This window comes from Stegodyphus dumicola, chromosome X2, assembly GCF_044657685.1.
Source record: "Stegodyphus dumicola isolate Sdum_Otavi_A_Nest chromosome X2, ASM4465768v1".
Lineage (NCBI taxonomy): Eukaryota > Metazoa > Arthropoda > Arachnida > Araneae > Eresidae > Stegodyphus > Stegodyphus dumicola.
The window spans coordinates 132,340,107-132,412,195 of NC_140781.1; the positions used below are offsets into that span (position 1 = coordinate 132,340,107).

General features: G+C 34.4%; 1 protein-coding gene across 4 annotated transcripts; it reads left to right on the plus strand.

Annotated features, from left to right (window-relative positions):
• The first annotated feature begins 16,580 nt into the window (after positions 1-16,580).
• On the plus strand, positions 16,581-43,364 carry LOC118196515 (coiled-coil domain-containing protein 169-like). 4 transcript variants are annotated; one of them, XM_035367973.2, is made up of 8 exons: positions 16,581-16,957; positions 23,930-24,015; positions 24,938-25,051; positions 30,020-30,066; positions 31,363-31,461; positions 31,592-31,743; positions 34,311-34,447; positions 42,261-43,363. In XM_035367973.2, exons 1-8 carry the CDS (start codon positions 16,851-16,853, stop codon positions 42,380-42,382), a joined length of 864 nt encoding a protein of 287 aa, XP_035223864.1. In that variant the 5' UTR covers positions 16,581-16,850; the 3' UTR covers positions 42,383-43,363. The 4 variants fall into 4 exon arrangements, with proteins under 4 accessions (XP_035223864.1, XP_085666249.1, XP_085666251.1 ...); XM_085810125.1 differs by lacking the exon at positions 16,581-16,957 and adding an exon at positions 16,965-17,238 and having other exon boundaries at positions 42,261-43,364; XM_085810124.1 differs by lacking the exon at positions 16,581-16,957 and adding an exon at positions 17,249-18,380.
• The last annotated feature ends 28,725 nt before the right edge of the window (positions 43,365-72,089 follow it).

A 72,089-nucleotide genomic window follows, 5' to 3' on the forward strand; every position in this document is an offset into this window, starting at 1 on the left:
TATTCTTGCATTCAAAATTCTTTAGTTTTCAGTTATCTAAATTTTCTCAGTAATCTGCCGATTACGCCCTAATTTGTAAATAAAGATAAAACAATTGATATCTAAGACACTACTTAACGGTCTTACTTTTATTTTCAAAGAAAATATATCTGTACTTTTTGCAAATATGCAGTTAATGATAAATATTGTAAAAGTCAACACGGAGTCTCTACATTGATGAACTCTGACATAATTGTGCATTATATATAAAAACAAATTCTGTTAACATGAAAATATATATGTGGACAAGTTTTTTTACATACACAATTCTTTTGACCTAAATATTTATTTTTGATTGATTTCAAAGGTTGCAATCATAAAAATTTCAGATTCATTACATAATATATAAAAACAAATATTTGAGAAAATGAATAATAATTGCCTTTAATTTAGGGAAATAAGTTTTTAATACAATGTCAGGTTTCTTTTCATAATACAGTGGACATATTCAACAAATAATTAACAGGGCGTAATGTTCGGAAAAAACTTGCTTAGCAAAACAATCCATTATACAGTTTTTATAATATTTCAAAGATTACTCCCCTTGACAATAAAAACGTAATATAATAAAACGTATCACTCCATTAATTCAATAATAAATAAGTAATAAGTATCTCTCCATTAAATAGATAGTAAAATATAACACAGCTTTCATAAATTTCATGCATTTTAAAAACTACTGCACACTCCAAATATTATATACATATATGCCAGAAATATATATTTCTATTTGTCTATGTACGAAGAAATAATGCATTAGTAAAATCACATATCTAATGCATTTTTTGAGCAGACTGATTAGTTTTAATGCACGCATATTGTGGTGGTGTCTGTCTTCATGAGTCATAAATTCAAAGATCGTTTCGTTTCAGGAGTCAAGGTTGGGAGAGCATTAGAATTTCAAATCAAAATTTCAAGAGTTCACAGAACATAGAAATAACATTTATTAACGATAAACTTATATTACTTATATTACTTCCGCCTATAGCGGCCATGAAACATAATCAAGCATCAAATAAATATGACATGCGTCATTCTTCATGTTCAAGCGTCAAGTGAAATATTTTTCATCGGCGCGCATCAAGAGCGCCACCTACCTATCAAAAAGACGGAACATACTCCGCCCCCGATGAACATTGGTTCATTAAAACATTATTATAAAGATCTTCAATTTTAGATTTAAACAAGTTTTTCAAAAGTTCAACAGTATATCATATAAAATAAAAATGCATAATGACAAATTTAAATTGAATAACAACATTAAATTTAGCACAAAATTTTACAAATAAAACATACTTACAATCTCTAGAAGGAAAACAAAATAATGAAACTGCTAAATTACCATAATCCACAATTGTGGTCCATTCTCAGAATCTGAAACATAATTGAATTAATAATAATAATAAAGACACAAATTATGAATATACAATTAATGTTTTTTTAGAGTCTTATTCACTCAATGGTAAGCGGGAAAGTTTATGTATAGGACGCTATAGGACGCTTCATTTCGCCCAATAAAGTTTTTAGTTTCACAACACGAACTTTTCCATCAGCACCAGGATATAGTTCAATTACTCGTCCAAGTCGCCACTTTAATGGAGGCAAATTTTCGTCCTTTATCAAGACTAAGTCATTGAGGGCTAAATTTGGTTTATCCCTCAACCATTTGGTACGCCCTTGTAATTGTGAAAGATAATCTCTAGACCAACGTTTCCAAAAGCTCTGGAAAATTTGCTGTGTCAATTTCCATCTTTCAGCAGGGGTTAGCTTATTATTTGTAATATCAGGTTCAGGAATTGCTGTTAATGCAGTCCCAATCAGGAAATGTCCAGGTGTTAAAGGATTAAAATCTTCAGGGTCAGATGAGATGGAAACTATTGGCCTGGAATTCAAACACGCCTCGATTTGTGTAATTAAGGTGTGAAATTCTTCGTATGTCAGAACCTGGGTCCCAATAGTTCGCTTTAAGTGAATCTTCATTTGTTTCACTCTAGCCTCCCAAAGGCCTCCAAAGTAAGGGGCAGCAGGAGGATTGAAGATCCATTGAATATTTTCACCGCTCAGGTAGTTTTGAAATGCTTCTTTAGAGGAAAGTGTAGCTTTGTATCTTCTTAATTCTCGATCAGCCCCAACAAAGTTGGTTCCTCTATCGGAAAAGATTTTCTTGGGTTTTCCTCTGCGTGACACAAATCTTTTCAGAGATGCTAGGAATGCTTCAGTTGTTAGATCACTGACCACTTCTAGGTGAATGGCCTTTGTGGTGAAGCATATGTAAAGGCAAACGTAACATTTATATCTCGTTCCTCCTCTTCCTTTCCTAGCTTTAATTAAAAAGGGGCCTGCAAAATCTAGTCCTGTATTCGAGAATGTTCTATCCGGCAATACGCGAGAAGCAGGTAGGTCGCCCATTATCTGACTGGATGTGCTTGTTCGATTTTTAAAACATTTTATACATTTCCAAATTATTTTTCTTACAATTTCTCGGTCATTAACGATCCAATATTTCTGTCGCAGAGCAGATAATGTTAATGTGGCTCCTCCGTGAAGGTTCATTTCGTGAAAGTGTTTGACTATCAATTCAGTAACTTGGTGACTTTTGGGAAGAATGATTGGATACTTTGTGTTTTCTGAAAGATTCGAGTTACAGAGTCTACCACCGACTCTAAGGATTTCTTCTCTATCAAGAAAAGGATTTAATTTCAGGATTTTACTGCTGAGATTCAATTTCTTCCCTGCTTTCAAAAGTCTAATTTCTTCTCTAAATTCGGAATTTTGTATGATTTTAAAAATCAAATTGCTTGCCTTATCCAATTCTTGAACTGTTAAAAAACCCTTGAGTTTTACAGATGTAGGTTTAATACTGTGGCAGAATCTTAAACACCATGCAGTTACGCGTTTCAATTTTTTCCAGGATGAAAACCTGGATGTCAATTCAAATTCAGCCTCTTGGCTAATAACAGAACATACAGTAGTTTGACGCTGTTCTACCTGTACCTCTTCCACCATAGGCTCGATCAAAGGATCAAAAGATGATGAAGGTACATTTTTCTCTTTTAACCACACTGGTCCATTGAACCAAAGTTTATTTTCCACTAGATTAGAAGCTCTTAATCCACGTGAAACTATGTCAGCCGGATTGTCATTTCCCTTACAGTATTTCCATTGCGAAGGTGATACAACATCTTGTATTTCACGTACACGATTAGCAACAAAGGGTTTCCATTTATCAGCGGTACCCCTGATCCAGTGAAGAACAATTTTAGAGTCACTAAAACAAAATACATTATCTTCTTGGATATTAAATAATTTCCTTAAATATTTAACTATTCTTGCGGCAATAATGGCTCCCATAAGTTCTAAACGAGGCAAGGTTAATTTTTTAAGTGGGGATATACGGCTCTTTGAAAGAACAAAAGACGTACAGCAAGAATCAGGATCACGAAAATATGCAACAGCTCCATATCCCTTGAGGCTGGCGTCACAAAAGACAAAAAGCTCTATTTTATCGAAATTTACGCATTCATCATTTAATATGTATTTTCTAGGAATACACAAGTTGAGAATAACTTCAATTTCAAAGTACCAAGTTTTAAATTTTTCACTCAAATAACTGGGCAAAATTGTGTCCCAATCAATACCCAATTCCCATAATTCTTGTAATAAGAATTTTATTCTGATAACAAAGGGTGCAATGAATCCAGCTGGGTCATAAATTTTTGCCACAATTTGCAATACCTTTCGCTTTGTAACGTGTTTCCAGTCAACTGGTTGTAAAAGTTCTTGTACATCTAATTTCAATGTGTCCTCATCCAAATCCCAAATTATTCCCAGCACCTTTAACGTTTTCTTATCCAAATTAGCTTCCTTATTAATTAAACCAATATCTTGCCAATGATTTTTTAAAGATACGGAATTTGATTCAAATTTTCTTAAGTTCATACCAGCGTCTTGAAGAATTTTAACTGCATCAGTTGATAATGAGAAAACTTCTTCAACGGAGTCTGCTCCATGGATAAGGTAATCAACATATAGGGACTTATTTAACATGTCAACAGCTTTGCTATATTTCTTTTCATAACCCTTAATATGATTAAGACACAATAATTAAGACACAATAACACGCCGAATAAATACTAATTCAGAAGTCAAACAACGAAAATCAGCGTTATACCTACAAAATTTTCACAGGACTAGTTTCGATGGTTTTACCGAACCATCATCTTCAGCTGCAAAACCGCAAAGTATGATGTTTAATATGATGTTTGATATGACTTAATATGATGTTTGATAGTGGCGGACAAAATAAACGGACTTGCTGTCATTCCAAACGGCACTCGGCACATTCGGAAAACCTTAAAGCCTAAACTATTGTCCTATTGTCGTAAGAATGATCAAACCATAAGAACCTTAAAAAATTTCTATCTTCACTATCAATTTGAATTTGGGGAAAAGCCTTCTCTATGTCTGCACAAAATGCAACTTTATGTACGCGAAATTTTAAAATTATATCCAACAAGTTAGGATTTAAATTAGGGCCTGATATCAAACATTCATTTAACGATTTAGCTCCTTCAGACTTAGAAGAGGCATCATAAACTATTTTTATTCTTGTTGTTACTTTTTCTTCACGTATAACGGGCCTATGAGGCATATAATAACAGTTAGGTTCATTTTCAACAAACTTACATTTTTCAACAATCCCCCTTTCAACTTGTTCTCTAATTATATTATCATATTCATTATATAGGAAATCATTTCCCTTTAATTTATGCTTTAGTCCTAGAAATCGTTGTTTAGCAACGAAAAAATTATCAGCGAGTTGTGATTTATTGTCCTTCCAAAAGAGTTTTGTTTCGTACCTGCCGTTATTAAATTTTAAACTGTCGTTAAAATGCTTAATAGTATCCAAATCAGTTTCCGAAAATGTTTTGTTTTCATTTTCAATTCCTATCGAATCGAATTTCCAAAATGACTGTAAATCAAATGCGTTTCCTTCAACGGCAGATAAAAACAACGCATTAATTCGAGTATTATTATTTTTTACTTTTCCCATCACTGTGTATCCAAATATGGTCGGTACTATAAACAAACCATCATTTATCATTGAATTACTTCTTGTTTGTATATACCAGAAATGCTCCGCGCCAAGCAGAATATTTATGTTCTCATTAACGGGACTTGTATCCGAAAGTTCCAAACCTTTTTTCGTCATAAATTCTTTAATGTTTTGACATGTTGATGGCGCCTGGAATTCTATTGATGATATTAATTCTATCCCTATAGCTTCTACAACAAGGCAGCGATCATCGTTTTTATTTTTTATTTTTAGACTATATACATCAAATTCTTGCGAGTTACCGCGCTGATTTTCAAACGAATAAATTGTTAGAAATTCTTTTCTAATGACTTGCAATTCCAAATCGCGCGCTAATTTGTGGGTGATGAAGTTTCGTTCACTACCTGAATCAATTAATAATCTTACGATTCTCGATTTATTTTTGCTTTGAGCAATAACAGAACATGTCTGTAAAAGCACACTATTTTCAGGTTTTAGAGTGTTACAGTGGGAAGTAGATACTAAAGTTTTATTTTGCGTATCTGCAGAGTTAACATCTTCCATTTCTTTCGATTTCAAACGGCAGAAAAGTTTATTATGATTTTTCTCGTTACAATTTTCGCATGGTTGTATTTTTGACCGACAAAACGCCGACAAATGTTTTAGAAAGCATCTGTAACAGCGACCTTCATGTTTCAATTTCTTTCGTTTTTGTTCGTTGGAAAATTTCAAACATCCGGCAGATGTATGTTCGTTTGATTTGCAGAATATGCAAAACATTTTTACCGATGTGTTAAAAGAAGCTTGTGATTTGACTTTATAATTTTTTAACCCTTGTTTAGGATTAACCCCTGTGTATTTATTACCTTTTGAGCTATTAATCAAAATACTTGCTTCTCGGCATTCAGTTTCGATTTTAATGAACTCTATTAATTCACTTACTTCTATATTTTGGTTAGATGTTCTTTTTCTATGGAATTCAAGAGCTAAATCTTCAGGTAACAATTTAAGAATTATTGGGTTCAATAACTGTCCGTATGAACGGCTAGTAACATCTAAACTACTTAAATTTCTAACACAGATTTGTAACTGATCATAGAGCTTTCTTAACTCAAAAACATTTGAAGAACTTTTAACTGGTTCTAACTGTAACAACATCTGCATGAATTTTGATATAATAACATCTTTACGACCAAACCTCTCTTCTAAACTTTTAATGCATAGATCATAATTTTCTTCAGATAAAGCATAACCAGAAACACAATTATATGCTGAACCAGATAATAAACTTTTCAAATATGTAAACTTATCTATTTTAGATAAACTTGGATTAGAATGAATAGCATTATCATACGAATTAAAGAATTCGAGCCATTTACTGGGATCACCAGCAAATTTTTCAATACTTAATTTAGGTAACTTTACTGAAGCACTACTTGTAACAACATTATTACCATTCAGAGTACTACTAATACCATTACTAGTTGTAATTATCCTTCTTTCAACAACTTCATTACTGTTAATTTTCTTTACTTTACTAACAATCTTAGCTTTAAACGTTATAATTTTTTCATCATACTCTTCACATACAAGTAGTTCGTTATCATATTCTTTTTCATCAATTATGAGAGCATCGATCTTTGAGTCAAGAGTTTTAAGTTTCTCATGGTATTCAATTAACAATTCATATGATGAATTTAAATCTTCTAGATGTTCTTTACTTAACGCTTCCGATAATAATTTCTCAAGTTTATTTAGAAGTGTAGTAACTTTACTACGTACAATAGCACGTTTCTTTTTCTCTTTTGCTAAATCATCCATTATGTTTCGTTTTCAAAGATCGATACCAAGAACAAATGAATCATGATGAAAAGTCTTACCTTTCAAAAGGTCTTACCTTTCAAAGGTAAATGAGTCTTACCTTTCAAAAGGTAATTCCCCTTTTCAAATTTCAAAGGTAATTCCCCTTTTCAAAGGTAAATGAGTCTTACCTTTCAAAAGGTAATTCCCCTTTTCGCGGGTTTCAGACCCCAACAAATTTGTGGTGGTGTCTGTCTTCATGAGTCATAAATTCAAAGATCGTTTCGTTTCAGGAGTCAAGGTTGGGAGAGCATTAGAATTTCAAATCAAAATTTCAAGAGTTCACAGAACATAGAAATAACATTTATTAACGATAAACTTATATTACTTATATTACTTCCGCCTATAGCGGCCATGAAACATAATCAAGCATCAAATAAATATGACATGCGTCATTCTTCATGTTCAAGCGTCAAGTGAAATATTTTTCATCGGCGCGCATCAAGAGCGCCACCTACCTATCAAAAAGACGGAACACATATGTATAACGATAATCATAAGTTCTTGCTACTATACTATAACACTAAAGAGAAGAGAAAAGTATTTTGTAAAATACTTTTTCTCAATATTTTGTAAAAACTTCCTCAAATCCATTCACATAGCAATTAGAAATTACGTAAAAGTATAATAACAAAAAATAACCAGTACGGCGATAAATAGCCAATTACAATAACCCTTCATTCGTTAATAGCACTTGTGTGTCGACATTACTTGCCCTGAGGCCGGTACATATGCGGGTAAACCTCCTTCGTCGGGTCTCAGATATCAGACAGATTCATACAATACAAGACCACAACCGCACACACCAAAAAAAAATTATGTACTTTTTATATCCATATATGTGTGTGTGTGTGTAAATTACAGAGTATATGTATTAAAAACATAAATTAAACATATTATTTATTAATTTAACTATCAAAATTTATTACAAGATTAATTATTTTACTGTCATAATTTATTACTAGTTAATTAATGCTAATATAGCACAATGAGGCACACTCAGGGACGTAGCTAGAGTTTCGAGCGCCCGGGGACAATTGAAGAATTTGCGCCTCTTTCTGTGTGTTAAGAATGGGAAATATTTCATTAAAATTTTCGTAGCATCAATTTGGCGCCCCTTGGATGCTGCGCCCGGGGGCAGATGTCCCGACTTGCCCCACCCTAGCTACGCCACTGGGCACACTGTTATTTATATAAGCTATAGTTCTAAGAATTTATTTAAGGCAGTGAAGAATAATCCATCCCTTACATATGGACATTTAACAGATAGCAAGGAACAGTATGAGGAAAAAAAATCGGTGAGGTATAATATTATTTAAAGGCGAAAATATATTTAAGCGGTCTAAAAAAAGGGAAACCAAAAGAACTGCGAGGGAAGCAGCCCGATGCCCCGAATCCCTAATTTCCCCTTTCACGAGATCCTCAAAACAAGATAAGGGGGGACTTTGCAGGTGGTGACAGACGACTCAGGCGAACGCAGTTCGCTAAAGCGGGCTCCCGCGCGGTTGGGCTATCCCAGAATATCCAGTGTTGGCGATTTTCGAATTTGTGATTTTTTCATAGCATCAGAATTTCCTAAAAATACAGAGAGAGAACAAACACATGGTAAAGGAAAGAACATAAGGTGGGATAATGGGCCAGAAAATAACATGCCCAAGTATTGCAAATAGGTGAGGATTATTGTGAAAAGAGTCGTCGAGGACAAGTTTTCCGCTACATAGTAAGCGCTACGCTGATTGGTCGAAGGTAGGAAGTCTAAGTGCAAAGTCATGGCAAGCTTAGGGAGAAAAGGGGAGGAGTCAGGTAGCTCGGGAAGCTGGTGTTATAAGCCAATCAGATGCCTGCCGTAATCGAGCAGTGTATTTCTATGCAAACATATTATGAAATGCTGGTACTTAGAATTTGAAACTTAAAACAAATATGCAACAGTTTAGGAGAATCATTATATACACTTAGAAGGTCGGATGCTTTGCCGTGTGAGCCAGAATTTACAATATATACAAAATGTAAAAACAAAAATGCAAAAACATATACAGAGACTGCAGTAGCCCGTACATGGTTAATTTGGGCTATGCATATTACAAAATTGAAGTCGTAGGTACACAAGTGCTACCGTGAATTACAACATCATTTCTTGGTGGTCTCAGTATGCAGTGGTAGCATTTTAATTACTACAACACATGTAATTATAAATATATATATAAATACTTTTTTTCCCATATACACATATGTGTTTTCTGATTAATTGATTTGCTTATCATTTCTATATGTATATAATTTTTTTATATTTTTTTTCTTTGCTTAAAGATATAAATTTAAACAATAACACAAAAGAGACAATTATCTGAGCACTGCGAGTGGTCTTCTACGATACCGAGGGTGGTGATAATGATATTGTAGTCGAGGAATTGTACGATTACCTGTGCGAGGGATTCGTCGGAAAAATCTTTTTGCCAAATGTTTTATAAAATTACTTATGGTGGGAATATTTAACTCCCTGTGTAAAGCCTCGTTTCGTATAAACCACCGGCAGCGCGTAATTTGTCGTAGATAAGTATTCTGGCTCACTTGCAATTTTTTCATCCGAGAATCACATACAAAGCCCCATGCAGGACCTGCATATGTTAGAATTCGTCGTAACATGGATTTATAAAGGAGTAATTTATTTACTAAAGATAAACCACTGTCCCGAGCAATTAAGGGGTTGAGTACATTTTTACGAGCTCGGTACTTTGTAATAACATGTTTGATGTGGGGCTTCCATGTGAGATGATTATCAAGAATAATACCTAAATATCGGGCTTGCTTGGTCCAGGGAATTGTGGTGCCGTTCATTACAATTTGCCAGGAGGCATCCATTTTGGTTTTGTGTGTGAAAAGAATAGCTTCTGATTTGTCGACATTGACCCTAATTTTCCAGTGTTGAAGCCAGGTTTCCAGTGCATGAACGTGGGATTGGAGTGTTTGTATGACTGAGTGACAGACGTGAACTGATAACGTTGGCGTCTGTTTGGAATTGTAACTGTTGTATCTCTCAATAGAATTCTAAAAGGTAAAAAATAAATCTCTTACCTTTTCTTTCACCCGGGAGCCGAGCTTGTTCCATTCTAATTCTTATTCGATGAAATATCTAAATAATTCCAAGCTTTTTCATAAAGACTGACACTTCTGTATAAATAAAGATATTATATTTAGATACATTTATATACAATTATTACGTTACATAGAAATTACGCGCTCTCCATCTAACAGTCATTCGAGTTCGGGTTCAGAGTTCTAACTACGTTCTTACGTAAGATTATTCTCGAGTTTAGATGTAATGGTGCTGATAGTTCGGAGTTTAGATGTGGAGGCGCTGATAGTTCGGAGTTTAGATGTAACATCACCTTCCACCATTGAGATCCGACGATGCGGAGGGTCTCAATACACACAGGTCCAGTCGATGAGGAGGCCGAACAACTCGCCCAGCTCTGGTCATCACTCGAGGACTTGAGGCAGGTTCTGGAATACTAGCAGCCTGATCAGCCTGACCAGTTGCATTGTCGTTTCTATCTCGAGGTGCTCTGTCGGGGAACGGAGGGCCAACGGATTCGGAAGTAGAGATCTCCAACGGGAAAAGCCGGGGCACTGGACGAAGCAGAATTCCATTTCTTGTCTTGACACTCGCTAGTCTAACTATTCCGTCTTTACTGGAGAAAAGCTCGACTATTTTGGCTAAAGGCCAATGTATGCGTCGTCTCTGGCTGTCTTCCAATACAACGACATCGCCTACTTGCAACTTTTGAAATTTTCCCTTCTTTATTGCCTGTTGTCTCAACTGACCAAGATATTCATTACGAAATCTGTTTCGTAGATTATGTCTTATTCTCTGTCGGTATTTGTCTCGACGGTTTAGTTCTTTGGAATCTATGTAGTCCATATCAGGAACACCTGATGACGGCAATTCTTGCAGGAACATCATAGGGGTCAGTGGTGATGGATCTTGATTATCCTCTGATACGTATGTGATAGGTCGCGAATTAATCACTTGTTCACAGTCACATAATATAGTATATAATTCTTCATAATTTAAGGACGTTCTACCTAACACTCTTCTTAAATTTTCTTTCACCATTCGCACAAACCTCTCCCACCAGGCGGCGGTCGGAGGGTTGAACTTCCACCGTATCCTTTGGATAGAAGCAGCTGAACATATGGCGTTCCAATTAACTTTCTTAAGAACACTGTTAGTCCCTACAAAATTAGTTCCGTTGTCGGAATATATCACATAAGGTCTACCTCTTCTGGCAATGAATCTACGTAAAGATTGGATGAAAGCTTCTGTAGATAGAGAAGTAACTAGTTCAAGGTGAATGGCTCTATAAATGGCACATGTATACAAGACTATCCACGCTTTAGACCCCTCACGGAGATAGAGAGGACCCGCTAGATCTACACCGACGACTTCAAAAGTCGCCCCTTCTCTGACTCGATCTTCGGGTGGAAATCCTGGCTCGACTTCCACTCTTTGTGAAACAAATATTTTACATCTTACACATTTTCTGATAATATTTCGAATACTTTTTCTGGATTTTAATATCCAAAAGTTTTCTCTAAGATTTGTCATTAAAGTGCTGACACCAGCATGCTGGAGTTCTAGATGTTTCTCGTAAATTAGGCTCTCAACAAGAATATGGTTTGAAGGTAAAATGATAGGATATCGGAAATTTTAATTATCTTGACGCTGCTCTTAAAATTCGTTTTGACTCTTAAAATTCCATTTCGGTCTACGATTGGTCTCAGCTCACGAATAGCGGAATCGTTTATGCCTGTAAATGATTCTTTCTGTACCAATCTACAAAGTGCCTTTTCAGGATTTTCCAATTCATCAACTGAGACATCAGGAGTGAGGTTTTAATCTTTGTTCTTTAAATTGTGATAAAACCTGAAAATTCAAGCGATCATTCTCACGGTTTTTCTATATGAAGAGAAGTATTTGTAGTACCGGTCCAAATTGTCTCCATGATCTAGAAGAGTCAGAATCGTTTTCCTTTTTTCTTTGTTTATAAGTTCTTCATCAGGCTTTTCTTCTACATGGGGCCACTCGTCTTCTGGTAAGTAAAGCCACGATGGGCCCTCCCACCATGCCGATTTCTGTAATTGCTCAGTAGTACATCCTCTCGATGGGAGATCCACTGGGTTTAAACTTCCAGGTACATGCCTCCAGTCAGATATTCTGACAAGCGATCTTATTTCTTGTACTCGATTATGAACAAACGTACCCCATGCTTGATCTCTTCTTATCCACCCCAAAGCTGTAGAAGAATCACTCCAGAACACTGTTCTACAATTCTTAAGTTTCAAATCTGATAGAATTGTTTTTGCAAGCTTGGCACCTATCAGACAGGCAATAAGTTCAAGCCGTGGAATCGTAAGTTCCTTAATAAGGGCTATTCGACTTCTCGCGCTTACTAACTGAAGCTTTACACCTTCGATGGTTTCAGCTCTTAAAAATGCACATGTGGCATAGGCTCTTTTACTAGCGTCCGAAAAAACGTGGAGCACTACGGTATCTTCGTTTTCGTAATCAATATTTAACCAACGAGGAATTTCAATCTGAGATAGCAGAGGCAATTGGTTCAACCAAGTCCCAAACTGCTGACTTAGGGGAAGAGGAAGATCTTCATCCCACTTAATCTTCTGGTTCCAGGTTTCTTGCAAAATTAGTTTAGGAATTACAGGTATCGGTGCAGTAAAGCCAATGGGATAAAAAATTTTCTGGGTAATTGACAAAACCTTTTTTTTTTTTTTTTGGTAATAGGTTCCCTCAAGTTAAATGTTTCTTCGATCTTACAACTCAAACAATCTTTTTCTAAATCCCATACTAAGCCTAATACTGGGACAACTTTCGTCTTATTCTCTATCTCATCGATCATGTCAATGCGAAAATTTGATCGCCAACATCTCAAATTGAAATGCCCTGAAGCCAAAATCAATCTTGCTTCTTGAACGAAATTTTCGGCTTCATCTACTTGATTTAAGCTAATTAACGAATTATCGAGGTAAAATGAATCCTTCAAAATATTAGAAGTTTCTACAAACTTTTCTGGGACTGTAGTCAAAAGGTGACTAAGTGTAGCGGCTAGCAGAAACGGACTTGATGTGAGTCCAAAAACAACTCGGTTATGTCTGCAGATTTTAAACTTATGTTGATTATCGAACCATAGAAACCTTAAAAAATCTCTATCCTTTTCTGCTATTTTGATTTGACAAAAGGCCTTTTCGATATCAGATGACACTCCTATGCGGTATTTTCGAAAACGATTCAGTATACGGGGAATAATTTCTATTAAATTTGGTCCTTTACTCAAACAATCATTGAGAGAGGGTGAATTCTTAGAACGTGCAGATGCATTGAAAACAGGCCGTATCTTTGTAGTTTCACTAGACTCTTACAGGTCTGTGTGACAAGTAGTGCACTCCTTCCTCCTTTTCCTCAATAATGTCCTTCGCTTCCCACTCATCAAATATTTCTTCGTAATCTTTTCTTTTGCGTGTGTTAATTAGTTTACTTTCGGTTTCGACGAGGTGTCTTTCTGCCACAGTACGGTTACTGGATAAGAGGGATTTATCTAAAATAAAGGGTAAGGTTACTTCATATCTCCCTGAGCTATCTCGTTTTACACTTTTTAAGAAATGTTTTCGGGTTTCTTCTTCCAAGGCACTTTTCGTTTTGTTTTCCTCACTTTAAATCCCCAAGGTGTCCAAACGCCAAAGATTGGACAAATTTGTATCGGAAACATGTAAGGATAAAGAAAGAACGGACAGGGAACTCGACGTATTCGCATTCTCTTTAATCTTGCCCATTAATGTCCAGCTTAACTTAGACTCAAAGGCTACGTAATCCCCCGCAAAATGTTTGATTCTTTCAGTGAACAATTGTGCTGCGGTGTCCGCTCCTAACAGCATATGAATCTCTTCCGGATTTTCTTGAAACAGACAGAGATTTCCATTCGCATGATTGTCGTTGATAAGGATTCCCCTTTTTTCCATTACTTCAATCAACTTTTCGTCTTTGATCTTAGGCAGTGACGAACAAATTTTCCTCTGGTCTAGTGCTTCGATTTTACACCTGTACTTCCCATCTAAACTAGTTAAATCTATTTGATTACGATTATGATCTTCCGAAACTTCTGCACCCCCAAATAACCCATGTTTAATTCTTTCAGTTCCTATCTTTTCTAATTTCAACGTTTTAGCAGCATATTGACTTATGTACGTGTTCTGACTTCCGGTGTCTATTAGCAATCTTAAATAACCCTTTAAGGTTTACCCAGCTACCCCTACGACCAAAGTTTGTAAAAAAACTTCAGAACGGTTGCTTTGATTCGAAAGTACTTTATTTTCAACTTCCTGGACAGTTTTGATCGTTCCCTTTTTACTCTCGGAATTAATTCTGTTGTGCATAATCGTAGAATGCTTAGAGTGACTATGGGAGCAAAAAATGTTAGAATCACAAAATTTGCTGATGTGACCCTTATTTTGTTAACACCTAAAACAAGTGCCATTTTTGCGTAGTATTTCAACCTTTTCGTCATTCGTTAGTTTCTGCCCAATAGGACATTTATGGCTTGAATGGGAAAACTCTCCGCAAAAAACGCATGCCTTAATCAATTTTTCTGTAATACCTGTGGACACTAAATTAGAAGCAGAAGCTTTAGTTTCTAATTTATTGCTCTTTCCATCGCTGAAATGACGAGTGTTACGCAGACTGACGGCGCCCACTATTCGCTGTCGAATGCTCTGAATTCTTATTTATGACTTCCGCCCTTTCGCGTGAATCCAAACATTGAGCTATAATCAAGCACAGGCTTTTAATATTACAATACGCACTTCCATTACTCATTCTGTTAATCTCAAGCAAAATATCTTGGGGAAGTGATTTCAGAATTATTGGACATAACACACTTGATAAATTCTCGAGAGACTGACCCAAATTTTCTGAACATCTTAATTCGATAGAAATATTATCATAAAATTTTCTAAAGGCGCGAACATCATTCGAGATTTTCAACGGTTTAATGTTCAAAATGTTATTTATGTGATTGTAAATGAGCACATCTGTTTTCGCAAATCTTTCTTTTAGAAGATCAATTGAGGAATCGTAATTAGCAGCAGTAATCGGTAATCCTTCGACTGTATTTAAAGCAGAACCACCTAAATGAGCTTTCAAATAATTAAATTTGTCCATTTTATCTAATGAGTCATTTTTATGAATGGCAGACTCGAAACTGTTCCAAAAGGTTAGCCGGTTGTTTATATCTCCGTAGAATTTCGTTAAAGTTAACTTAGGTAATTTAATTCGAACAGACTCGTTATGTTTTGGCTCGCTTTGACTGTCTGTACTGAACTGATTATTTACTACCGTTTCAGTAGATTTGCGTTTTAATTCGTCGATTCTTTTGGAGGTACGGAAACTGCATTTAACGACCTTTTGGCGATATTCTTCAGATTTTTGGAATTCAGCATCAAATTCTTCGACTTTAAAAAGAGGTTCTAATTCTGTATCGACACGTTTAAGCGATTCGAAATTATTCTTTAATATTTCTAAATTTTCTTCCAAATCATGAATTTTCGGATCAATTTCCGAAAGCTGCGATTTCGTTACTGATGTTCGGAGAGCTGCGCGCTTCTTTTTAAATTTATTTAAAATCTCTTCAGACATGTTCTTAACAGTTCAAAAATTCAAAAAGTAATCAATAATTGTATTCTTAATCTTTATTTTCTAATTTAAATTCTTATTCTTAGCTCGGGCATCCCGGCAGGGATGCCAAAAATTGTTGTATCTCTCAATAGAATTTTAAAATGTAAAAAAGAAATCTCTTACCTTTTCTTTCACCCGGGAGCCGAGCTTGTTCCATTCTAATTCTTATTAGATGAAATATCTAAATAATTCCAAGCTTTTTCATAAAGACTGACACTTCTGTATAAATAAAGATATTATATTTAGATACATTTATATACAATTATTACGTTACATAGAAATTACGCGCTCTCCATCTAACAGTCATTCGAGTTCGGGTTCAGAGTTCTAACTACGTTCTTACGTAGGATTATTCTCGAGTTTAGATGTAATGGTGCTGATAGTTCGAAGTTTAGATGTGGAGGCGCTGATAGTTCGGAGTTTAGATGTAACAGTAACCACAAAGGAAGCTAAAAGCAATGAGCAATTTAAAGTATTGTTTACTGCTAAACTCTAAGGAAAAATTAAACTTTATTGATTTAAAGGCACTTATTTATGGAAATTTGATTTAGTTTAGATGAAAGAAGGGTACTTATCTTAAAATTCCAGGCTTTCGTAGTATATTCTCACATTGTCCGCTGTTTCATTCTCATCAACATCGCAGCTGAAAATCTTTTGAAAAAGTGTAGGTTTTGTAGAAAAAACACTATTTCAAAGTAATTTAATTGATAATCACTAAAGGGAAAAAAATGTTTTACACTTTTTTACAGAGCGCTGCGAGCGTGCAGCCGCTCGCCTCGGTGATCGCAGCGCCCTCAGTTATGATTAAAGATAATAATAGATACAGTTACAGTTACACGTATAACAGTTTTGGATCACAGTCTTGGGGTCTGTCTGTAGTAAAGTTTGTCGACGCCTTACACATTTTAGACTGAATTTTTCTCCGTGGCGTTGCTGTGATGTTGAAGCTTTACTTCTTCGCCCAATTCAAACTCTTTGGTTCTACCCTATACTCCGTGATTCTACCATAGAAATTGTTATTAATTTATCCTATAAATGGCAACGTTAAATAAAATCAATCGTTTCGGTTTTCGGTGAAGTTAGTAAATAAACTGATGCAGAGGTTAAAGATTGTTTTCTTTAATATATAACGCCTGTATTTATTAACGTATCATGTATTCTAGACGGCAAAATAAAGCTGTAAACAGTAAAGCAGCTATCGATGCAGGGAAAGATGTGGAAACTTTGCGATCTGAGATAGAAAACGAACAGCGAATGACGTAAGTGTAGTTTTTGCTTGGTTTCATAACCAGAATAAGCATTAGCAAAGTACTACATTTTTACTAAATTTTGTTACGTAATTTTCCTAGGCAAGCTAAGAAATAATTATTAAGAGGAGTTTTTAAATACCAAGAAAATTTATGTTAATTTGGTTAATTTAGGAACGTTTGTCGAATTTATTTGAGGAAAGTTTGTTTATATATTTGTGAAGCTTGAATTTATTTGAGGAACGTTTGTTTATATTTTTGTGAAGATTGAGGAATGTTTCAATATTGCTAAAGTAAGTAATGAAATTTTCATTAGACATGTTTTTGAAATTATATTTCGCAAATAGAAGATCCCTGGCAAAGTCAGCAGTTAATTTGTTTCTCTGCTTTGTCTATCATGATCGCATTGGGAGAAAAGTAATTCCACATTTCTATAATAAGGAGAGGTGCTAGAGAAAATAAATAAACAGTTTCACAAGCAGACTTTTAGTTCTTTTAAGAATTTAGTCATATATTTAACAAGCAGAATTCGAAAATATTTTTAAGTGCATGTATTTTATAAAACAACAAAGAACCGAGGCAAATTTCTGTATTTTGAAAATTTAGTGGGACAAAGAAGAGTATGTAATATTTTAGCTCTCATAGTATATGATAATTTATTTGATTTTGCTCCAGGTATCCTTTATTACCTTAATAAGATGACAAAACTCAAAATCAGTAAAAGTGCTTCCATTATGTACCTTTTTAGTCTAACAGTGACATAACAATTTTGTTGAATGCTGTATCAAGCTTCATTCCCATTGGGGACTTTGCTGTAATTAATAAACCAATCAACACAAGAATAGAATAGGCAGATTAAGTGAGTATGGCTGAAGTGCAGAATCGCCCAGTTATTTGTTTGGTGCTTTTTAGAAGAGTAAGAAGAATTGGAGGCTGATCTTTAGAATATGGTAACTGGTACTTTGGCGACATTTTGGAGGCGATAAAGGTTACTACCTGGGACTTTGGTAATAATGTGAGCAGTACTCAGTTCCGATTACGCATTATTTTGTGTGAGGGAAATGAGAGATCTTGGGATATGTCATGCGATATTAATGGACGAATTACGGTTCTTTAATCGGAAAAGGGGGGAAATCGGGAAAAAATCTGGAAATTTTGTATTTGGCTTTATTCTGTGTTGTGTGAAACAGTGTTCGTTAATTTTTGGATCCCATGGCCCTAACTAAAGTGAATTCGAAATGGGTATTTAGTGGGATTGAAAGGGGTAGTAATAAGTGTTTCTTTAAGGTTGTGCGAGATAGAAGTAAAGATGTTTTATTAAGTTATTTATTTTACCTGGTACCTTGCTGTGAACTATAAGTATGATTTTAAAGATCCTGAAACAGAAATAAGAAAAGTTTATCGGACACATAATCAAGATTCTGAAGAAGATTAGGTAAGTTAGTATTTTTAATTATTTGAGGATATTATTTTTATGCATTGTTCTAAATGTAAGGTGGAAGTAAAGTAATTTGGTATTATTGGGAAAATTGTTATTAGCAATGATTTAGTTTAAAGTAATTAGGATTGTAAGCTAATTTTTATTAATTTAATGTATGTGCTTATTTATATTTTAAGTAGTGTTTTTGAATTTAATTATATTTTAATTAAATGATAGTTATTTTGTGAATTTTATGTTTGTAGGAATTTGGTATACGTTTTAGTTGAAGTAAACGTGCATGGAAATAATTTAAATATTTGACACTAAGTATTTGTAATGTTTGCGGTATGAATTCGTTAGTGACGTTTATAATATAATAGATAATTTAGAGGTAAAGGTTTTTGGATATTTTATTTATTTTATACGTGGAAATGTTCATATTTGGAAAGGGTATACACTTTTTCGTTATTAGGTAATTTCATATACAGTCAAAAGTCGTTAATCCGGACTTGTCGGGACTTCGGCGATTCCGGATTATCGATTTTTCCGGATTATAGATCATCAGTTTAAATCTCGTAAGATGGCATGCAGAAATTCTAAAATTAAAAATATGAAACCGTAATTTATGAAATAAAGAACAATTATGATCTAAAGGGTATCAAAATTTACAAAAAAAAAAAAAAAAAAGCTTAATATTTATTTGTTTACTTTATTAAATATTTCTTTTAATGTAAGTTGTTTAAGTTGCTTCATTTTATGTGATAATACTTTCTCTTTAATTCTATAAACAGACATAATTTCTTGTTCAGTTACAAAGTACCGCTGTTCAAGTCCCGTTAATTGCTGTGCCGAGAATACCGACTAACTTGTCAATCGAAATTTTTTCGTTTTCACTAACCTCTCTGTCACATTCTTCATGTCTTTATCCATTTTTTGTTTGTTGGACATCGAAACATACTTTCGTTTTGTAGATCCTTTGGAAGTTCCAGCATCGGAAATTCTATTTGACATAATCGAAAGTTCAAGTTTACTTTTATAAAATTGCTCTTACAGTCTGCAAAAAATAATAAGCGGGATCCAATTCGAAGATTAAGTAACAACGCAATCATTAACATTAACTGAAATAGATAATTAGATAATTTTAGCTTACACCGTCAGTTATGCATTAAACGCGCAGGCGAAAACGTATTCTGCACTTGCGCACACGCATATGCGCAGTAGTCAAGGTCTTACACGCACGCGTAAAACGCCTGTGCTCACGTGCCAATGCAGCACATGCGCAGAAAGTTTTTAGCTTTGAGGTCCGGATTATAGATCATTCCGGATTATGGGTGTCCGAATTAACGACTTTTGACTGTATGTTCTTTTTAACGGGTTTAAAGATTCAGAAAATTGTCATGCATTTTTGTGAAATTTTTTTAATTTATAAGAAAAAAGGAGTGTACATGGATATGGTGAAGAGTGTGCGCAATGCCATTTTTGTGCAATTCTAGGATTTTTTTTTTTAAGTAAAAATAAGTCGACGTGTACATGGTTTAGTGATATTTTAATTAAATGATAGTTATTTTGTGAATTTTATGTTTGTAGGAATTTGGTATACGTTTTAGTTGAAGTAAACGTGCATGGAAATAATTTAAATATTTGACACTAAGTATTTGTAATGGTTGCGGTATGAATTCGTTGGTGACGTTTATAATATAATAGATGATTTAGAGGTAAAAGTTTTTGGATATTTTATTTATTTTATATGTGGAAATGTTCATATTTGGAAAGGGTATATACTTTTTTGCGATCAGGTAATTTCATATATGTTCTTTTTACCGGGTTTAAAGATTCAGAAAATTGTCATGTATTTTCGTGAAATTTTTCTAATTTATGAGAAAAAAGCAGTGTACATGGATATAGTGAAGAGTGTGCGCAATGTCATTTTTGTGTAATTCTGGGGTGTTTTTTTAAGTAAACATAAGTTGAAGTGACATGGTTTATGTGTATGTGCTATTCTGAAAAACGTGCAAGGAGTTTGGGATTGTGCACTTTTTCCCAATTTTGCAGTAAATATTTGTCATGATTAAGCAGTTTTGTTACATAAAATTTCTAGCATAAGTTTAATTCGGCTAGTAGATTGTTGGAAGAAGTGTTCAGTAGATAAAAAGAAAAGAAAATGTCTTTACTTCGTGAAGACAAAATGGCGGCGGGGAAAAAAAAATAGAGGGTTGCTGTAGGAGAGTTGGTCGCCAAATTTTCGCCAAGTTACCATAATGTAAAGATCAACCAAATTGTATTTTTCTCAATTTTGTTTGACTTTTAAAGTGAAAATAGGTTGATGTGTACATGGATAAAGTCAAGAATGTGCGCAATGCCATTTTTTTGCAATTCTGGGATTTTTTTTAAGTGAAAATAGGTCAATGTGTACATGGATACCGAGTATGTGCAATGAGATACGTTCCGCAAGAGAAGAAGAGGAAGAATGACCTAGCTTGTTTGCATTAGCTGTACATAAGTCACGTGATCTCTGAGGTCATTGTTTGTTTACAAAAGGTATATACAAGTCATGTGATCGATGAGGTTATCAGAATGTATCTCATTCTTAAAAACGCACCAAGCAGCGGGCAATTCTGCACTTTCCTCATGAGTATTTTTCCACTTTTTCCAGTATGTCATGTAAAAGCTAGCTTATACATTCTTGAAATGTCTTTTTATATATATATATATATATAAAGCTTATGCATGTTTTACTGACATTCTGTTTCTATTAAATTACCTACATTCAACATAATTTCAATTTTTAATACTCCATATTATGTAAACACAAGGCTGGCACTGGGCTTGCCATCTCAGCAGATCTTAACCATTTGACTGCTATGCGGCTCAAAAGCGCTGCGTTCATTTGTCTTGAAAACCACAATGCAGTTAGTTATTTTAGAATGCACTCATGTTACAAACTACGCATGAGGTCAGACTACGTATGTTCACACCCACAGAGCAACAAAGACGCACTGAAACTCGCAGCGTAAAAGCGCTGTGTCGCGTTTTTGAGACAAATGAACGCACCGCTTTTGCGCCACATAGCAGTCAAACAGTTTAAATTCTCTTACCTAGTGCATCCACACATGCTCTGGCACCAGTACTCTTTAAATATCATGGTAATTTTTAAAAGTAGACAAAAATTTAATTTTAGATTGATGTTAATTCCAGAGACTCGGGTGCTCATACACCAGTCCTGTGGGAAGGCCTTTTTTTTTTTTTTTTTTCTGTACTGGCTATTAATATATGTTTGATAATTCCAGTTAAGTATGTTACTGGTGTTTTGTCGGTTAATCTTTGGATTATGGAAACTTGGCGAAAATTTGTCGACCAACTCTGCTACAGCAACCTGCTAGTTTTTTTTTTTTTTTAGTTTTTTTTTTTTTTTTTTTTTTTTTTTTGGAAGCCATTTTGTTTTAACGAAGTAAAGTCTTTTTTTTTTTTTTTTTCTTTTTTTTTTTACTCAGCATTTTTTCCCAACAATCTGCTAGCTGAATAACGCTTATGCTAGAACTTTTATGGAACAAAAGTGCTGGTACTATTCGGTTTCGAGGGCCGTAAAAAATCGCCAAACTATTGTTGATGCCAGTGATGCCAAAAGTAATTGCGGCAACCCTAATGCAAAAAAGGAAGTATGATAGTAAATAACTATCTAAATATCGATGTTTTAATTTAGATGAAAGGTTGATTTCATATAATATTTCGCTACCAAGTTATCGCTAAAGCATAATGTCATTTCGTTGGTTGTTTTCTATAATGAATGATGCCTTTTCTTTGAAAACATTTTCGGTAAAGTGCAGAATCTCCCGCTTATTTCTTTGCCGCTTTTTACAAGGGTGAAAACAATTGGAATTTTGTCAATTTTCTTTTACTTTTTAAGTGACAATAGGTCGATGTGTGCACAGATAAAGTCAAGGGTGTGCGCAGTGCTATTTTTGCACAATTCTGGGATTTTTTTTTTAAGTGAAAATAAGTCGATGTGTACATGGATACCGAGTATGTGCAATTCTTAAAAAACGCGTCAAGCAGTGGGTGATTCTGCATTTTACCCAAAATTCTATCGCAGATTTTTCATCATAGGAAATTCCCAAATTGTTAAATCCATAGATATCAAAAAAGAAATTAAAATTTAAACTAGTATTTCAATGGCGTCTTAAGAAATATAGAACTATATAAACTTACGCAATCTGAAATCAGCGCGTACGCGATATTTGGCACGCTGTTAAATGGGCGTGTTTGCTAAATTTGGCGCTTTCGCTCATACATTTTCACTGCAATTATTTTACGGCCCTCGAAACCGAATAGTACCAGAGTGCTTATTCATGATGAAGATTAGGTGCAAAATTGGGAGAAAGTGCAGAATCGCCCACTGCTCGCTGCGTTATAAAGAATTGCACATACACGGAATCCATGTACACGTTGACCTATTTTCACTTAAAAAAACATCCCAGAATTGCACAAAAATGGCATTGTGCACACTCTTGACTTTATCCATGTACACTGCTAAAGTCCTAGCTAGTAACCTTTATCGTCTTACCAAAACGTCGCCAAACTACCTGTCACCATATTCCAAATATTAGCCGTTTTGTCTTATGTTAAGATTTTGCCAGTTGTTCATTGTTTTAAAATATGAAATTTTAATTGTATTTTGTCAAGTTTCGTAACTCTGCAAGAAGATAAATTTTATAAAAACATGCTGAATTGCATCTTATTTTTATCAAACCTTTTTCATAATTTTGTAATTATTTATTTATTTATTACTTTGTAGGGAAAAGTGTCACATTTTTTATGTCTTTAACACAAATATATTTGATTTTGCTGTTTGTACATGCAGAATAAAAGAAATAAGACTATTATGAGGAAAATAACATTGTATTGTACAATGATACAGAAATGAAAAAATTCAGTTTTAAAACTAGCACACTTAAATATTAAATAAATGTGTAAATAATTTGGACAAAAGACATAATTTTCAATTTAGACCAAATTTATTCCCTACACTACTTTGCTCTTTAATTTCAGTTTTTTAAAAGATCCAAAGTTTTCCTTCATAATACTCTCATAAATACTATAGCTTCCACTTCATTCCTATCAATTATACAAGAAAACAAGCTCCAAGTCTCAGATTTTTTTTTTTTTTTTTTTTCAGTTAAACCCCCAACTTTAATGTTTAATGTTTAAATTTTCACAGCAATAATAACAATGCTTTTTTGCAGTTAACTAGGTTGTAAAGATTTTGCAATCAGCAATGAATTGTATGTTCATTTATGCTAATTGCTTATGTTGAGTTCGTTCACTTATCTGTAGTAAAGAAATATTTAAGAAATAGGAATTTGAATGCTGAGCTGGGAATGTCTCAAAACTTTAAATTTTGAAAATCAGCAAAGTGGAATAAAATTATTTTTTAAGAACTTCCTTTAGAAGGTTCTAAGGTCTTCCTAATTATCAAACTTTGCTTAAAAATGCTTTTTTTATTTTAATATTTTTATAATTGTTAAATTTTCTCATCACTTCATTGTTATAATTAAGATTTTTCTTAGTGAAATGTTGGATTTGTCAATTGAAGAGTTGCAGCGAACAGTTGAGGCTTTGGAGCAACAAGTGGACCATACTGATATAGCTGATGGTATTTGGTTACAAATATTGTCAAAGCACCATTCATGTAATTGGCACACCTTCACTGCAAAATAGCTTGTTAAGAACTTGCCTAATTCATTTTTTGCACTTTATTGTGTGTATAATTATTGAGTGTGATTTTAGTAAGACTAAATTTACTAAAAATTCTAAAATAGCTGAAAATTTTTTTAATATATTATGCTATGTAATAGAAATGGTTTTTAAGAATAGATTTACTGTGGCCTAATTCATTTTTTGCACTTTATTGTGTGTATAATTATTGAGTGTGATTTTAGTAAAACTAAATTTACTAAAAATTCTAAAATAGCTGAAAATTTTTTTAATATATTATGCTATGTAATAGAAATGGTTTTTAAGAATAGATTTACTGTGACTTTTTTTTTTTTTTTTTTTTTTAAGATTTGCTGTGTTTAAATCTATTTTTACGTTTCTATGCCTAAAATTAGTATTGCAAATGCTTCAATTATAGAATAATATTTCTAGTGCAGTTAATATTTTTAGTGCAGTTTTTTTCCCTTCTTACCTTGGAGAATCAATGCTTTAACAAGTAGTTTTTCATGATGACAAATGATAGGATAGAATAGTAAAATAAATTGCAAATAATGATAGTCAACAGCTCTATAAATATCTCTGTGGTTTATAGAATGGACAGATTTGGCTAATTTAATTTTTTCCATGCATTTCTTAAACATGGAAACTTATGCCTGGACACTAATGTTCAGTAAGCACCATTAGTCAGTAATTTACTGAAGTATTTTACAAGTTTATTATCATTTTCCTACTTGTTTTATGTATATTATTATTTTATTTTGCTCTTTTAAAAAACTAAATATCCTGCTGTTTTTAGTAATTAATTGAGTTGATATGCTGTTATTGTATATTTTAATATTAAACTTGAGATTTATCTCTAGAGGATGAATGGAAAGTTAGATATTACACACAAGTAGAAGTAAATGAGCAATTGGAGAGACAACGTGACTGGTTGATGGAAAGAGTTGAGGCTGCCAGAAATCAGAGTCAAGAAGGTTTGTGCAAAAACTGTAAATTTTATAGTTGTAAATTATTTCATCCGGTGTTATATGGCTGTTGGTATGTCTTAGCCACTGAATATACTAAAAATTTAACTAAATGCATTAAAAAAAAGCATTTGATTTAATTTTTTTTCTTTTATGTTAAAATAAGAATTTGATCAATATAGTGGAAGATGCTCATGTAATTAAACAGTTCAGCTTTTTGTGGTCCATGTGATTAAAAAACCCAATTATTTTTTATTACTTTAAATTATTGATTGTGGACTTTTGCTAAATTTGCTTCATAAATCCGAGAACTGATTAACTTCTTATTTTCTTTTCTGGAATGAAATGAATGATGTTTTTATCCTTACAGAAAATCTTTCTCATTCAAGAGTAATTTAAATTTTCTAAAATTGACAGGTGAATAATTTGTACATAATAACTAAAATTATAATTAATCTTTTTTAGAACTGCAGGATGATCATTGATATTGTTTTTTAGGATTGTCCATGTTGTTTGTTCAGCTGATTGATGGTTAAATGGCCATAATGTTAATGGCCGATGCTGTGCCGTAAGTCCTTAAAAGAATTGTATTTTCCTTATCATTGAGGATGAAAAATAATAATGGTTATTGGTTGTGAAATATGAAATAAGAACTACCAGCAAAATGCATAAATTCTGTGGAGCCATAAAATATAACTTAGAAAAGGAGAAATAAAATATAACTTAAAATATAACTTAGAGAAGGAGAGGTGCATCTTTTCTGCGGGTATTGGTTTTAAGTCCAGGATACTTAGTGTCATAGAATATTTATAATCAACTTCATTATTCTTTTGGGATCCTAGAATTCTTTTTCTCCCTCATTATCTTGAATATACAGATTTTGTTTATTTTTATTTGTACTCGTCAAAAAATAAATGAGCTCTGTTATAAATTTTTGCACTAAGATTAATTGTATTATTTGGGTATACATTTAAATGTGAACAGCTTTTATCGAAGTTGAAAACTAATAAGAAGAGAAGTGCATTCATTGACTGATGAGCATCTACAATCCATCATAAAAATAATTTGTAGTCATTTTTCTCCAAAGCTGCAAACTTTATCAAAATCAAAAAGCTGCTAACTGTCCGTTTTTAATAAGAAATAATGGCACTTATTTACATTGAAACATATTTATGCATCTTAGAAAAATTTAATAAATAAGAGAAAGAAACTCGGTTGTCTGTATTTATTCTCAAGTTTTGTTCCACTTGGAAAAATTTGTCTGAAAACTTAAAAGCTTTCTTAATTTCTTTTAGTTTAAATTAAATTATTTAATGATTGATCGAATTTGTTAGAATTGTTTGAAAGAAATATCAACTTTTGAGAATTTCACTCTTGCAGGCACCAAAGTTTAGACCTCAGACAGAAAATAATTATAAATTTGAGTTCTTTCTGGGGTGATATTATTATTATTTATATTATGTTTTGAAAAATGATTAGTTAGCGAATTTTAAATTTATTAAAAATGCTCCTTGTTTTGGTAAAATTTTCATTAAAAAATTCTGCATGCTCAGTTGGTGTAAGATTGAGCATGCAGCCTGCATGCAATTAGATTTTGAGGCCACTAAGCTATAGTGTTTATGAAATAATAAACCTGACATTATTCAGTAATGATAGTTCTGGTGGAGCTGTGTTGGCTGTCATTAATGATGTACAAATTAACAACTCCTTTGCATATATTCTTTTGATTCGAAATAAATCATCCTAACTTTTATCCAAATAGTGTTTCTGATTGTAATGTTTTACCTTAACTTCTTAGAATATTTTAAAAAGCAGCTGAGGAATGACTATCATTGATTTGGCTTCCTTTCAGAATTAAACACCGATATGAATTCTGTAGATGTGTAATTCATTCATGACATATTTTTAAATAATTTTCTACACTAGGAAATTGATCTCATGGAGCTAGAAAGCTTGTATGATTACTTGAATCATTTCCACTATAAAGTATTAAATTTTAGTTTTTCAATCCCTTTCCAGAACATAAGCAAACTGTTCTGGTTATTATCTTATTCATTAATTTGAGAAACTAAAATTTTCTTGATAGATGTCTTTTTGATGAATATGATTTGTTTAAATATGATAGGGAGTATAACCGCCAGTAGATCAATTTCTAAAACCATTTGCATGAAGTTATAAAGCCATTTGCATTTCTTATTTATGTATGGAAATGAATCATGCAATTATCTTAGTAATTTCTAATGGTATACTTGAAATTTTACTTTGGTGTTAATGCGTTCTACAATAAAATGCAAATAATCTGTAGCAAGTGTTGAACATCATAACTAATATTTGTGCATCTCATATTACCAATTATTATTTTGCACATCATAAAACTATTTAAAGAAAGTCATAAGTATTTGAAAAATTGAAAATGACTGAGACGATTACATGTGCTAATTTATATTTTCACAGAAGGAAAGCTTGTAACAAACCAGTATGATAATAAAAGCTCAGTTTTAACTAAATACAGATAAAAGATAAGTTATACGTAATTAATAATGTAATTTTAATGCATTCATACTAAAAAAATAAGCAACAAATGTTAAAAGGGAAGGTGCAAATGTAAAAAGAGGAATTAAAACATGCAATTTAAATATAAGGTAGAGGTAGCATCACTGAATGCAAATAGGCAACCAAAATTAGCAGAAAGTGCAGTCCCATAGTCACACCCCAATGCCTGTTCCTACTGCATGTCAGAGTACAGTAGAATTGGGCCCATGAACATTGCACTTGGACACCAGAGCACTGGGGTCACATACTCTTTATGAATGACTCTCAATTTAACATCTAGAATGATTCCTGAAGTGGAATGATGTGACAAGAGCCAGAAGTATGGGTTTGGATAGCAACGAATGGTAACACTGACCTCTACGTGGTTCCTGGTGGTTCCATCACAGCCATCGGATATTGTGACAAAATTCTACCTTTCTATGGGTACCAACATGATATTTATGAATGATAACACCTGGTCACATAGAGCTTGAGTGGTGCGTAGTTATCTGGAGCATGAAATCATTCCACATCTGCTGTTCCTGCTAGATCACCAGACCTCAGGGGTGTAGCTAGAGGGGGGCAAGAGGGGGCATCTGTCCCCGGGCACAGAATCCAAGGGGCGCCAAACTGATGTTACGACATTTTAGAATTAAATGTTTTCCATCCTTGGCAAGCAGTAGGGGGCGCGAAATCTTCAGTTGTCCCTGGGTGCTGAAAACCCTAGCTACGACTCTGCCAGACCTGAATCAATAGAGCATGTGTGGAACATGTTTGCCTTCCGAACATTGCTGTCTGTCCTTTAAATGAAAGTATTTATAATCAAATCATAAAATTCTTAATTAAAATAAGTTTAAATAATTGCATTCTTTATCATGTATATATTTTTCATTAAATGCTCACTGCTGTCATTATTTTCTAAATATGTCTCCCCCCCCCCCAAATAATGCTAGTAATTTTTTTGAAAACTGTCGTCAAGTTGATTGCTTGCATTGAGTTAGAATTTTAAGCTTAAACTGTGTCTTCATTTGAAAGTATGCATAATACAATGTGATTTGGATATTGTTTGAAATTATATAACCAGCCATTTGAAATTAACAGATTTTACATAAGATATTTAACTGAAAAAACTGTTTTTTGAAAGTTTAAAAGTTTAAGGAAGTTATGAAATAAAAGTAATAGAAAAAAAATCCATTCCTCATGGATTCTCATATTAAATGATGCATCTGAAAGTGAATCGCAGATATTTTGTCAAATGATGAATCAAGGGGGCAGAAACCAAAGCCTTAATCATACGTTGGGTGATTATAAAACAAAAAAAGCAGATAATATTCTGGTATAATAGACTCAAAAATATGTAGCTTGTTATATGTCCAAAATAAAGTTAGGAAAGTGAAAATTTTGCAGCATTTTTTATTGGTAGAAAGAGCTTCAAAAGATGTCAGAAAAATTGACCTTGAAAAAATTTCAAATAAACTGTTTTAATGTTACCATGGGGGGGGGGATCAATGAAAGTGTTTTCTTCCAGAAATTCCATCCTCTATAATTTCAACACCCCTCAAACATCCTGTGATCGGCAGTTTTATCGGCTTGCCATCGGTATGCTTGCAGAGCTGAAACTTTTATTCAGTTCATTTTGCTAATTGCAGGTGGTGTAAAATAGACTACTGCTTTGATCATTATTTACTGCATCTCATCTGTTTTACGCATTCAATCTGCATTCTGCAGAAGTATTTATTGTCTGTATTTTTCTAAAATAAACAGAAGAGTTATTTCCAGAATTCCTTGTATTTTGACTTAATTTTTCTAAGATTGAATTTTATACTTTTTATCTCTTCATTCATTGTTTTTTTTATAGGTTTGTTGCAAGACTTGGTCATGTTGGCAACTTTCCAAATTTTCAAAAATTCCAAGTTAGTTTTGAAAATTTTGGATATTACCACTGTATTGCCAAATCTTGTTATTTTTTACGATATATTAATTCCTTATCTATAAAGTGTTAGCTAATTCTTTTATTGTCATGTGTTTCTAGATGAGTAGATTTATATGAACTTTTTGAGAAAAATGGAGAGTTCAAGGTCAGAAGACCTTTCAGTTTAATACTGAAAAATATGTTTATACATTGCGGTACATAAATCTAATATGCATTTTAAGTTATCATAGTGAGATATGAAAAAGGTGTCTTAAAATTTCTCAATCACCCAACTAGAACAGAAGACATTGGAGCACTTTCTTTTGTATGTGTAAGTATGACCGTTCATTCTGACTTTTTATGTCATTAATTAGATTCTCCTCAGTTGTAGACTTTCCTTAAGACATTTTATTGGATCACAGACATCTGCAAAGTCTTGTGATCCATGGATTTTCTGTCTTTCAACACTGAAGTTTAGTAAAAAATTAATTCTGTTTGTAATTTTTAATAATATATTATGCTATTTTTTTTAGGTGTATCAGCACTGCTTGCAGAACTTGATCTTGATAGTCTAACAGAGGTATGTAACATTTAACCTTCATGCTTGTTTTTAAAATACCTCATACACTTCTGTTATTTGATAAATAATATGTTTTAACAACAGCAGATTTGTAACTGAAGTTTTAGAAAAGAACAAAATTGAAATTCGTAGTATTGTTTATTCTTAGTATTATTATTGTGCACTTTGATGAATATTCAAGAATGGTTATTCCATTTTATAAATAATATAGACCATAAGGAAACGAAGGATTTATTAGCATTTCTTCCTTACATGGCAAATTGGAATTTTTTGGGGGTCTTCCAACTATGGTTCACTCTGTCATGAGTGTCTGCCAGTCCTGTATCGTCTTTGATGCATCTGACTGAATTGGTTCTTTCCGGGGGAAAATTTCAAGTGAATGTATCACAGAAAATAGAAGTGTGTTTCAAATACATTTGTAAGATTTATATGATTTAACAAGATATAGCATTTTACTGTGCTCATTTTCTGCAGTTCATTGAAATGATTTTAAAATGTTGTTACAATTTGTTGCATATGGTTAACATTTAATAAGTTAAAAGCTTTTTGTAATAGTTTCCTCCATTTGATTTTTGGAAAAAAATTCTTCTCTGAAAATGCCAGAAGCAATTGAAAATCTGAGGCTATTTTAAAATTTTAAAGAGATATGCAAAATGTGACATGAATGTTAAGGTAATTAAGATGATGATGAAACTGTTCTAAGCATTCTGTTAAAGCATTAAGATGAAGAATATGAAAAAAATGATGGCAGCATGTTTGAAATTGTAGAATGGCACTGAAAGCACATTGATAATTGATTTGTCTCATGCAAAAGCATAAAGAAGCACCCATTGCCACTGTTGGGTTTTTGCATGATTTTGTTGTTCAGTCAATCAGCCTAAAAGGGTATGCATTCTCCCTCCTGCACAAATTAAATTTAAAAAAAAAGGTGGCGATGCTTAAGACAATTGGATAAAGTTTTTTTTAGGGGGGGATACTTTTTCCCTAGCTTATTACATTATGTTGGTACTTAGTAAAAGAAAAGTAGGAACACTAACGTGAAAACAAGATCTGTTTTTAACTTCATTTTTTTTATTTCATTTGAATAAATATTATATAACTTTGAAAGTTTTTTTTTAGTATATTTTTTAATCAAGTAACTAGAAATGTTTTTCTAGTGAATTCAAGCTACAATGTAGATTGCACTTTCTGCAGTGTTTTGTACTTAATATGCTTTAAGTAATTCTGTCTAAAATTTTTCTTCCTTTCTTTGTAACACATGGTTTTTCCCAGACATTTTTGTTTATTTCTTTATAGAGTCAACTACTACGATATTTGAAACAGCTAGAAAAAGACAGAAATTCTTTGTATAATGAATTACGAGACAAGGAGTGGAAATTGGATCAAGAATCAAAGGTAAATAATATATTATTTAAAGCATCATTATGCACTTATTATATTAATAGCTTGAATGTTTTAATATTTTTACTTATTTAATTATCTGTACAGATAAATGCATGGATTTATGTATTTCTGTATTTTACAGACATTTCATAAATACAATGATACTCGCAAAGCTTACATGACTGAGATAACCGAAGCCATGTTAAATCTGGAAGCTATGAAGAGTCGTCTTCGAATGTTTGAAGGAAGTGAAAATGGATCTATTGCTAAGTGCCCTCGTCATTTAAAATATTTGTATGTTGCTTTTAAATACTAAGTCACTAGTGTTTCTAATATTATCTGTGCATAAGAAAGGGAATTTGTGGGAATATGTTATTTCAAACTTTGAATAATGAAAATCTTTTAAGCATAAAATGCTATGGATTTTATAGGAAAAGTTAATCCCTTCCCTTTTATCCAAAAACCATGTCCAGGAAAAGCATCAAAATCATAATTGAAGTAGGCTTTTAAAACAGGTATCAGCATTTCAGTCATGTTAAAATGAATCACTAATAAGAGATCAAAATACAAATGTTGTATGCTTAAAATAATCTTTCAATCTTCAAGTTTCAAGTAATCAAGTTTCATCATGGCCTGCATGGCCTCAGTTATGAATCTAAACCCTTCCATGGGGTTGACTAGTGCCGGTGGAGCTTGCAGTCTAGGAGCAGCTAATGTAAGCTTTCCAGACTCCAGAGGCATGGTTCAGAAGGTATCCGGTCACCAATATAATATCCTAGCTAATTAGATTTCTTTGTAAGCTAGAACACTGTATAACTGTGTAGTGACTATTCACCGAATTCTTGTAAGTAACACATCCAAAGATCCTTTATTCCAACTCAAAAAGAATGAACAGATGGTCCTTTCTCTGGTGTAGAATAAGCCTCCACTTTAACTCAAAATAGAAACTATAAAACAAATCTAATAGTAAATAAAATTAACCAGCCGAATCTGCACAGAATCAACTGACGGAGTCGACTCTTATTTAAAAGATCACTAGCATATACTAGTAGGCACATAGAAGTATGGCCATAGAATGGTAAGCTTAATGTAACAGCAACAACATGGCCGAAAGGCAGAACCTTGTGTAACTGAAGTGGCCCAGACTTCAGCTTAAGAACTAGTTTGTACCTCATTTTCATAAATCGTAATCCTGAAAGCTCATTCTGGCAGAGAAATGTAGGTGGGAATTTAGAATGGATAAGAAAGGCTTGTCCCGAAATAAAAATAACTGTTAGAAAATTGAACCCTACAAAGTTACAAATTTTATAGGGACATAGGTTTATCTCTTTCTGTAAGTAAGTTTCTATTTAGTATGAGTAATCTGTCTGCTTTTGTTATACTTCTGTTTGCATCATTGAGCATTATTGCTGGCTTGATTGAATTATTTGATAAAATTCTAAAGATTTTAGAATGGGAATGGGACATACACATAAATTTTATAAATATGCATATAAATTTTATAAATCCTTATTAAATTCTCTAAAAGCTAATGAAATAACAGAACAAAAAGTTTTGGTCAAAGAAAAAGAAAATTTATAAAGTATTTTCCATTAGAGAAATATTTAAAGAAAAAAGGATTGAATGGTTACTAAACTACCATTTCATTCTGAAACTGAAAGGATTTACATTCTGAATGAATGGTTTGTAAGAGTAAAAAGTTTAAAATCGAGTCATGTACAATTGCTGGAGGACGTGTGACAGAATGCGCAAAATGTGACTGAAAAGAATCTGTTATATTAACCACTTGCGCTAAAAAGACGTGCTGCGCACGTCGAGATGCTTTTGTCTCAAACCGCGAGCGACGTGAACACCACGTCGATAGGCATTTATCGCAAACATGAAAATAACGTGGTGCACACGTTGCCTAACAATGAGATTGTTTATTTTTCGAGTTATAGCTCTGGATTGCACTCGCAGATGCGGAGCGGCATAAATGAGACACTTTACTGCTTGTTATATTGTAGCGCACGGCACCGCAACTGTGAAGTTTAGTCGTAGCGCAAGTGGTTAGATATAAAAGAACTGATTAAAGTAGTAAAACTATATAAGGGTAATAAGTCAGACAGCAAAGCTGACACATCTGATGCAGGATTGAATCATAATGTAATTAATAAATTACCTGCTGAATTGCATTTACCTGGACATTTTACAGGTCCTGGAATTCAGTTAGTGTGAGGTAAAATAAGATTAAATGTAGATTAGTTATAAAGAATAGAGTAAACCGAATAATAAAGTTGATGAAAAATAAAGATACTAAAAGTAGAAATGAAATATGTCATAAGAATATACTGAAGGAATTGGATGATATTATGAAAAATCCTACTATTACAGAAAGATTTGATAGATGAACTGTAAAACCTATTATATGGAGTAAAAAATAGTTTGGAATGATGATGTTTAATATGGAATAAATCAAAAGAATATTGAATAAATGAAAATAATTTTATTTCTTATATAAATTTAAAAAAATATCAAGTTATTGTGTCAAATAAAAAAAAAATCTAAATCCCATATATAATCACTACTGTAAGTGATAAATGTTTAATAATGAACTACAGATAATATAGCTTTCCTGATTAAATGTTCTAGTAGCTTATAAATGTTACAAAAATGTTAATAGAAGACTGTGAGAAATCAAAATCTGATCGTTAGCTGCATTCATATGCTAATGATCAGATCCAGGGATACACCTTTGATTGCAGTCATTTCTATATGGCGTACAAATGTATGAATATAATATTTTAGACTTACTGTAATTTAATACTTTGAGTTTCTGGGGGGGAAAACTTTTTTTTTAATTTTTTTATTTTATATTTCAGAAATATTTTGCCTGACCAGCGAGTGATTGATCCAAAGAAAGGGCCAATTAAAAAGACAGCAGCTGTTAGAAGCCTGCCTAAATTAAACACAACTGACAAAGAATTTAATGATGATGATGATTTACTTGATAAGCAAAGTAAAAAATCTGCAGAATTTTAATGTTTTGGTTTCTTGGTAAATTTAGAAAATTTTGAGTTATTATGATAAATGTGATTTTTAATTACTATAATAATAAAGTAGTGTTAGTCCAATAATAACTTTTGCTTATTGTAGCAAAAGTTGTATAGAAATGTATAGCAATGGCTATGTGTTACTTATAAACTGCCTCCTAATCTTAACTTTTTTTTTTTTTTTTTTGTTAATGTAGATTCTAAAATTCTTCCTTATTCAGTATTTTACATAAACAGCATGTATATCCAATGGATTTTGGTTTTTCAATGCTTATTCACTTTAGTAAATTCCTATAATTCATCAAATTATATTTTCAAAACAAGCTTTATACATTTTATGGAAATGTTTGACAGAAGTTTAAAATTGGCATGCAAGTTATATTTAAGAACATCTTGTCAGATTGTCCATTCTACTATTGTTAGAATTTTGTATGGAATTGTGTCATTCTTTCATCTCTTAATCAGACAAGAAAGTATAATAAAGCTGTCTTTGAAGACTGGAAATAACCATGTCTTTGGTTATTGCCAGTCAGTTTAAATATTTCATTCCAACTCTGCTTGAAAGTAAAAATCTTAAGTTTTGCATTTGTAAAATATGTGTTCCCTACAGTTCCCTTCATCATTTGTATTATAGATTCATTTAGCAGCTTTGTAGAAAACAGTGTTTAATTAATAGCATGCCATATGAAACTAATCTAAATAGTTTTTACTGTATAAAACATGCAATAAATATGACAAGATCTGTTTAACTAGCTGCCAGTAGCAAAAATTGATAAACTTTCAGTGAAGGTACGGAGTAGTTTTCGACTTACTTTATGTGTTTCTACAAGAGAGAGATCGTATTAAAAATATATAATTTTCTCTTTGACACTATGCAAGATCTAAATTTTTATATGAATTATCATTCTTTTTTATCTTGCTAAAAATTTGGAACAGTGGTTCTCAACTTCTTTTCCCTATAACCCCCTTTCACCATTGTCTCTCCTCCTCTATCCGAAAGCTCATATTGTTAATATATAATATTACATTTATTTAGATTTTTTTAATGTGTTTTATAAATTAAACAATAAAAAGTATAGAAAATGTTGATTAATGCCTTGACTAAAAGTAGTTTTTTATATTCATAGATTAAATCTAAATACTTAACAGCTAAAAAGGCTGAGCATAACACCCTCTGAAACTATGAGATTCCCCTCTCATTGAGAAACAGATTATTTAGAATATCTGATCTGTCTTATGCAAACATGTCTTGTAAAAGTCATCAGAAATTATGGAATTTAACTGTCTTTGTGCCATTGAAAATTTTAGCAAGGACATCAGTTTTAGAGGGTCATTTAAAAGTTGAATATTCCTAGACAAAATTTTCGAATTTCACCATTTTTTTAAATTAAATTTGGAATCCATGCATGTGTATTAGGTTTTTCTAAAAGGTACACCTGTTAAAAAAGCTGCATTGAAAAATATGTAGTTGTCTTCAAAATATTACTATATATTAGCAAAGCAAACAGCCTTGTGCTTTGTGTTGATTTAATCAAGATCTCAACCGATTTTGAGGGCAAACAAGTACAGGTACTCCCTCATCAGGAACAAAGAAATCTGCAAGACTGCAATATATAAGTATATAATTCTAAAAAAAATTTTAATTATATCTCAATAATTTATTATTACAGTTTTGAGAGATGTGTAAGTCAACTTTTGGAATATTTTTCTTGTTTATTGGTCCAAAAGATTTGCATGTTTTTAGATTTGTGAAAAGTGTCACGTGATAATTGTCACATTCTATTGACCTAACTCATTCATTTCATTTCTTAAAACTAGGACAACAGGCATCGGTATTACTGTTGAAAAGGTAATTAGATATGCAATGTTTTTAAAAATATATAATGATTTCCAGTAAGAAAGTGAAGTAAATTAATGAGCTTGATGTGTTATTACCTTCACAAAGTATAGGTTGCAAAATACTCATCTGCTTAAATATTAATATTTTTAATTAAATTAATAATTAAATTCAATACTGGTTGCCATTCTTAAACTTTATTTAGCTAATAATTTTTCTTATGTTCTACAAACACTTGGATATCTGATTAAATATGATATAGTTGAAAATTTAATTTATGTGCAATGAAATTGCATATTCCCTTAGCATCCTAAAAAGAGATATATGTGTATAAATTTTTTTAAATATATTGTTTTATTTCAAACCTTTGCTTACTGTCATGCTAAAGCTTCTTTCATAGATGCTTTTGTTAAAAAAATATTTTACATCTTTTACTGAGACATTTAAAATTATAATTTTATTTTTGAAATCTATTAGAATTTTTAATCAAAGATATGTAGAACTTCTGCATTTTTTGTTTGCAGTTCCTATAAAAATCTACTTTTGTCTTAATTCTCAGTCAAATAAATAAGATTTTATGAAGAAAATGCTGATTTCTTTATTTATGTCACATGTTTACAAATATCTTGCTCTAAATTCTATATTTGTTTTAAGATATTATATATGGGCGTTTTCATGGTTTTCCTCATATGTAACATGTATACGAGCAAATTTCTTTCAAGAAAGTCCCCCACAAAGGCATCACCCCCCTTAGACGGATAGCCCTCGAGTGTTTTACCGTAATTAAATAAATAACACAGTTAAAAGTCGTTAATCCGGCCTCGTCGGGGCTTCGGCGATTCCGGATTATCGATTTTTCCGGATTATAGATCATCAGTTTAAATCTGGTAAGATGGCATGCAGAAATTATAAAATTAAAAATATGAAATCGTAATTTATGAAATAAAGAACAATTATGATCTAAAGGGTATCAAAATTTACAAAAAAAAAGCTTAATATTTATTTGTTTACTTTATTAAACATTTCTTTCAATGTAAGTTGTTTAAGTTGCTTCGTTTTTTATGTGATAATACATTCTCTTTAATTCTATAAACAGACATAATTTCTTGTTCAGTTACAAAGTTCTGCTGTTCAAGTCCTATAATTGCTGTGTCTACCGACTAATTTGTCAATTGAAATTTTTTCATTTTCAATAACCTCTGTCACTTTCTTCCTATCGAAAGCGAATTATAACGACGAGGAATTTGATTTAAATCATATCAAAGACGGAGTACATCGAGATGAAATACTACATTTACTAAGGAATTATAAGCCAAATAAAATAAAAACATCTGCCCTGAAGATAAGGATAGTGCTGATAGATCAACTTCCAATTCATTGCGCGCCTGGGCATTAAAGATAAACAAAGTTTAGATAAACAAACGTTAAAGTTTAGATAAACAAAGGATATGCCTTTATCCATTTTTTGCAGCAATTCCTCTTTTTGTTTAATGAACTTCGAAATGTACTTTCGCTTTGTAGATACTTTACATATTAATTAATATATATCAGAAATTCTATTTGACATAATCGAAAGTTCAGCTTACTTTTATAAAATTGCTCTAACAGTCTGCAAAAAATAATAAGCCGGATCCAATTCAAAGATTAAGGAATAATGCAATCTGTAACATTAACTGAAATAGATAATTAGATAATTTTAGCGTAGCTTATACCGTCCGTTATACATTAAACGCGCACTCGTAAACGTATTTTACGCATGCGCACAAGCATATTCGCAGCCGTAAAGGTCTTGCGTCAACGCGACGCATGTGCAGAAAGTTTGTTGCTTTGAGGTCCGGATTATAGATCATTCAATGCTGTGAACACATTAAAGGGCGATATGAAATTATACAATTCTCATTGCACTTAATTCAAAAATGATAATAAGTATAGTTATTATTTGAATATAGTAATGATGAATTAAAAAAATACTTCATGATTGAGTTTCCTATCCATTTATTCTCATGGATTTAATACAAATTACATTTTTATCTATGTCACGTGAATATCCCATTTAATATTGCATTTTCCATGTCATGTTTGTCAAGCGTTCGAATCTGTTATTTATGGATATAGCACTGGTTCTCAACAGGAGGGATTTCCCCCCTGGGGAGATTCCATAGTTTCAGGGGGAATGTAGACAGGCTTTCATTTACTTGTTAAATATTTAGTTTTAATTTATGAACGTTTTCTATACTTTTTCATGTTTTAGTTTATAAAACACAGTATGTCAGTCAGCATCGCTAACCACAATCCCGTTTGGACGGCAAACATAAGTGTTGATGTTAAATACTTCTGTTTAAGCAGTCTGACTTACTAATCACTTTCATGGGTGAAAATCTTTGGAATATGGCTGCTGCTGTAATTTGTATGTTTTCACTGAACCACTGAAGATCATTTTTTGACAGCTGATATGTGGCAGCAAATATTCTGCAGCCTGTTTTGACTAGCTTTGGCTATGCTTTACACAAAAGCCATCAGTGACTATTATAGTGCTAATTTAGCTTCAGTTAATAACTGAAAAACATTTCCAGATGTTGTCATGTTCATTTAGCAAAAAATACATCCTAGGATAAAAAATTGAACTTTATGCTGCATTTAACTGTTCATATATCATCAGTTTTATAAACAGTGCAGTCATAGTGACATACAAAATATCTAATACATAAATTCAAAAATCTAAATTTAATGTACAGTCAAAAGTCGTTAATTCGGACACCCATAATCCGGAATGATCTATAATCCGGACTTCAAAGCTAAAAACTTTCTGCGCATGCGCCGCGTTGGCACATGCGCACAGGCGTTTTAAGCGTGCGCATAAGACCTTGACTACTGCGCATATGCATGTGCGCAAGTGCAGAATACGTTTTCGCCTGCGCGTTTAATGTATAACGGACGGTGTAAGCTCTAATAATCTATTTCAGTTAATGTTAATGATTGCGTTGATCCTCAATCTTCGAATTGGATCCCGCTTATTATTTTTTGCAGACTGTAAGAGCAATTTTATAAAAGTAAACTTGAACTTTCGATTATGTCAAATAGAATTTCCGATGCTGGAACTTCCAAAGGATCTACAAAACGAAAGTATGTTTCGATGTCCAACAAACAAAAAATGGATAAAGACATGAAGAATGTGACAGAGAGGTTAGTGAAAACGAAAAAATTTCGATTGACAAGTTAGTCGGTATTCTCGGCACAGCAATTAACGGGACTTGAACAGCGGTACTTTGTAACTGAACAAGAAATTATGTCTGTTTATAGAATTAAAGAGAAAGTATTATCACATAAAACGAAGCAACTTAAGCAACTTACATTGAAAGAAATGTTTAATAAAGTAAACAAATAAATATTAAGCTTTTTTTTGTAAAATTTGATACTTTTTAGATCATAATTGTTCTTTATTTCATAAATTACGGTTTCATATTTTTAATTTTAGAATTTCTGCATGCCATCTTACGAGATTTAAACTGATGATCTATAATCCGGAAAAATCGATAATCCGGAATCGCCGAAGTCCCGACGAGTCCGGATTAACGACTTTTGACTGTATATGTATTTTTCGAGTTTTGGAAAGGAGGGGATAATCATCTAACAGTGAAGAAGGGGTGCATGGGACAGCAAAGGTTGAGAACACTCATATAGGTGTATTGAAAGCAATTCAAGGTAAGAAATTACTCAGAATTAATCAGTAGTTATGTTTGCTTGCTTAGAAATTTTGCTATTAGGTCTGTTTATTGGTTTTGAAGTTTTCACACATTACGTCAAAATGTATGTGTACCCAAAGAAGAGGAACTTTGGTTGAAATTTAAAAATTTTGGATGCAATATTAAATCAAGAAATTTCTTAAAATATATATGAATCAAATTAATGCCCAAGCCAAAGAATATTGCATTGTATTTGAATGCAGAGGTGAATCAAATGACCATCAGTGGTCTCATAGCCACACAATCGTCCAGAGATACCAAGATTTTCTAATTAGGAAGGTTAATGGAACAAACTGTGTGTTACAGTTGTTACGAATAAATAATAAATTCACTAATCTACTGAAGAGCTTAACGTAGAAGTAATAAATCAAGAGAGGTTTTTTTTAAATATTTTCTGTTTTTATTTTTTATTTATTTACCTATTATATTGTATTAGTTATCTGTTAAAACACTGCAGTGATCATTCTCCTCTGTGTAGAGAGAGAATTCTGCACTTCTGTGGATAAGATCACCTAAAGGAACTCTCTCATGATGGCTTGAGGATCATAACTAGCATAAAAAAGTTGTTTGCTGCTGAGAAACTAGGTCTTACTGTGTTATGGAAACTGATGCAAGGATTTAACCTAAATATTCCAACTTCTTAACTTTATGCCAGGTTGACATCAGAACCGACCAATCACAGCAAAGCAATCAAGCTGAAGACCTATAAACACGTTCATACACATGTGCAAATTTACGTACTCCAAACTTCAGTTCTGTTCAACAATACTCACTTCTCTGACAGTAACAGTAACTGTGAATACTCACTTCTCTGACAGTAACAACTGCATAAGCTCTTGAAATTCATTGCGGCAAGGTGTGCAAGATTGCGTTTGCCATTGGCAATAGCCTAGAACACCATACAAGTAACAGTACGACTTTGCTCAGTTTGCCCCCAGTTTTGATGGAGATGCCCTGTGAGGATGGGTCCAAGAATCTCCCACCCCTCTTCCTCTACCACAACCTCTCAAGAGGACTTTCGGCTTGCCGTGTATTTAGAGGGCCTCCATGCCGCATAGACACTATACATTTATAAACATCCATGCCTTCTCTGGGATTCGAACCCAGGACCTTCAGTACGGTAGTCAGTGTCACTAACCACAATCCTGGTTGGCCAGCAAACATGACTGTTGTTGTTAAATACTTCTGATTAAGCATTCTGACTTACTAATCACTTTCATGGGTGAAAATCTTTGGAATATGGCTGCTGCTGTAATTTGTATATTTTCACTGCACCACTGAAGATAATTTTTTGACATCTGATATATTATAGTGCTAATTTAGCTTCAGGTAATAACTAAAAGACATTTCCAGATGTTGCCATGTTCATTTAGAGAAAAATACATCCTAGGATAAAAAACTGTATGCTGCATATGACTGTTCATATATCATTGATTTTATAAACAGTGCAGTCATAGTGACACAAAATATTTTGCAATGAGATTATTGACGTTTGCACCATAATTAAAAAATGATGCTTCAGTGGTATTATGTACCTACACTTAGAGATTTCTCTCGTACTTATATGTGTAGCTCTACAGACTGTAGTTATTTATAATCATTGCTTCCTAGTTAAGTTAAATTTACATATTGGACCCATTTACTCTTTTTGTTCAATATGAAATTCTTAAGAGTAAATCCCTCATAAGTAAAACAGTTTTGTGGTTGTAGGTCAAATAGTCAGCCTATTTGTGCATCTGTGAGGAAGAAAATGATATAAAGCTCAATTTAATAAATCATAATTATCATATCGAATTTTTTCTAGGCTTTCTCTCTGTCCATTGAATTTTCCCTTTCAAAATTAAAATATATAGATATATATATATATATTGTTACGAATTTTGTGCATATGCAGATAATTTTAATGGGATTATATGTGAAAGTGTAGTATTTTTCGTATAATGTAACGTGACATGCTTGAAAGAGACGAAGCCGGGGTGGAAAAAATAAGATTATTGGGGGCAAGTTCTATGTAACATTGAGTAAATGGCTATCTCGCTAATTTGGAGAGATGCCGCCATGCTGGCGACTAATTTTTCTCGCTACCAAAAGTCGGGAAATTTGGCGATATTTTCGTTTGGTCCTTGTATGACTAATTGATATTGTGATTGAATAAATGTAATTCTGATATGTAACTCTAACTGTATAATTGCTTTCTAGTAATTTCGAGAAGTGGAAAGGTACTAGAGATTTATTTCTTCGCGGCCGGTGGAACTCTATATAAGACTAGAGAGAGCATCTCCTCTCAATTGTTAGTCCAGAGCAAATTCGGGGAATTATGATATCCGTGAAGGCTTCTCATTTTAGATGCGTTTTGCATTGGTTGTGTTTAATGTGCTTAGTAGTTTTTAGTGTAACTACTGATAGTGTTGTATGATACTGAGAAGAGCTTTTGTGGAAAGTTCCAAAACTGCAAAGTGTTTCTTTTCATAAAAATAAATTTTATCAGTCTCTTATCGGTTCTGTGTGCATTCAGTCTATTACGAACTCGTACGCACGCAACAGTTTGTTATCAGAAGTGGGATTGAATGCAGGTCATAAGACCGATTGAGTACCAATTAAGAAGCTGGTGGCAGCCTTTGCTCCATTCAAAGAATAGATGAACCTGGCCAAGGAAAGACTGAAACAAGAGGAAATTAAAGGAGAAATTCCTGCAATAACAGAAAACAAATTTGAGGCTACGGAACATAGAATGGGCACGGTTCAAAATAGAGTTCCAGAAATTCAAGAACGAATATCTGCTGTCCAACAATAAATTGATGACAGAATTTCTGCTGGTGGGACCAGGGAAGTGACAATTTAACGGAATACATAAGGACAGCCGGTCACAAACGCCTTTAAATTCGAACATATATCGTCAACTCTCTCTAAAGCTATCCACATATGATGGAAAAGACTCTTGGCAACTGTATAAGACGCAGTTCTCTATAATGACAAATGCAAATGAATGGGATGCCAAACCTAAAGCCTGCCTTTCGCCGTTTCTCTCAGAAGACAACGACATTTAACCCATAACTGACTTCTCTTCCTCAAATCTTGTCGAGCGAGGATTCAATGCTGTGACTGATGTAATTACAAATTAACTCCAAATCATAGAAAGAGGGGACTTGCGCCTTCATCTTTCTAAAATTATTGAACTAAACGTTCAGCAACTGACTCTGAACCTTCAAGCGCAATCATCCCAGTGATTATATTTGATTGTTTCATTGATATTGCTCTTTTAGTGTATTTTTCCAGTTCTTTTTTAATTAAGAATAAAGAATTTTTAAATATAAAAAAGAGTTTGAGTTTTTTTTTTTTTTTTTTTTTTTTTTTTTTTTTTTTTCATTAGTCATTTCAATTTTGACAAAAGGAATGTAATTACCTTCCACAGCAAAACTATCGAGTTAAATCAAACAAATTTGGTGTGCAAGTCTAAATAGAATTACTTAATTTTTTTGTCTTTTATAATTCAAGAACCCCATTTCCCATACCCTAAATCAGGGTTTCTTAAACTGGGGGTCGCCACAAATTTTAGCAGCTTTGATATTTCTTTAACTTATAATAATTTTACAATTACCAAATATTTTTTGCACAATGTATCTGAAAATGGATAAAGATAAGACAATACAGACAAAGAAAAAAAAAACGAAAACGTCTCGACGCATTCTTTTTGTATTATAAACGTTCATTTTCCTTGCTTTGCAAGTGACGCTATTATTTCATCTGTAACTTTTTAAAAATTTTCCCATTGTTCTATGTCTTAAATTATAAATTTTTGACATAAAGTTAATGGCCTAAAACTTCAATAGTATACTATAGTACAAGTGAAAAAGTTGACAGTTTCACTCACGCGTGTTTCGTATTTGCGCAATATTTATGGGGTCCCACAAAATTTTTGTAAATATTATGGGGTCGTGAGGGTCGCGAAAAAATCTCAGTGGTAAAAAAGGTTCGCGACTGAAAAAAGTTTAAATCGAAATCGGGTGAATGGTTAAGCAGCAATTAGTAGCCTCTGCTACTTTAACCGCTTCTGTTGGAGATATGCGCTAAGGCGTTGGGAAGAATTAGAAAATTTAGGTAATTTACACCGCACCGATAAAGGTGAAGCTGGAGCATTGCTGGGAGAAGTAGCGTTCAAGCATCTGGTTCTTCATTGGCCGCCGTACAAGCTTTGATGTATCTTCACTAGTTCAAGAAAGATGATTCGTCGAGGCCGGTCACGTGGGTGGCCACCCACCCAAGTACTGACCCCGAGCTCTGCTGCTGGAAACAGGGGAACCTGTGTGTTGGAAAAAGGTAAAAAATCGTAAAAACTGGTGGGAATTGCTCATTTGCTTCTAAGTTGATGATTAATCTTCGCTTTCGGCAAACCGCATCAGTGTTATGGCTGCTTTGAACCTGGCAGTAAACTTCTTAGCCGTGGTTTTTGCAGCGCGAACCTTCTCTACATGCTCAACTATGCTATTAAAAAATCTGCTAATTTTGGGATTTTGAATCCAGTCTATGGCTTCTTTATAATCTTTAGGTTGGGGGTTCCAATTTCCTTCTTACTCTATCGCTGTAGAGGGGTTTCTTCTGATTTTTACTGCTGTCTTCCTCTGCTTCAATGAGTTTTGGAAAGTCCGCCGGAGTAGGAATCTTGATCTGCTGGTTTCGTCTGCTGCTTTTTTGCTTCAAAGCGTTTCTTGTACACGGGGCAACCCCTGTAAGAACTTGCAGTGAGCAGAAAATGCACTTTGGTTTTTCTATTTGGAAAACTATCGGGGGTGGACTTTCCTCTTTATAGGCTCCTCCTTCTTCTTCCATACTTTCTACTTCACTTAGCTGTTCAAATCGATTTTCTTTCGTAACTTCCATTGGAGCTTCGCTTTCTGTTACTTTCTCGGTTTTCTTAGGAGTAATCCATTCTTGTTCCTTGCTCTCTGTTCTGCTTTCAGTTATCCTCTCTGGACAGAATTTTCTCGTGAATGATTCCACATCCATATCACCTTTAGCTCTCTCCTGAAAGTAATTTCAAATAACGTCAAATCCAAATTTCGCGATCTGGTCCAGGATTTCTTCTTTAGAACATGTCTTGAATTTTGGGGTGTCCTTAGCTTTCTCCATTGACGAAATTTGTGGTGCCTGTTCATCAGTAACTTCTCCTTGAGGTGTTTGACTCTCTCTTTTATCCTTGCAAGGCTTAACATCTTTGTTCTTCCTTGGTTTTCCGCTTTCTGTGTCTGACATAGTTTTTGCCTTTTTTGCTTTACTTCTCTTGTCTTTTGCCATAAGAATAAAATCCTCTTTCTTCAGTGGATAAATCTTGTTCGATTTTAACGAACTCTCGTTTCGGTAGTCCTCTTCATCAGAACTATCGAGTGGTGTCCTGTAAAAGGACATTTTGCTTACCCGAAGGTAACTAATCAATCGAAGTTAAAATCACCGACCTTCTACGGGAGTGGGTCAATATCCAAAAATCTTAAGTGTAACCTCAGCACGAAAAAAGTTTTAAAAACCCTGCTCTAAATTATAAGATTTGCACAAAGTGGGAGTTGAAAAGTCTTTCGCTTTTTAGGGGGCCGGCGATTTTAAAAAGGTTGAGCATCAGTGGAATAAAGGATGCTTCTAGTCACTGTGAAGACTGATTATTTACCCCAGGACTCCAGTCTGTCTAGGTACAGGTAAAGAATCGCCCGTAGATTCTTTGGTACAGGTCCTAGTCAGAACTCAGGGAGTGACCCCAGTCGGCCCCCGAGGGAAAAATCTGGTTCAACACAAAGAACTCTATCCTAAACTACAGTTACCTTGGGACGGTCCTTACACAGCTCTAAACAGACTGAAAAACGTCGTATTTCGGATACGTATGTCATCAGAGTCTAAGCCTAAAGTTTTTCATTACGATAAGTTAGCTTCTTTCTATGGCCATAGTTGTAATCCTCACAGTGTGTGTAATGTACATAGTATACGAAGACTACGGTCCTGTTTGTACACGGTCTTAAATTCATGCATTTATTTATTGGTTTAGTTTTTGATTTATTGTACGTTATTTATTGAAATTATTATTGCCTTGAGTTTTTTCAGTCGTAAGTATGGCATTCTCTCCTTGGATTGTACTGCCCGGGACGTGCAGTCATTAGGAAAAATAAGATTACAGGGTTAACAAATAGAGTAATCGCCAAGCTGGCGACGGTCTAATTTTTATCACCGCCAAGTTGCCAAACTTGGTGACCTTTTGGTTTGGTCCGTATATAACTGTGATTGAATAAATCTAATTCCTAGATATAACTCTAACAGTATCCGGCCCTCATATGCTTTCCAATAATTTCGGAAAGTGAAAGGTGCTAGAGATTTCTCTGCAGCCGAAGGAAAACTATATGAGACCAGAAAGAGCATCTCCTCAAGTTGTTATTTCAGAGCGAATTTGGAGTATTGTGATATTCGAGAGAGCTTCTCCTTTTAGATGCGCTTTGCATTGCTTGTGTTGAACGGTACTGGTAGTTTCAAGTGTAACTACTGATTGTGCTCTATGATACTGAGAAGAGCTTTTGTGGAAAGTTCCAGAAGTGTAAAGTATTTCTTTTGATAAAATAAATTTTATGAAGTTAATCATCGGTTCTGTGTACATTCAATCTAATACGAACCCGTAGTGACGCAGCAGTATTTACGAGGCAACGCAATATGTCAAAACAGTTTCGTCGCAACTTGCGATGTCGCCAGAAAGTATTTATGTGTCAGAGATGTGTATATGGATTTACTCTTTTGAAAATTCAACTGCCTTTTTCCTGATTAGCGTTTCTTTTTGCATTGATTATATCTGTTCTTCTCATAATGAATCATAATATGAGTGTACTAGCGGGCAAGCCCGCCAGCTGAGCGAGCTGAAGCCCGCTTTTCGTTGTTCGTTTTTAAAAGAATTCCCATGTTCAATTTCGCCTATATTCGAAAGTTGGACCGAACTACCAGTGTACTTCGATTTTACCTTTGCTGCAGCCGCTTTATTAACGTATGCATTCACAAGTTACTGCATACATGATACACATGCATAAAATTACGAAAACACCCATGTAGCCAGCCCGTTCGCCGGTATTCGAAAGTTCAGCCGAACTACCAATGTTCAGCATTTTTACCTGGGCTCCGCTCGCTGCATTCACGTATGCATCCACAACATATTGCATACACGTTACACATGGGGAAAATCATGAAAACACCCATGCAGCCAGGCCGTTCGTCGGGATTCGAAAGTTGGACCGAACTACCAGTGTTCAGCGATTTTACCGCTCAGTCACTAATGGGCGCTTGTACGAAGTGTAATCGCGAAAATTTTCGGGTGTGATATACCAACAGTACACTCGTTATTAAAATTCCTTTATTTAAATTCTTTTTGGTAAACTCCAACTCCTGTCTATAAATTTTATACTTAACATCGCTTTTGTAATTATATTTCATAACAGTAAATATATACTGGGTTTTAAATGTTTGTAAAATGTTTGACAAATATTTAAAAGCGTTATTTTACAATTTTTTCATTCCTGGAAGTAATACTTTTTACTGGGAGCAAACCTTTGATCTTAGTCGCACGGGAGGACGTTCACAGCGCTCCGTAAAAAAGTGAAAACAATTCCTTTCCCCTTGGTTATTATCAATTAAATTACTTTGAAATAGTGTTTTTTCTACAACACCTATATCATTCCAATGAACTTCGGCTCCGAGAATAAAACAGCGGACAATGTAAGGATATAATTCAAAAGCCTGGAATTTTAAGATAAGTACTTTTCTTTCATCTAAACTGAATCAAATTTCTATAAGTAAGTGCCTTTAAATCAATAAATCTTAATTTTTCCATCAGTTTAAAGCATTAAAAAATACTTGAAATTGCTCATTGCTTGTGGATTCCTTTGTGTATCAACTCCAAACAGACGCCAACGTTATCAGTTCACGTCTGTCACCACTTACAAAGCCCTTAAGGAATCTCGTGAGAGGGAAAATTTGGGCATCGCCCTATTTCCCTCTCGGATCTTCTGGATTCTCTTTTCTTTTTAGATCGCTTAAATATAGTTTCGCCTTTAAATAATATTATACCTCACCGATTTTTTCTCATACTGTTCCTTGCTATCTATAAAATGTTCATATGTAAGGGATGGTTTATTCTTCACCGCCTTAAATGAATTCTTAGAACTATGAGCTTATATAAATAACAGTGTGCCTCATTGTGTTATACTAACATTAATTAACTAGTAATAAATTATGATAGTAAAATAATTAATCTTGTAATAAAGTATGATAGTTAAATTAATAAATACTGTTTGTGTTTTTAATACATATACTCAGTAATTTACACACACACACACACATATATATATATATATATATATATATATATATTGTGTGCGGTTGTGGTCTTGTATTGTATATGGTTCTATGTTGTTAGTCTGCTGCTGTTTTTTGAAAAATGTATGAAAATGTTGAGAATGAAAATAGCATAAGTTACTTTGGTTAAATTAATATATACTTTTGTTCGATGACTATTGTTGACATCTCAGGATGCAAGCATACATATTACTTTATATTCCATGCTAAATACCTTGATACGAAGCATTTTAACACCGTCAATATTTTTTTTCCCCAGTAACACATCTATTCACCATTACCAAACACACTCACTATACACACACACACCTGTGAGACACTATTTATTGTAAATGAAGACAGTTTCTTCTCCTTTTAACTACACTCATGGACACAATCGTATTTTAGGATATTTTCTACTCCTTTTCCTTTTCTTTCTATAGGCCTTTTTTTATTTTTTTTCCCTCTATTATTTTTGGACCATTTATTTTAAATTTTATTTTGTCCCATCTCTTCTTCCTGGCCTTTTGAACTCGTACAAGATGTACGAAGTTCCTTTTTACTCTCCTCAAATACGAAATTGGCCCTCTTTCTATATACCTTTCCTTCGCACCTATGCTTGATTTTTCGCCCATCGATGCACAAAGTCTGTCTGTCGGTTTTTGAGCTGATGAGTGTTCGTCAGTTATCTTTGTTTACCTTCTAAAAATGTTCTTCTAAGACTCTTGATAATATTTTATTTGTGAATTTGTTTTATTTTGATTATACTGGTAAATTTCTTTCTTTTTACGTATGCTATCATAATGCATACTATTAGCAAGTGGTATCATAAACCCAAAGCATCAGAGGGTCTAAAAACCTCGTGAATGTGTAAAGAATATTCATGGTAGATAGTCATCTGCAGCCAGCGTCAAAATCAATTGTGCATACAACTGCGAGTGTAAGTGCAGCTGAGTTGAAAACAACTTTTCAATCTACATCAAATTCTACTCAAAATGTGAGTGAAAATTGTTCCTATATTTTAATGAACAGCGAAATGTTTGTTGCATAATGCTACAACAGTTCTTCAGATGTAATTTCAAAGGGAATGTTTGGCTATTGAACTCATTTGCAGATTGTGTAAGAAGGTGTTAATTTACAAAAATAAAAATTTGTAAAACCAAAACTTGCAGATTATAAAATTGCTGGTAAATAACAGAATGTTAAATAATATGGGTAATGTTATGAAAATTCTAAGAACAGATAACAATTATCAAAATATTTTTAATAATTAGGCAACGACCACAGGAAGTGTCATTTTTACCTCCTTGTATGAAATAGTGGTGTAGCGTATTCAGCTACGGCAAAGCACTCGAGTGCAATCTACCTAAGGAGAGGGATGCCTTCTTGTCGGCTTTTTAATAGAAAGTGGCTCGTATACACACGGCGAAAATCACGAAAACACCCATGCAGCCAACCCGTTCGCTGCGATTCGAACGTTCGGTGTTTATAAAATGGTGGTGTTGGTGGTGTATTTAATTACGGCAAAGTACACTAGGGCTATCTGCCAAAGGGGAGGGATGCCTTTCGTGGAGGACTTTCTAAGGGAAACTGGCTCGTATACACGTTACACATGGGGAAAACCACGAAAACACCCATGCAGCCAGCCCGTTCGCGGGATTCGAACCTCGGACCGAACTACCAGTGTTCAGCGACTTTACCGCTCGGCCGCTGGTGTTTATAAAAAGACGCAACTTTGTGGAACATACTCATTTGCTCATTACAGTCCTATCCCTTGAGTATATTAAATATCATGTGAATCATGTCTATGTCTTGCATCTGCTGCACACCTTGTTCCATCATTGTGTGGATATAGCTCGTATTGTGTCAATAGTTTTTTATATGTTCAATATCCCCTGTATATACATTTGAAAATGAATATATATATACATACATATAAACAAAGTTAATTACTTAAATGACTTAATTGCCTCTTTTTATCGCATTCAAAATAAATAAATAATTTTTAAAATCGACCGAGTAAGTATTCCAGATGGGCGGGCTGCACCCACTCACTTCATTGCTGGTTTCTAAAATAGTTTCTATGTGAAATTTGTGGAAATATTTTATATTTAAATGAAAAACAGAAAAATAATTATAAATCTATGAATATTTAAAATATATATACAATGAAAATCGTTTAACACGAAGGGACTCAAGTATTTTTTCGTGCTAATAAGGGATACTGGAAAAAAAAAAAAAAAAAAACATATTTTCCACAAAATTAAATTTATTAGTGTACATTTTATCTACATAGATATGCATATAGGCATGTATTTAATAAAAAATCAATGAAACAAAAACATTCACAAGAACTGCATTATTCATTTCATTCTCTTTGTGGAAATCTGCATCAATGATATTTTTTTTAGCTTTGAACAAACTCCGAAATGTCCTTGTCTGCCATTATTGGGGCTGTACACACAATATCATCAACTACTGCAACTGTTATTCTTTGGATAACACAGTAGGGCAGTCCATTAATACAGAAACTTTTTCAAACGTTTCATAAAATGTCGCCTGCGTGAACCCATAAAATATTTTACTCTACCTATGTCTATAAAAGGCACAACTTTGTGGAAAGACATATTACACTCATTACAGGCCTATTCCTTGAGTATATTAAAAATCATACGAAACAATTTTTTTATATGAATGAAATCAGTTATTGCGTCAATAGTTCAGAGAAAAACAGAAAATAATTTTTAAAATCTACCGAGTAAGTAAGCCAGATGGGCGAGCTACAATCTGTATTTATCTGAAATGAAATAATAATAATCAATTAAGTTATAAGTTTATACTGAACTCAAAAACTTGCACAGAAAATAATTGTAAACAGAAAAAATTGGTGGGCTTTTGACGGCATGAACTGCTTGACACCTGGGGTCTCGTCTGCAACGTCATCGACCAAGGGGTTATTTTTTCTCCCAGGTATCAGCCCCTTCCCTGGTCTGCTGTTACAGAATCATAGACAAAATTGCATCAATATAGATAAACATGTATATATATTGATGCAATTATATGTATATATATACACACACACAATTAAGATATATATGTGTGTGTGTGTGTGTGTGTTAACAAAAATGCTGCAATGAATAAGAAAAAGTATTTACACCTAAAAAGAAAAATTTACATTTTCTATGTACACCTGAAAAGAAAAACATTTTAATTTGAATCAAATCATTTTTATATACACCTGAAAAAAAGTATTTACAAGTTCTATGTACATCTGAAAAGAAACCTATAAAAACATTTTAATTTGAATCAAATCATTTCTATATACACCTGAAAAAAATATATTTTTGTGATTGAAATCAGTTCCATAAATACCTAAGAAAGAAAATACATAAAGCTTTTTAAAATTAATGACCGCAGTTGCATGTAGACCTGAAGAGGAAAATTTATAAAAAATATTTACAACATTGAAAAAATAATACAACTTCCGATTCCCTAACAACTCTAAATTCCACTTTGTAACGACAGACATTAAAACCGACTAATGCATAATTCTCAAACTGTTTCAGCTTCATCTTGATTTGCTTCAATTTATCCCAGTCATCCAAAAATCTAAATCTTTTTCATTTTTACGTTGGCTTGATTCACTTCATTTTGTCTTGCAAAAATCTCAATATTTCAATGTCTCGAGTAATTTTTTTACTGCAGAACCTCCCTGTAAACAATGTTTCTTGTGAATACTTTAGAACATCCGGGTATCAAACGGCCTTGCTTCTTGGTGTCTTTCACTAAAACACGAACATTCCTCATAGACGAACATCTTGAAAAAGCTACATAAAGCATTCCATGACTGAAAACTGGTTGCGGTAAGTAAATTCCAACTTTCTTAAGCGTCTGTCCCTGTGACTTATTATTAGTCATACAAAAAGCAAGTCTGATAGGAAACTGTCTTCGCTTGAGCTGAAAGGGAAGGTTTGAATCTGAAGGTGAAAGTTCAACACGTGGAATGAAAACTCTTGATCCAGCATTCTGTCCAGAGATGACTTCACAATCTAACACATTTTGCATAATTCTCTTCACGATGAGCCGTGTTCCGTTGCACAGTTCAATCGATGGATTTAGATTTCGTAGAAGCATAACTATAACTCCAACTTTCAAATTCAAACGATGAGGTGGCATTCCAGAAGGCGTCAAGCTGTGGATGAAATCCAGCTGATACGTTTCGTGTTCTTCTTCGTCATCACAAATAACCGAGTCTGCACTGCAGTGTGTGAAAACTTGACCTGGAAACGTGGAAAGAATTTCTTCATTAAGTTTCAGAACGTCATCGTTCTTCGGACATAAAATTGCTTTACTGGCCAAGTCTTGTAAGTCGAATTCATGACCGCAACCAAACATTTCTTCTACTATCGATCTGTTGACCACACACGAAGATGGAATTTCGATAATGGCTTCGTCCAAGCCACTATCATTTTTAAGATGATCATCTCCCAACTGCAGAAGCCATTCTGAAAATTCTTGTTCTTTCGGACGCAATCGCATGTTCGCAGAAAGCGTGCACTGTTTGAAATGTGCCACAAAAAGGAATTCCTGAGGCAGCTCTTGATCGCAGATGTTCGGTTTCCGTGTGCGACAACTGTCTCCAGTCACCTCCTAAAACTAAGGTTTTACCGCCAAAAGGAACATCCAGTCCGGTCAAGTCTCTCAGCAATCTGTCAACAGCTTCCAATGGTGCATTCATCCCATATGAAAAGTTTTGCAGTCTTCAAGTACCTTCCTTCAGCGCTATCTTGTCTCACACGGCACGAAGAATTTTCCAGAAGCGGAACGGGCAACTTGAAAGTAGAGTGTACAGTTATTCCACCTGTCAACAGCACAGCAGCAATACCTGTCCACGCAACGGGAATGGCAACATGGCCCATTCCCCGAACAGCATGAAGAATCGTCCTAAAAAGGAAAGGTTTTCCAGCTCCGGCAAACGCATTAACACAAAATGTCTTCGGTGTGTTAGGATTCTCATCTCGCATAGCTTCCAAAACAAAGTCGTAAACTAATTTCTGTTCAGGATTCAACATCCGGTTCAACACTTCGGCTTGTTCATTTTCATACTGGACATCGAACTGCGGGTCTTCGAGAGAAATAGCATCAGTCAATGTTGGTTGCGGGAGACCAAAAGAAGATAGCGAAACGTTGTGCACTTGTAACTGGTCTTCTATACTTCTCAGTGCAAGGCTGAAACTGTCTTCTAAGGAGTAAGATCTTGCAAAATCTTCAGAAAGGGACTCCTTGAATTCATTTTACAAAGCGATGGGTTCCGTGGGGTTGCAGAAAACACAGATGAAGCACAAAAGCTGTCTTAGCTGTGGTGGCATTTGAAAAGCCGATGCTTCTGCCAGAGAATTTTTCCATTCTTCGTCGTCTTGCAGCAGATGCCTTGCACGGCAGGCTTCCTTAAACGTTGAATACTCCACACCTTCGTATGTTCTTAAGTCGGCAAAACTCTTCGCTCCCTTAACGTGACACAGCAGCAACCTCAGATGGAAACGCTCAACATCTTTCGGGCTAACAGAATACATTATTGAAATGATGTAATCTCCAAGTCTAACTCGTGTCTGCCAGGCATGATTCCTCCAGGTGAAATGTTTCGGAACTTCAGCATACAAGTAACCATTCGCTTCGGGAACTGTCCTGTTCAGTTCAAACCATCCGGTGAGCATGGTATTTTTTTCGGCAGCTCTCTGCAGAGCATTCCTTTCTTCGGATTCGGCAAAATAGACGGGCTGCAGGTTTTCCAAATGAACCGGTAGTCGTATGATGGAGTGCGACTTGGAATGCATTCTCTTTTCAAACAGCCTCCACACTGCTTCAGGGGCAGACACGTATCTTGCATTTAAGAAGCATTTGATCTCGTCCCACATTAAAGTTCTATCTCCAGATTCTTCCAGAAAAACTTTAACTTCATCATGACCCTTGTACACGTATTTGAACAAATACTTGACCGATTTTATGGAGCTGCATACTTCAACATTTATGTGGGCGTTGTACTTTTTCGATAAATACGGACTGTAAGGAACAACCCAACTGTTATCGATGGCATGACCCTTGATCACGATAAAGTTTCCATCGTCCCTTCTTCTGTAAAGCGGGTAGCCATTCACGTTCTCTTTAGTTTCTGCCTGAAACGGTTTCGGAAATCCTTTCGAACATACACCATCACTCATGTAGGGAGAGTTTCGATTCAGTTCACCGCAGGGTCCGTGAATCATCGATGACTTCACAATGTCGTGGAGCTCCGGATGTTCAGTAGCATCTGGAAGTTCAGCACACACCAGCGAGTCGATGCACTCCGAATCTCTTATTTTATCTTCTTCCGCTAAAAACAACAAAAGGTGCATATGAGGCAATCCTCTCTTCTGAAATTCGATGACGTGAATATCTGCAATTCTCGCACCCAAGATGTGATTCTTAGTCAAATCATGCAACAGAGCTGTTTTCTTCAGGTCAAATACCCTCGACAGACGTAATAAATTTGCTGAACAACATGGCCTGCCCAACAACCATTATTACCATCCTTCGCTCGTACCTTCAAGATCGAAGTGTACAAGTAACATCAGACAGCGGCATTTATGTCAAAAATGTCTTTAGAGGGTGCCCACAGGGCTCCTGCCTTGGACCAACACTGTGGAATATATTGGCAACTCGGCATTTCGTCAGTTCGAGAGCGTATAATACGCTCGAATCATAGCCTATGCGGACGATTTTATCCTAGTTGTGGCAGGAAGGAGTAACCTCGAAATGAGATCTCAATACTGTCTTGATCTGTTCTTCCAATGGGCCAGAGCACATAAGCTTCAGATTTCGGCAGAGAAAACTAAAGCTTTACTCATAGGACGTAGCAGGCACCTAAGACGCAACCCAAGCATTAAACTCCATGGGATACCGGTAAAATGTTTCCCGCAATTGAAATATCTTGGGCTATTACTTGACAACAGACTTTCTTGGATGCCACATGTCTGGAATCTTAAGACTCGAATTAGCATCCTAAGCAACAACATGAGACGCATGACTTCACATAAATGGGGTATCTCATCTAAGCTACTAAAAATTTGGCATAGAACAATTACAGAAAGAGTAATAACTTACGGAGCAGCAATCTGGGGTGGCGAACTTACCTCTCATATGAAAAGATCCCTGCTCTCTATTCAGAGACAGCAGCTACTTCAAGTATGCAGGGCCTACCGTACCACGTCAACACTAGCCCTCCAACAACTGGCAGGAATTCCTTCCCTAGATTTGATAGTAGAAAGGGAGGCAGCTATCGTAAGGGTTACCAGGCTGGTTCAAACTTCAACACTCTGGGGTCATAGTTATCACCACTCGGCTACGAGGAGCAAAACAACTGCAATAACTTTCATCCATCAACTTTTAACCTCTCCGACGGTATCAGCATAAACGACCAACCAATTCAGAGGAACAGTAATAACCTTTTCACAGATGGCTGCAAAACTGAGAACGGCACGGACAGCGCCTTCTGTAGACTGGAAAATGGAGTTGTAACATTCGAGTGGAAAAGGAAACTAGGCTGAACAACTCGGTATACCAAGCAGAGCTTCTAGCTATTAGTGCTGCAATTAGATATGCGAACACATATCAACAGGAGAAATTCTCCACACTCAGTGATTCGGCAGCAAGTCTGGCGGCTATCGCAAGTCAAAACAGCCGGAGTCCTTTGGTATACCGAATTCAGAAACAGCTTCTGACAATGCCCATTTCGCAAAGACCCACTTTAAAATGGGTTCCCGCTCACACAGGGATTCAAGGCAATGAAGCCACTGACCTACTGGCCAAGCAGGCAGCCAACTGCACGAATATATTAGAAAGACAAACTAAACTTCCTTGGTCTCATATTAAGCGAACAACTTTGACAAGTCTGCTACAAAATTGGCAAAGTAGATGGACAGAGGCAGAGGTAGGACGAAGGACATTCCTTTTACTGCCAAAAGTTAACATGGAAATAAAGATCGACTGTGCTAGCCTAACACAGTTCTTGACAGGTCATGGACCATTCCCAGTATACCTAAACAGATTCAGACTTAGGGATACTCCTTTCTGCGAATGCGGAGAGGAAGTCGACACGGACCATTATTACTTCCATTGTGTACATACAAGAACCTGGCACTTGAAGAAACCAGCGGACTTTGCCTGGGCAATGTGGACTTCTAACACACTCAAAAACAGAATAGCCCTTGATAAAATAGAGAAAATCTCAAGACACTGCCTAAGCAGAAACAACCGTGAATAATATTATGTTTCAAATGAACTTAAAGCAGATAACCAGAATAACGCTTAGTGCCTGCAGTTATCAATATGTAAAAACTGTTATTAGTATGTAATATTCAACCTTGTTACTTTGGAGTCTTCCCCGCCGTGATGGTATATAATTCCTTTTGGTTCATGTCCGTGGTCGGAAGCCATCATAGCGGTGCACTCACTCACTCACTCACCAAAGTTATCGCAGCTCAGGGCAAACACTGTGCATATATAGGTAAAGCTACTTTCAATGTCCAAATAAAGAATGAGGTTCAAAAATCAATATTTTTTGTTGTCCGTAATGTACAAGCTTCAGTCATTTTACGTACGGATTTCCTAAAGACAACGGACGCCAACATCATCTTCCAGGAAAAAACTGTGAAGCTGCACTCGCAACCAACGGAAGCTGTAGAACCGCCAAATTTGAATCTCGCACACGTGAAGACAGGAAAAAGTTGGAACAATTGGTAAGAACTTTTGTTGAATTATTTTCTGAAATATCTGGGTTGACCCAAATAATAAATCACGAAATCGAATTAAAAATTAAGGAGCCCGTGAAAACCAGGCCATACCGATACGCTACGATCGCGTGAAAGGAAAAATTATAGAGGAACATATTCAAGATATGCTCAAAAATAAAATAATTACGCCTATAAGTAGCCCATATGCTAGCCCGGTAGTACTTCGCCGTAAAAAGAACGACCTGCCTCCGTCAAATTTTAAAGCATAGAGACTGGCTATTGATTTACAAGAAATTAAATAGTTTAACTAAGTATCCGGTTTACCCCCTACCTATCATTAAAGAAATTATACGTAGCATTTAATCAACTAAATATATGAACACGATAGACCTCACCTCAGCGTATTTTCAGATAGCGATGAAACCTATGAGGATTCCGAGGATGTGCCTAAAACAGCATTAATCACGAAATCGGGCACTTAATGCTTTTCTTAGAATGCCTTGCGGCTTGTGTGGAGCCCTGGCAACTTTCCAACGTACTATGGACATTATACTAAGACCTGTCCTCCGAAAATCTACCTTCATATATCTGGACGATATCATTGTCACTAGCGAAAATATTGAGCTACACATAAGAGATTTAACGAAGTTTTTACATAACTAAGAGATGCAGACTTAAAGGTAAATGCTACTATGTATAAATTAGCGGCAGAAAAGCTAAAATTTCAAAAAGGGAATACAAATGGAAGACTAAAAATTATTGCTATAAAGAATTACCGGCAGCTAAATACAGCGGAAAAACTTGCTTCATTCTTAGGCATGTGTTCTTACTATAGAATGTTTATAAAAGACAGTGCAAATAGCAGAACCGCTGTTACAATTAAAAAGAAAGAAAGAAAACCAGTTTCTGCGGACAGCCGAGGCTAACACCGCGTTTGAGAAACTGAAAACTGCGCTAATTCAAGCGCAGATTTTAAAATCCCCGGAGGGGGCACTAAAATATGGAAATTTTGGCCGACGCATCGGGTTGTGCTGTAAGCGCTGTATAGATGCGGAATCATCAGCCCATGTCCTATTTTTCAAAACCCTTAATCAAAACACAGCAAAATTACACGGCCATGGAGATAAAAACATTGGCCGTACTTTTAGCGGTGCAGAAATTTTGATTAAGGCACTGATAATCGTGCATGAAGATCACGTTGTGAAGGGGCAATTATCATCCGGAAAAAATTTATCCCGTCGATTGATCAGATGGTAATTAAAATTGCAAGAATTAATTTAATAATCAAACACACGCCTAGTAAGGAGGCCATCGTAGCCTATGCCTTATCCAGAATAAAACTAGACGAAGGAAAAGAATTAAAATATTCCATGTTAACTTCAAAAATATTAGATTCCCGTGAAACTGTTATTTATCAAGCAGGATACCACGGGAAAAAAAAATCCAGTTATTTTTGCGGAAAAAAATAATCACCCCCTTACACAGACTGTTCTTTGCATGAGACGTTTATTCAAAAAATAATAAACGAGGCAATAAGGAACATAGCAAGAGGAAAAAAAAAACTTTAGTGTGATATGAAAAGAAGAGAATTTGACTTTAAAGCTGGGGAGAACGTCCTCAAAATAAAACATTCGTTGTCTTGCGTCCCACTAGAAAAAAGTGTCAAAATTTTACCCCAAATTTGAAGGTCCTTACATTATCGAGCGTATTTGTGGTTCAGTTTTATACGTAAAAAGAGAAAGAGGTAGCAATATAAATGCTGATGTGGATCAAGTCAAAAAATACTATGACAGAAAGGATATGCCTATTTTTAAAGATACTTTACAAGAAGCATCAAACACAGGTGAAAGGCCCTCAACATCTAAAAAGGGTCTGCCACGAACAAAAAGGAAAGAATTCAGAGTGGTAAAGCTGGACGGAAAGAAACGTCGACATGATAAGCAAAGAGACATTAACAAACGAAAACTGGAGCCAGCGCAAGAGCTATACGACAGCGAGAAAGGAGGGCAAAACAAGATCTTGCACAAGATTTAATTCAACCGGCGAACAGGGAAGAAAAGCAATTAAGACATCAGAGGTCACGAATCCAGCCACCAAGAAAGAAGGTCAAGAACAAGACGCCAACGCAAGTTCTATAACGGAAACGCCGAATAGAAGAACATCCCAGGAGTAAGAAATTGCTGAGAAACAAGGAGTTGGACAACTGACCAGGCAAGAGTTCTCCGGCCAGACCAAGGAACTTCTTCGGCTCAGGCAAAACAGTAGTTGCAGTTTGGGTTCCCGCGCAACAGCGCTACCCCTGAGTAATCTAGATGGCCGAGTTTCGAACACATAATACTAATAATTGTATCAGAAGATACGGCATAATCAAAAATTAAAGTCCTAAGGATGACTAAAAGGAATAAAGTGTTCTTGATGCAGAGAGTAGTACAAAACGAGAACGACCGATACAACACCTGCGCTGCAGGCCACAGTGAAGGTCCAAGCAAAAATAACCGCTGCGCTACGATTGCTCGTGTAGGGAGTACTTGAAGTGCAATTTCTCCATTACGTGACTAATTTCATTCTCGGCGAAGTCCATGAGACGCTGAGCGGCTCTGAAACCTGCTTTGAGATTTTCGGCTGGAATTTTCGCCTTCTGAATTTTTTCTATTAGATCGACGATAGTTTCTAGGAGTTTCTGAATGTTTTCGTCGAGAATTCATGTCATGGCATCATTCATCGTCTTGGGAATTCTTCTGGGAGGGGTTTTGAGTTTCTCACTGTAGCTTGGCTTTGAATTTAACTGTACAGGAACTTCTTCCGTATTTTTAAAAGCAGGGAAGTTGGTCTGGGATTTCTCCGGAGGTGGTAATTGCTGTTTTCTTATTTTCGAATCTTTCCTTATATATGCTTTAGAGTCACGGTAAGATGAGACATGTCTTTCTCCACAGAAAATACAGATGGGTTTGTCTTCGGGTTTTTTCGAGTAGATATTACTTCTGTGTGCTTCAACGCACTTCACACACCTTTCCGGATTGTTATATAAATGCTGGGTATGTCCAAAGGCCTGGCAACGAAAACATTGCACAGGCCTTTTCTTCGGATTGTACTTTTCAATTTTCATATCAAAGCTGAACATATTGTTCAGGTGAAAAATGCTATTTCCGCTTTCATTTCTTTTCAGCTCGATAAAGAATATCGTAACTTCTCAGTAACTCCTCTTCTTTTACTGGAAAATTGTCTTACTTTTATCACTGGAAACTTACGTCGTAATAGGTTAGGAACTTCTTCAGTCACAGCCCGCAAGCGTCCAGCACCTCCAGATGTGGATCAGCCCCAAAAGATTGTCGCGTGAAAGAGAAGAACAGGAGTGAAACTGAGCCGGCAACGGGAAGAATAGAAATAAGAGACCACCCCAACGTTTCCGACTTCAACAAAATGCACCAAGTTCAGGTGGTAGGAGGAGTTTGTAAAGAAAAGGATGTCGGATTTCGCCAAACAAAAGATAAATAGAAATTATTCTATTTAAGTTTATTTTAAAGCTAGTACGAAGTTCGTTGAAATTATTTATTTTAATTAAACAAGAAACTTTTATATTCTTTTATATTAAGCAAGAAGCGTACAATTTTGTATTAAGCAAGAAGCGTACAATTTTGCATTAAGCAAGATACGTACAATTTTGTATTAAGCAAGAAGCGTACAATTTTGTATTAAGCAAGAAGCTTACAATTTTGTATGAAGCAAGGAATTTTATGCAATTACTAGCAAGTAATCTTGGCTGATTTAGAACGAAATGTTAATTTCAGTCGTAGAGACTGTTTTAGGAAATGTTCGTATGTTTTTAAAGAAAACCCGTAGATATTCACAACTTTAAAAAGTTGTTTCATATAATTAAATTGGGCTTGTTTTAAGCTAAAGTAAATAAAATAAGAAGTTATTTATGTAAAAGTGTTTGAATTGTTAAATATTTAAAGTATTTTGCATGCTTGAAAAATGTGCTTTGAATGGAAGAGCAACCTAGGCTAATAGTGAATTGTACTAAAATAAAGTAAAATCAATTTAGATTGGATGTATGGAAAGTGAATGTTAGGTTCTCTAGCCAACACAAATTTAATTTTCACTAGATTTAGCACCTCAAGCCGAGAATTGATTGTAACGTGTGTCTCTCAGGTCTAGGTTGCCTAGTTTCTCACAAGTAGGATGTGGGGTAGTTGGTGGTGTTGCACGTATTCTACAATAAACACTCTCACACATGCAGTACACCATGCTCGAGAGCAAGCGAGGAGTCTTAAATTATTAGAAAGAATGAAATGGGTAAATGCACCCCATAAAAAAGAGTTTGAACTGTTTAAAATGTTAAAACTGCTCGGAATGTGAATATTGTGAAACAAGTTCTAAACTATTTTCCTTCCAGCAAGAAAATGCAAAGATTGAAATGATTGTGCTATGTTGCTCGTCTGTGAAAGTTTTAATTAAGTAAGTTAATATTGAAATTGTAAAGGTTGGCTCACACTTAGATTTAGAATTTTAATACCTTATACAGTCTTTTAAAGCCTTGTTACACGATAGTTAAAATTCTGGCGAGGGAAGACGTAGTGTTTCTCTTAGTTCAGTTAACCGTTTATTCAAATTTTTGTTATCCTTCTTGAACTCCTCAACTTTCCCTCCCATTTCCTCCCCAGAATGCTAATTTAAAGTTTAAGTGAAGTGAGTATTTAAACGGGTTAATCTTGAAGTTTATTCAGAGTGTTTTCTCTAGCGAGCGCACGTTACGAATCTGTCCTTGCTGTTACGCCTTTTGGGCCGTTTAAATAATTATCGCGTCGGATGGGTTATTGAGTCAACCTAGTGAGCCGTAACTTAAAGTGCTAGTTCAGCACAACTCGTTTAGACTTGAATTTATTTCTTGTTGAGATATTTCTAATCGCATTCTTACTGGTTAAAAGGAAGTATAGCTTTCTGTCACGTATGATACATTCATTAGCTTTCGGTCAGGTCCGAATTATTCTGAAACTTAATCCCATTCTTTATGTTATTTTTGATTGGTTATTTATTGTGTCTTGTTTATGATTTATTAAACCATGTTCTGTTGTAAAGTTATATATATGACCTCTGTAACCGTTTATCTTTGCATGTAACTCTGCGTATCTCAGTAATAAATATTTGTTTTGCGAACCACGGCATTTGCTATCTTTAACAGCAGAGCGTGGTTCGTCAAAAACTGAAATTTTCCCTAATTGAATCTTCTATTCCAGTGTAATAATTTATCGTTCGCGTGATTTTGTTTTGGTGTTTCGTGAATGATGGCTTTTTCAACCGGAAGCTTTTGGTGTTGCGCCATTTGATGGTGTTGATAACTTTACTGTTTGGTGTCGAAGAGTTCAAGCGGTATTTACGGCAAGGGAATTGGATACATTTTTGGAAACAGAAGCAATTGCTGACAGAGTTGCAGATGTTTTGAAATCGAAAAAGGCTTATGCCTTAATACTTTCGCTTCTAAGTGATAATGTTATTGCTTCTCTCCAACGTGAAGACACAGCATGTAAAATATGGAAGAAACTACAAGCTATGTATAGCGCTAAAGGAACAGTGAGTCAAATTTTAACGCGTAAACGTCTAGCTACTATAAGGAAATCCAAAGATGTGTCAATGAGACAGCATAATGAACTTGGTGAGTAATCTACGCGTCTCAGGATCTGAAGTAAGTGACTTTGATGTTATTATTTACATTTTAATGTCTGCCAAAGGAATATGAAAATCTTAAGGCATCACTAGAAAATCAACCAAATGATAATTTGAGCTTGGATTTTGTTACAAGCAGATTGATTGTGAATCTCTTATGTTTGATCATAAAAGTGAAAATAAGTATTCTAAACCAAATACGGACAACTCTGTTTTTATTAGTGCTCGTAAAGAACTGTTTTGTACTTATTGTAAAAGAAAAGGACAATCTGTTAAATTTTGTAGGAAAAAGAACTGCGTCTGTTATAACTGTGGGAAAACTGGTCATTTCAAAAGTGAATGTTTTGATAATTTTAAAAAGCAGGCAAATTCAAATAGTAATAAGTATGCATCCCCTGCAATATCTTTTATGGCTGGAAATCTTGTGTATGATCAATTTATTATTGATTCTGGTGCAACTTCTCATATGTCTTCTCACAAGGAATGGTTTACCTCAATTAAGACTGAGACTGGAACTGTTAAGTGCGCGTCTAAGTCGGCGGTTTTAGAAGTAGAAGGAATTGGTGATATTTGCGGTAAAACTAAGAATGGTGCTGAAATAATGTTCAAAGATGTTCTTTACGTTCCAAAATTAAACGGACAATTAATTTCTGTCAAAAATATTGAAGCAGCAGGTTTTGAGCATAATTTTAAAAAATGAAATAGTTTACATTGAAAACAAAAGCAAGCTTTTCGATTTGGATATTTGGACAATATTTTAGTGATTTTTCACCAAACCTATTTACAGCTTTAGCAGTAAAGAATGATGATTTATGGCACAGAAGATTAGGACACTGCTGTGATCAAAAATTAAAACTAATGAATCTTCCTTTAAAAGAAACCTTTTGTGAAGTATGTGTTCGTGCCTATAGGAAAGGGTCCTCGCATGAAAGAATCCAAACCGCTTATAACTATACACACTGATATTATGTGGTCCAATAGAACCTCAAACACTCCATGGGGAAAAGTATTTCATGACTATAATTGATGACTACTCGCGATTTATGGAAATCAGACTGCTCAAAAGAAAAAGTGACATTGCTGATGAACTTTAACTATTTTTTAAAATTGAATCCAACTGTTACAAAACTGCGCTGTGACAATGCCAGAGAATATATCAGTGGAGAATTGCATGATGTTGCTATAAGAGCAGGTGTAAAAATAGATCCTGCACCTCCCTATACACCTTTTCTAAATGGTGTTGCTTCAACGAGCAAATAGAACTGTACTGGAAAAAGCTAGAGCAATGATACTTGAGGCAAAATTCCATTGGGGTGAAGCAGTACGTACGGCTGCTTATATAAATAATCGACTTCCAAATAGTTCAATTGACAATCGTGTTCCTTATTTTCTGAAGTATGGTGAAAATCCTGATTTAACAAACATGCGTGTATTTGGCTGTGATGCTTATACTTTTGTGCCACCATCGCAAAGAAAGAAACTAGATGAAAAATCTGTCAGAATGATATTTGTAGGTTATTCCACAATGGGATATCGTTTAATGATTCCAGAAACAAGACCAATCGTTGTTTCCAGAAATGTTAAATTTAATGAAGAAAAGAAGAAAGTAGAAGATCAAAAATATATTTCCAATAGTTCTGATTTGAGTGAAATTGACAATGATGACATTGAAAATGAAGACAAATCAATTTCAGACACTGATAAGGGCGAATTAAATGCTGCAAATAAGGAGGAACAAAGAAAATCTTCAAGAGAAAAGAAACAGCCAGTTAGGTATCCTAATCCTGAGATTTACCAAGTAATGTTTGCACAACAAGACACTGTGACATTTGAAGATATTGTAAATCTACCACAAATAGAACAAGAACTGTGGAAAAGAGCTATGGACGAGCTATGAAATCTATGGAAGATAACGACGTCTGGGACCAACAAAGTTTACCCCCTGATAAAAGAGCCATTTCCTGCAAATGGGTTCTACGTAAAAAAAAACGAGATGGAACTTACAAAGCCAGGCTTGTTGCTCGTGGCTTTATGCAAAAGGAAGGCATAGACTATACAGAAACGTTTTCTCCAGTAATTAGTATGTGCTCTTTACGTTTAATTCTGGTAATTATCATTGATGGTTTGCAAACTTTTACTTTTTAGATGTCAAGACAGCTTTCTTGAACCGTAAGTTAGATGAAGTCATCTACATGGACCAGCCAAAAGGATATGATGATATGAGTGGTAAGAAATGTAAACTTGAATAGGGTTTATATGGTCTTAAACAGTCTCCTCGTCAATGGTATCAGAAATTTCTTAATTTTGTTATTAAATTAGATTTTAAGCATTTGGACTCTGAACCTTGTATTTTTATCAGAAATCTAAATTTTAAGAAAGTAATTATGGCTCTTTATGTAGATGACTTATTAATTGCAGGTTCGGATGTAAAAGAAACAAATATTATAATATCATTGTTGTCTAGTGAATTTCAAATGTCAAAATCTGAAAGTGTCTCAAAATTTTTAGGCATTAGACTGAAATTTGAGTCTCGTTGTTTATATTTAGATCAGAAATCATATATTGAAAAATTACTTGATAAATTTAAAATATCTGATTATAAAACAGCCCAAACTCCCATTGAACCAAAAATCTACAGCAGCTGATTTTCAGAAAGGAAATGCATTTCATGGCCCATACAAAGAATTAATTGGATCTTTACTTTACTTAGTATATATTACAAGGCCAGATATTTTATTTGCAGTAAATTGCTTAAGCCAACTGCAACAGCATCCTACTGATGTTGCCTGGTGTGCTCTAAAAAGAATTCTTAGGTACTTGAAAAACACCTTAAATTAAAAATTGATATACAAAAAGGGTGATTTGGAAAGGGCAAACTTATGTTTGTATGTAGATGCAGATTGGGGGGGGGAGATAGTCAAGATAAGAAATCAATTACAGGTTCCTTTATAATGTTTTTAAACTGTCCTATTACGTGGTGCTGTAACAAGCAAAAGTGTATTGCACTTTCATCAACAGAAGCTGAAATAATTGCTTTATGCAAAGGTATTCAAGATGTTTTATGGATGAAAAAATGTAGTAAATGAAATTTCCAGTGTTAAAAATGTTTATATTTTTGAAGATAACCAGTCATGTATCAAAAGTATTGTTAATGAAAACTTTTCAGGTAGGTTGAAACATATAGATATAATATTAAAGTCCACTCGTAAGACTATTAAGGAAAATAATATTCGAATTGAATATGTACAATCAGGTTCACAAATTGCAGATATGTTAACTAAGGCTTTGTCCAAAGCAAAATTCTATGAACTGTTATCATTCAGCTGTTTAAAAATTGTGTAATTCTTTTATCTTTTGTATAATGTGCGATTAAGGGGGGAGTTGAGATATTTCTAATCGTATTCCTACTGGTTAAAAGGAAGTATAGCATTCTGTCACGTCCGATACATTCACTAGCTTTTTCGGTCAGGTCCGAATTATTCTGAAACTTAATCGCATTCTTTATGTTTTTTTTATTGGTTATTTATTGTGTCTTGTTTATGATTTGTTAAACCATGTTCTGTTGTTAGTTATATATATGACCTCTGTAACCGCTTATCTTTGCTTGTGCTTATCTCTGCTTGCTTGTATTTCTTTGCATGTAACTCTGCGTGTATCTCTGCGTATCTCAGTGATAAATATTTATTTTGCGAACCACTGCATTTTCTATGTTTAACATTCCTGTCTTTCTATTCGTAGTTGACAAAAAAAAGGGTTATTTCTACCCTTCTTCTGTGCTGGTGTAATTTTACGCCTGTGCGAGAAGTTGCCAGGTTCATAAAGTAGGATCTAGTACAGTTTATGTGGCCAAAGAGAGTAAGATCCTATAATACAACAGAAATGCTCGTAGAGAGCGCCACCCAATAAAAGCTGCTCAAGTCCAGGAGACAATGATTCAAGAGACTGCTCGTCTAGTCGATTTAACCAGTCATGTTAATGCCTTGAGACGAAATAGGAGTGAAAAGAAACCGACCCTAAAGTTCTGAAACTGCAGTGCTGAAGGGCAAGTACAAAAGAAATGCAGAACTCCTCAAGGCACGGAAGCTAGGATCGCTCCCAGCTAGAAGGAGGGAAACTAATTACTGCCCATCTCGTGGGATGGAACATGCTAGATAATGAGAACCCCATTTTAAAATGCTTCAGATTTCTGCCGTGAAAAGCGGTAGTAATGGCCTCTTCATCATGAGACATATAAATGGAGTTCCTTGCAATATAACCATCCATACAGGAGCCAATGTTACCATCATACGAAAAGATTTGGCCCAACAGTTGGTAGATAAACTTATCCGGACGTCACCCTACGTTACTCTCCAGGCAGCGTCCAGTGTCACTGTCTTCCATCGTGTCCAACATCGATGGAAGATTAAACGTTAACATTACGTTTGGAAGTGCCACCTACAATCACATGGCATATGTAAGAAATATTATCGACCCCTTGCATTTTCGGATTAGTCTTTCTAAGAAAATACAATTTTTCCTTGGACTTTAAGGATAACAAAATGCACTCTGTTCTCAGGAGACATAACTCTCTTCGGAATTAAAGTTGCAGGAGTTAAATCTGTCCAGCAAATAATAGCTCAAGACGTTATCAAAATACTAGCAGGAACAGAATTTTTACTTCCTGGATGCATAACTGGAAACAGAAATTTCCGGTATGGCATCATGTAATATCTCAAGAACTCTAACAGCTCGACAGGATAATTAGTAGCCTCAGCCCTAGTCAACCTATCGAGGACCGTTATTCCGGTGAGAGTTTCCAATGTAATTGATAAGGCAAAAGATATTAGGAAAAATGAAGTGGTTGGAACATTGACCTGAAATAAACGAAACAATAACCCTCCATAATCCATGTCTTCAGAGACTCTAACATCGAAGTTTTTGCAGAATGAATAGCTAAATGATGAAGACAGAAATGCTGTCATTCAAGAATTTCAAGATGTTTTTCTCCCGCTCATCATCTGACTTAGGCCGAAAGTGTTTGACACAGCATAGGATTGATACCGGAGATCATCCATCAATCAAGAAACATCCAAGACGTTTACCCATTGCTAAACAGGAGGAGGTAGGGAAACGTCTAAAGGACATACAGGAAAGCGACGTTATCGAGCTTTTGGAAAGTCATGGGCCTCTCCCATCGTCCTGTTAAGTAAAAAATACGGTTCAACAAAATCACCGGTTGAAAGATTTTACAAGGAAAGACAGCTACTGTCTTACTAGAACTGACGATATTCGGGATACTTTTTCTGGAAGCAAATGGCTTTCAACGCTTGATTTAAAAAGTGGATATTGGCAGGCAGAGATACACCCTAGATTCGACCGTTGGAGACTATTGGAGTAGGACGTGTTTTTCAAGGGCTCCTCAGTGAGCACGTGTTTGGCAATTATACAAGTATGGTATATTTTCTTGATTAATGCTGCGGATTTGCTTTTGATTGCTGGTTCTTATTTGCTATTCAGTACGTTAAATTATGGCGAGCAACGATGAGTTGGATTTAAATTGGTGTAGTGAAGAAGATTCGTGTAGTGACTTTGAAATGATTCTGCAGACATGGATGATATTCGGAAAGACGTGCTGTCCAAAAAGTATTCAATCACTTTGATGTCATCAATACGGTAAATTTTCTTCGTTGAACTTTGCAGAAAAACTTTCTCATCCATGGGAATTTTTACTCATAGCTAATTCCGGAGCAGACTGTATATCTCATTGGATGTAATTCAATAGTTTGAAAGGTAAATGCAAAAATTATAATGCAAGTAATAATTCTATTGTTGATTCTCATGTAGCTAATGCTAATGTAACTAATTCTAATGGTAAGGAAAGTTGTGTACGAGGCAAAATGTCTGTTGATAAAGTTAAGAAAGCTGTAATTATTTCTCTAATGAACCTGGTACATCTAAAGATGTACATTTTTTCCTGATATTTTCAAATATAGTGCTGATGTAAACTTAACTCCTACACTAAAACCAAGTTCAGTTCGATAAAACATGCGCAGGGGAAAACCAGGTGCTGGGGCGGATTTGCTTCCCCTAAGCACACCCGCCACGCAAAGTCATTAATAATAACGTGGATGATAAAATCTCTAACAGATTTGCAACTCTTGATAACAGTGAAAATAATGTCGGTATAAATGCTGCTTGTGCTGAATATATTGGTGGTGAAAATTCTGAAAATGCCCTCTGGGCAGCGATTTACCCTTTACCGATTATGGTTATTCCTCCACTTAAAACTCAATAAGGAACTAAACGTGGTTTTTATTGCTAGAACTCAAGAGAATTCTTAAAATTATTACCACCTACCCTTGACCATGACCGGGCGATCACCAGATATCTGGAAGCTAATAGCATCCAACATTATGCATTTCATGCCAAACAAGTATAGTCAGTGAATGTAGTTTTACGACGTTTACCTTTTGACTGCAGTAAGGACGAAAATAAAGAAGAGTTGATTGGCAATGGATTCAACATCATTAAGGTTAATCAATCAAACGACGGAGTATAAAGAAGGAGGGGAAACTGGTATTACCACTTTTCCCAAAAATGGTCCACTTTTGTCGCTTTATAGAGGGCGCTGCAATCGTTAGCTTTTCGTCTTTTCGTAGTATTTGACATAGGTAGCAATACAGAAAATATTGATTTGATATCAATTTGCATCATGAGTAATTCTTGTAATGCAACCTGCTTCGTCCGTGGATGCAACAGTGGTTATACATCTGTTAGGCAGAAGAATAAAAGCTTGGGAATCAAGAATCCAAGTACGTATATATTTAGAGCTCCAAAGGTGAGCAACATGTATATCATGCCTGATCACAGTCAGACGAATTTATGTAACTTTACAGAACGTCTGGATTGTTAGTAAATAAGAGGGTATTTAAAAAGTAATAGATTGGAAATTAGTTAAATATTTCACAGAACTTTAACTTGGAAATTAGTTAATTATTTCACAGAACTTTAAATTGGAAATTAATTACTTATTTCACATAACTTATGTGCATTTGCACTTCGTGCATGAAAGCAGGCAATCCTGACATTTTAAAGTTAAATAAATTTCTGAAATTATGCAAGAATGATGGAATATTTGCCTCTTTATTTCATTTATAGAAAAGAAGATTAACTCATTTCCCCTTCTTTTCCGTTTGAAGTATATTTTTATAATAAATGGAAATGAACACTGTGCTGCTTAAAATTAAATTTTACTTTCATGGTTGAGTGAAGACATAACAGCAGATAAGTGTAATGAAAAACTGACTTTCCATGAGTTAAATTCAGCATATTAAATAAGTTATGAATATTATGAAATCATGCCACCTAATCACATAATTGAATGGCTGTTAAAAATTAAGATTTAAATCTTGATACAGTACACAGTGAGAACCATTATGCACAAGGATTTTAAATTTGAATGTGTAAAACTATTCAAGCGTTACGTGCTGCAATTAAATTTTAATTTGCCATTACTATTTTCAAATTAAAATTTAATCTTTAAATTAGAATTTTCCTCCTTTGGAAAGAAAAGAGGACATGTACTTTTAAAATAAAAAAGATCTGCATTATATTTTTAGTTAAAATACTGCATTTATTGGCATTTTATTAAATACTGCATTAAGTTAGTTCAAGCCGGACAAAATTAAAGATAGATTGAATTAGTTTCAATATTTTTTACTCTTTATATTTAATTATGAAAAATATAGTTCAGCATAACCAAGTGTTTAGAATACTTAACTGAATTCAAATCCGAATTCTATTTTAAAATCTTTTGAAATCAATTTGAAACATACTTCTCAAATAACAAAGCTATGGAAGTTTTTAACAGAAAACGATAAAAATATCAAAACTGACATCTGATGCATAAAAAAGAATAACTTATGATAGTAAAGAAAATTTACTGACTGAAGCAAAACATTCTATAAGCTTCATTAAAATTTCGCCACAGTTTATATCAAGCTGTGTACTAAGCATTTTACAAAATGAGAGACGCGAAGAAACTATTCTAATTAAATTTAACATATATACAGCAAGTATTACTAGTAATATGATTATTGTTCTAAGGGGGAGGGACTGAAACAAATCTTCAAATTAATCATTCATAAAAAGTACTACAAGCCTTACAGCATGAAAGCTGTAAATTAATTTTATAATTTGAGGAATAACATACAATCATTAGTGAGCAGAATATTATAATGTTGATAATAACGCAATCCATCACATTAAAAACAAACATTTTTTTTCATTTGGTAGTAAGCTTTGCCACCTGGCTACGCAATAAATGTTTACATTTGGAACTGCTAAGATGCAGCAACAGCGCCATCTAGTGAACGCGACATTTTAGGACCGTTTTTCTACTAGGCAGTTTCACCTCCTTCATTATACTCCGTGAATCAAACATATAATTTTAAAACTAGGACACCACTGCTAATGTTTCCAGAGAGGAGAAAATTTATACCAGTAACTTTCTCTGCTTTGATGTCAAGTTGAAAGTACAAAGGTAAAGGTGTGGCTCAATGCCACAACTGCCAGTTTTTTTTCCCTCTCTTCGAATGAATATAAAATCGCTCGGAGGTCTGTTAAATGCACTTTGCCTCATAAGAGTACGGAATTCGAAGCAAAATTTATTCTCTCCATATATCCATTTTCTACCGCAAATTTTAATACTTTTTATCTTATTAGAAGGAAAAGAAGAAAGAAAAATAAGTATAATCTCTATATATAATTATATTATAATCAATCTTAAAGAGAAAAGAAGCAGTTAACGAGGTAAGAAGTACACATTACCTCTGAACTTGATAATCAATCTTAAGTTAGTTGAGATACTATTTCGAAGCTTTGCATGTTTGAATTCGGGCCAAGTTAGCCTATGTACCGGGGTGTCTTAAACACTGTTCCAGAAGAAGAATTTATTAATAAACTCACCTGTTGTAACTGTGGTGGAGCACATGCTGCCAGCTTTCGATTTTGTCCGAGAAAACGCACTAATATAAATAAGAAACCCACTAGATCCTAGGATATTAATGAAACTCGATCTGTGCCACGTGGAGGGCATGCTTCCGCCAACAATCAAGGAGAAACTCCTAATTCTGAAATACCTACCACTTCTAAGGGATGCCCCAACAGCGAAGCAAATCCAGGTAAATCTATTAATACCATAGATGTAAATGACCAGACTTCATTCCCAATGCTCAACAAAGCAGATAAAACTAAAAATAGAAAAATT

Coding starts and splice junctions, on each gene's coding strand:
- LOC118196515 (XM_035367973.2), top strand. CDS start 16,851: ATGTATTCTAGACGGCAAAATAAAGCTGTAAACAGTAAAGCAGCTATC. Junction 30,067..31,362: donor ATCTTGATAGTCTAACAGAG/GTATGTAACATT, acceptor ATTTCTTTATAG/AGTCAACTACTACGATATTT. Junction 31,744..34,310: donor CCTCGTCATTTAAAATATTT/GTATGTTGCTTT, acceptor TTTATATTTCAG/AAATATTTTGCCTGACCAGC.